Source organism: Cyprinus carpio, chromosome A8 (genome assembly GCF_018340385.1).
Source record: "Cyprinus carpio isolate SPL01 chromosome A8, ASM1834038v1, whole genome shotgun sequence".
Taxonomy (NCBI): Eukaryota; Metazoa; Chordata; class Actinopteri; order Cypriniformes; family Cyprinidae; genus Cyprinus; species Cyprinus carpio.
Window position 1 is genome coordinate 13,571,197 of NC_056579.1, and position 72,089 is coordinate 13,643,285.

General features: G+C 36.5%; 3 protein-coding genes across 3 annotated transcripts in view; 2 read left to right on the top strand and 1 right to left on the bottom strand.

Annotated features, from left to right (window-relative positions):
* LOC109065732 (protein Wnt-2b-A) overlaps window positions 1-1,810 on the top strand; it is an 11,692-nt gene extending 9,882 nt beyond the window's left edge. The window contains exon 5 of the mRNA XM_019082731.2: window positions 693-1,810. Coding sequence (XP_018938276.1) covers window positions 693-922 — 230 coding nt within the window. The 3' untranslated portion in view covers window positions 923-1,810. The remainder of the gene's footprint in view (window positions 1-692) is intronic.
* Window positions 1,811-14,324: 12,514 nt separating this feature from the next.
* Window positions 14,325-23,996, top strand: LOC109065729 (F-actin-capping protein subunit alpha-2-like). Its single transcript, XM_019082730.2, has 10 exons — window positions 14,325-14,478; window positions 17,384-17,447; window positions 19,273-19,324; window positions 19,436-19,499; window positions 19,791-19,997; window positions 20,138-20,217; window positions 21,309-21,387; window positions 21,475-21,546; window positions 21,661-21,723; window positions 22,846-23,996. The coding sequence occupies exons 1-10, from the start codon at window positions 14,440-14,442 to the stop codon at window positions 22,984-22,986; spliced, it is 861 nt and encodes a 286-aa protein (XP_018938275.1). The 5' UTR covers window positions 14,325-14,439; the 3' UTR covers window positions 22,987-23,996.
* LOC109065726 (CTTNBP2 N-terminal-like protein) lies at window positions 23,321-42,291 on the bottom strand. Its single transcript, XM_019082729.2, has 5 exons — window positions 42,136-42,291; window positions 35,535-35,642; window positions 28,962-29,192; window positions 27,938-28,045; window positions 23,321-27,306 (listed from the first exon to the last, which is right to left on the bottom strand). The coding sequence occupies exons 1-5, from the start codon at window positions 42,139-42,141 to the stop codon at window positions 26,008-26,010; spliced, it is 1,752 nt and encodes a 583-aa protein (XP_018938274.1). The 5' UTR covers window positions 42,142-42,291; the 3' UTR covers window positions 23,321-26,007.
* Window positions 42,292-72,089: the final 29,798 nt, after the last annotated feature.

The following is a 72,089-nucleotide window of genomic DNA, read 5'->3' on the forward strand; positions in this document are numbered from 1 at the left end:
CTGGGACATTAGGGTTTAATGGTAATTTATTAATCACAAGAAATATGCATTTACAAATTTGAATCTTTATGATTTAATTATTTTTGTTATTAACCTTTTAATTGTGTTTTCTGGTAGTCAAGACTTAAAAAGAATGAAATATGGTTATAAATACCAATATAAACATAAATATAAATGTAGAAATGGTAAGCAGATATGCATACTAAATATGTTAATATAATTTGTATGAATAAACAAATGACATTATAATGAATAATAATAACTATAAAAAAAATTATTTTAACAAGAATATTGTTATTGTAAGATTTTAATAATAAAAGAGCATGGCGCATATATAAAAAATACATATAAACATAATTTCACACTAAATATATCCTAGTAAAATTATATTTACATTTTTAATTAATTTAATTTAATGATTAAATGATTTGTTGACTCTTTTTTTTTGTGGCGGGTTTAATACATTATAAAATGCTTTATTTTGGGGGTACAAAAAACAAAAAAAAAAAAAAAAAAAAAAAAAGTACAACGTAAAAAACATTTATTTTTTCCTGTATTTTGTTTCCTTTTTTTTGAATTTTTCTGTTAGTGTGTAATTTCCCGGCAGTGATCTGCCAGTATGCCAGTACTTTTTGTTTGTTTGTTTGTTTGGCTGTCAAGTGGGCCACAACTTGACAGCCTTTGCATTCTAGGTTCATTGGGTACTGCTGGTCGGGTCTGTAACAAGATGTCCCGGGGGACCGACGGGTGCGAGGTCATGTGTTGTGGGCGGGGCTACGACACCACACGCATAAAACGCATCACCAAGTGCGAGTGTAAATTTAAGTGGTGTTGCTCCGTCGAGTGCAAAGACTGTGAGGAGGCTGTTGACATTCACACCTGCAAAGCTCCTAAACATGCCGAATGGCTGGACCAGACCTGATACACGGCCACTTCCCCTTCGTTCCTCAGGATTTTGTCCACGGCATTCTGGGATATGAAGTCCATCCCTTGCATTTTTTTTTTTTACCCTGCCCCCCAATCCCTCTTATTGTTGCATGGCTTTATTTGAACTTATTTTGTGAAAGCACTACAACTGAAATCTACATTTCTCATGAGCGCCTTGCACACTTTGCCCGATATGGCAGATCTCTCTCTCTCTCTCTCTCTCTCTCTCTCTCTCTTTTGAATTGATCAGAGGACGGTAAAGGTTTAAGATTCAAGAAAAACCTGTGCTGTAATATGTTGGTGTATTTTTTGTTTCGTTTTGACGTGAGAATTTTGTTCTGTGAGTGTTGTTTTGTGACAAAAGTGTGCTGCTTTTAAAATAACATTTTAAACCGACTCTGAGCCTATCAGATATTATCATGGCTAACAGCTGAATATGTACATCATATGTTATTGAAAACACAACTGTGTGCTTAACATACATCACGTGCCCATACTGGACAGTATTTTACCCTGACTGTTGGTACTGAATATAACAGAATAAATGAGGCTGGTCAGAAGGGCTCAAGAGGAAAAAATGGATGACAGCTATGTGGGCTGCTTACTGCACATGGAGCCCTAACAGAGAGTTTCTCTGGAAGCTACAGAGGTAATATTAATAATATAAATGAGCATGCACTAAGGACAATAGCTAACAGTTGAGCGAAAAGGGCATGTTATTATAAAACTTATCTTTGCCTGTGTAAAAGTGAAGAAAGGTGTTAACTGGCTGTGAATGGTAGAGGTGTAAGCTCTCTTTAGTTCTCCTGTGCTGTGGTACTTGTTAACTGTGTTATTATGTTTTCAGCAGAAGTTTATATAAAGACATTAAGTATGACATAAAGAGTCATTTTATTTTGCTTTTCTTCAGCATGCTCTTCTGCCGGTGTATTTTAATTTTTTTTAAGCCAGTTACCTTAGCTATAAATGTCATGTGACTAATTGTTCTGGAACTGCAGGATAATGATTTCATGACAGCACAAGTTCACTTTATCCTTTTTTTAAAGTCATCTAACATATGTCATCTGACAGGTAAAATATCTACTATATTATAGTGATAATGGGGCCAGTGAGATAAATAAGATATGAAACTGTTTTCAGCAATGACAATAATAAGAAATGCTTCTTGAATACCAAATCATTTTATTAGGATGATTTCTGAAGGATCATGTGACACTAAAGACTGGAGAGATGGCTGCTGCAAATTCAGCTTTGCCTTAAAGGGGTCATGCTAACCAGCCAGAAATTGACCCCTTGGTTTAAATCAGAGTTTGCATTAGGGTATCTTAAGAGAGATCTCAGATGTAAGCACCGCTTAATAAAAGGGCCTCCCTTTCTGACCAATGACCAACCTGAAATGTCCAATAATGAGCTGATTAGTTTAATGACAGGGCAGATGGAGCTTTGAACAGGCCTCCGTCACTGTGGGGCTTGTGTCTTCTTGTGATTTTAGTTTGTTTTCTAACCATAGCATGTCCTTCTCTCCTTGATTATGTACAACACATGATTTCAGAAGATCTGCTTTTATTGGAAAAATGGGTTTTTACAATGGGCAATTTCCTGATAACATTCAATGACCCACTCATGAGAACAATTTATGATTTATGGCATTTATCAAAAGAAATACACAATCGACTGACAATAAATCACTTTATTTTCTGTATAAAGCCTGTTATGCACCAGAAATCCTGCTAAACTGCAGTCCCATTTGCGGTTGTTCAATGAATTTTCAGTACCCAAATCCAGTCACTTCAATGGGAATCTACACAACCTGGAATTTCGCATGAAAGCAACAGATTTTCCCACGCAGATTTCTCATTGTGTTCAAGCGAATTTGCCGCATTGACCAACAGAAATCTACATGGTTTAAAAGTGACTTCTATGTGAGCTGTGCTTCATACATATCAACAACAGACATCAATCTATTTTTATCTGCGAAATTTCACCCCGTCACTGAGGTGGTACCTTTTCAAATCATATACATTTGTACCATTTAATATGTACAATAGGTACTAACATGTACCTTTAAAGTGCCAATATCCACTCTTTAGGTGCAAAGGTGTACCTTTTGTAAAGGTCTACCTCAGTGACAGCTTTTGTACCTTTATTTCTGATAGTGTACCTTTAGTCAGTTTACGTGCACTTTGAAAGTTCTAGTGGAACTGAAACAGCAATTTGTCTTTTTAAAATGTTGAATCAGTCATACCAGGCCTTTTTTTGCAAAATAGGACTGACTGGCCTAAATAATGTGACTGTAGCTCGGCTTCATTCAGCATCTATACAGGTCACAGGTCAGTCAGACTACAACTGGTCTTTGCGCTGTGCACTTCATGCAAAAGCCAGAGGGAACACACAACGTCTATATCATACAAATATCCAATTACGCATTGTCATGTATACTTTGACACACAAATGAAGATTGTAAGTTCAGGGTTATTCAAATCGTACCCTTGAGGGCCAGTGCACTGCAGAGTTTAGCTCCAACCCTCTTCAAACACACCTGAGCATGCTAATCAGTGTCTTCAGGATCATTAGTAAATCACAGGTGAGTTTGATCAGGGTTGGAGCTAAACTCTGCAGTGCACTGGCCCTCGAGGGTACGATTTGAATAACCCTGCTGTAGCTTAAATGCAAAAACCTGCTGAAGCTCAATTATATTTGCAAATGAAAACATATTGTGAGCACTGTATTACTCTGCTGTTTGGTTTACATACTGTTTATGTGTTTGTTTGAAATAGACCTACAAAAATCTTTTGTAAAAGCAAAAGTATCGTAATCTGTCAAACATTAAGTGTTTCCTAGTATGATCTCATAGGGAAGCACATATGCACAATAAGGCTGCTGTACAGTTCTCAGATTACCTTGAATGTGGGCCATTATTACTAATCGTTACAGTATGATAATTCAGGCCATTTAACAGTGGCCTTAAACACACTTAATGTGACCCTAGAGGATCACGGCGCTGATAGAGAGATATAGAAACAGAGGGATAGAGAGAGATCAGTGTTGCCTGCAGCCACATGTCACCAGCAAATAAATAAGTAGCAGGGTATCTGACTAATGCCACCGAACGGGCCCCACTGAGTGGTCTGTTTGGGTCTACCTAATTCCTCTGGCGAGTGAGAGGGTGCATGACCCTGATTAGGATCCAGGTTTCATAGAGTGATTTATGAAACCTGGTTCAGAGAAGCCCATTTTGGGTTTGCACTGCATGCGCCGGCAGCCTCAGTTCTGAGAAGAGATTTTTTGGAGACTGAATAAAAGGTCAAATGAATTATCTCATACAGCACTCTAGTATTCACTTCATCCATCAGAAAATATTTTGTCAGATAAAGAGAACTCAGGATTTAACAAAATAATATAGTGAAGCCTGACAGACTGTTTTTATGTAAATGATGAATAAGAAGGCTTTCTTATGAGGTGAAATTTATTAGCTGGATGGATGAAGATGTTGGTGTGAAATATAATAGTAGCTGACATGTCAAACTGGGTGGCCATAGCCACATAACTGTAAATTACACTATAAGTCAAATGTTTCAGGTCAGTAAGATTTTGAATGTTCTCTTATGCTCACCAAGGCTGCGTTTATTTAATCAAATGTGCAGTAAAAAGAGTACTGTGAAATGTTATTACAATTTAAAATAACTATGTTCTATTGCAATATATTTTAGAATGTAATTTATTTCTGTGATGGCAAAGCTGAATTTTCAGCAGCCATGTCTCTAGTCCTCAGTGTCACATGATCCTTCAGAAATCATTCTAATGTCTATAAGTCTTTGATTCATTTGGTGTGTCCTTTGAACAGTTTATTATGTAAATTATTAATTTCTTAAAAAAAAAAAAAAAATTTTATCGACCCCAAACAAACAGTAGTATGTATTATGACATATGTCTGTTTGTAATTGTGTTGTCACACAGCAGTCTAGCTTGTCACTAGAGGCCATTTGTTGCCATGATCTCAAAAATAGTGCAAAATGTAAACATTTCTTTACAAAATCTCATAACTTTGTTTTAGGATTTTATATGGTGTTGTTATTTCAAACCTCCCTGATCATACAGTACTCATCATAGCAGTACTAATTTTTGTCATTTTTACCCAAACAATATTTTGTAGTGGACCTTCAGTTCTATCGCACACAAATACAACATAGTGTACATAGAAAAGTGAGGGAAATATTTGCAATTAAATGAACTTCTATTGAAAAGACTATAAAGGAAGACAGAAAACAAAAGCTTATTCCTGTACTCATACAAGAGGAATGGACGGAGATGAAGGGAATAGGAAAAGGGGGTATGAAGAGAGGTGAGGAAAGAGAAGAGAAGAGAGGAGTGTTGGGTTTCTGAGTGGCCTGGCGGGCATTTTTATCAGCAAGCCTGATCTTAATCTGAGCAGAAAAGAAGCCTTCTCAGAAACACACACACACACATTCATCTTCATTACTTCTCCTGTCACCTTGTCCTGCTCCAGTGCATGCTGGGATCTGAATGAGACCCAAGACTCTGGTCAGAACAGTGTGAAAGATGCAAGCACACATACATATACACTTGGCCCCAGACTAAAAGATATCAGTATCACAGACCCCCCACTATCAGTGACAACAACTCACCGTTTGTCCATCTGAGTGCCTTCATGTCATCAGATTTTACCTTAATGTCACTCAGTTCCTCTCTTCTTCTCTCCATACATCATTCTCTACCTTATTCACCTCTGCTCAGACTGACATCAGGTGAAGCTCTTCATAAGGTCGATAAGAATTCATGTTGTTACAGAATCTAGAATATTTTTTAAAAATCATGTATTATAGGTGATTGTGTAATGATATGATAGAAATTCATATGTAATATCATGGTTTTGCACACAACAGTGCACATATACACACATATATGTGCTAATTCTATGAAATAAAAAAACTGTCAAAAATCACAGACCTGATGCTCTATGATGTCCCGAAAGTTATGGAAAGACACTTTTCATGTGTGTAAATTAAACCAGTTATACATTTTGGAGTCATACTCAAACAAACAAAGCAAATGTCATATCTGTATCTGTTTTGATCACAGATTTTGGAATCGCACCCTCAATAAATCACGATTATGCTCAGTATTTTTTAAGTTTTTAGAATCACGTATATGGTTTTGATTTATGCACAATTGATTTTTGACAGTCATTTTATTCCATATAATTCAAGCTCTTTGAGTTGTGGTTATTTTTCCTTTTTCTCTCTATTTACTTTAAGTGTATTTAAGGGAGAACAGGGGCCGCTTAGTATAAGGCTTCTTCATATCAAGTCATATTCCCAGAACCATTGCATTAGTTGCCTTTAATGTAGTAGGAAAAGTGAGTAAAGGTGCCTGATCTGATGCGTACGTTCTGCTGCACATGTTTGGGGTTGTGAAATATATAGTGTGGTTGTGTATGTGATAGAGAGATACAGAGAGGTATAAGTTCTAGGAGGAGCAGCTTTATGGTTTTACCTACAGTATGTTTATAAAACTGCAGAAGACGGCCAGAGGGAGTGATCGCAAAACAGAACATAGAGTCCATTACATGGTACCATTTATAAAGAAAAATCCCCTGAGTCAGCACTTAAGAATGCCTTCAACTGATCTGTCCTGTTATTCTTCTCTCTATCCATCTCTTTCTGGCATACTGTTCACAGGAAATTTTGCACTCACTGACCATATGAGTATGATAGGAATTGGAGTCTATACAGTGTGCAGTGATTTTAAGACATTTTTTTCATTGTTTCTTTGTTTTTGCTCTTCAAAGTCTGAGACATGAGTAAAAATACTTTGCATTTGTCAAATTTACACATTTTATTTATTATATTAATTACATTATTAGTAGAACATTTTGAGTTTAAAGGGATAGTTCACCCAGAAATGAAAATTCTGTCATTAATTACTCACCCTCATGTCATTCCAAATTCATAAGACCTTTGTTCATCTTCGGAATATAAATTAAGATCTTTTTATGAAATCCGAGAGCTTTCTTACCCTCCATAGACAGCAAGGTAACTACCACAGTCAAGGCCCAGAAAAGTACCAAGAACATCGACAAAATGGTCCATGTGACATCAGTGGTTCAACCGTAATTTTATGAAGATATGATAATACTTTTTGTGTGCAAAGTAATTTTATTAAGATATTATAGTACTTTTTGTGTGCAAAATTCTCCCCCAAGTTACCATCTATGCCATTATGAAGAGTAACACAGCGCATGCCCGTGCTTTCCTCTGCTTGTAAACAAGGTGCAGTGCATGCGTGGTTCTACGTCAGCAGCCTCATGCGCATGCGTTGTGTTACTCTCAATAATGGTGGCAGATGGAGAGAGAAGAACTCGGGAGGGGGAAGAATTGTTGAAGTCATTATTTTTATTTCTTTGCACAAAAAAAGTATTCTAGTAACTTTGTAAAATTGAGGTTGAACCACTGATGTTATATGGACCATTTTAACAATGCTTTTTACTATGTTTTCTGCGCCTTGACTGTGGTAGTTACCTTGCTGTCTATGGAGGGTCAGAGAGCGCTCAGATTTCATCAAAATATCTTTGGGTTCCAAAGATGAAAAAAAAATCTTACGGGTTTGGAGCGACATGAGGGTGAGTAATTAACGACATATTTTTCATTTTTGGGTGAAAACTATCCCTTTAAGGTTGATTTGAAAAAAATGGCATTTCAAAATATTTGATTTGTTCTGGCTTTTGCTTTAATGGCAATCAAGCTGCATAAACTACACAATTTTGTGTAAAACTTGATGATTATGTTCTCCATCATGATTTGAGAAAAATCCAAAGAGCATTAACATCTAAATTTTTGTACACAAGCTTTCTTATTATCATAAATACAAATAAATAAATATCATAAACTTTTTTGTAAGTAACCTAGGAATAGTGCAGAATCTAAAAGATTTATTTTATATGATTTTTTTTCTTTTGCACTTTTATTCAAAACTTTTGGACAACACTGTATTTTGTGCGTTTACTTAAATATATGGTTGGTTATTTGGATGGTATAGTTTAATTATTGGTGATATATTCTGGTTTGTCTCTTGCTCTAATAATAAGTCAAAAGGTGATTCTCTGTAGTGGAATAACCTTCCCCTTTATATTTGGTCAACCCCATAAATTGAGAATTGTAAATCTCAGCTGAAAACAATATATATATATATCTTCTCGCTTGTAAGTATATATATATCCTTGTTACTTTGCTACTTGTGAAGTCAACCCTTCTGTTTTTAAATGTGCTATATAAACAAAACTGAGTTGAGTTATGATATTGTACATTATATTATTCTATTTATGATATATTGATTATCTGATTAAATGTATGAGCGAGTGAGTCCTGAGTCTGCTTGTTGGCTTAAGGGTCTCCGGGTCAAATGCATGGGATTCCAGCCCTCTGAAAGGTATGAGTGTGCAAGAGTGAGACAGAGAACAGACAGATAGAGGGCTTGGGGATAATTCAGGTGCCTTTCAAGTTGCTTAGTGACTGTGAGTTTAAATGTACTGATGCTCTCTGAATACACAAAATGTACAAAATTTAGTTCCTGGGATTATAGGGTCAGGGTCAAAATATTAAAATTCAGTCGTTCAGGATCACTGAATCATTGTGTTGTTATGGGAGAGTCACTTCGACTGAAACACTGAATCAATCAGTTGAATTGCAAACAGCCATAACCATATCAGTCCAATTCACAAATTAATCATTCGGTGTGATTTGTAAACTGATCCAATAGACCTTAGTCAAGGTAGACACCTATTAAACATTAAAATGAGACTGTGAGGAATAGACTTACAGTCTTTACTATGGCATGCATTGTTTAAAAGTCCTAGATCACATAATGTTCACAACATACAACTTTCAAAATTGTTTTATGGATCACATAATGTTCACAACCTACCTTCGAAAGACGTTTTGTCAGGTGAACAAACATTAGTAAAATTAGTCAAATCCAGAAAAAGAAAATAATTTTTTGTTCATGAAACGAACATTGCTGTGGTATTTTGGAGTGAGTCTTGATTTCTTCCATTTGAAACAATGAGGAACTTTTTTTAATAAAAACAATTATTATAAAGAATTTCTCTCAACCATTGGAAATTAACTTATTTGTTAAGAGAAGTAAATACCATAAAAAACGTCCATTCTTTCCTTCTCTAAATGAATAGAATGGAATTGTTAAGGAACATGAATCATGCAGTCGAATCAGAACCAGAATTGTTAAATTCCTACAATTTCCATCTCATTACGAACAAACCAATGCGCATACAAAACACATACATATACGCACACACACAAACAAAAATTCGCACGCACACACACTCACACGTGTTGAAACAGCTGAGTTCTTCTCTTTTGCTCCTTGGTTTGTTTGACATTTTACTCATCCTCATCTCAGAGCTGACATTATCTAAACCCCTCACCCCTGATGAGAGTTGTCCACTGGCAAGGACACTTCAACCAAAATAAACAGGCATGCCAGGGACACCCTAACAGCGCTCCCTCTCACAGCACTTCACTTTGGCTCTTGAATCACATTTCTCAAAAGTGTTTAAACTTTAGGGGTTTACTCAGCCATAAACAGACTCCTAATGTGTTTACATAGCCATATATTCTGCCCATCTACAGCTGTTAGAGAAAGATGGCATGTGGGGGGGGGATAGAGAGAGTGTGGCAGATGACTGACGGAGATGTGAAGAGAATGAGATTAAAACACCTGTACAGTACATCTCTGACACAGGTGTGGAGACCTGCTTTTGTGTCTGTGGTTCCAAGGATTTTCTCTAAATATTGAGAGCGAAAGAGAGTGAGAGAAAATGGAGAGAGAGAGATGTTTGTGCATGTTTGAAAGTCTCAGTAAACATTTCAATAAACACATTCCCACTCAACTAGAACAAACAGCACAGCACATCACATCACAGATATGTTGCTATTCAACATCACGACATATCGCTGTCTGTCAATAATCGTCCTCTATCTCTCTTTCTCCCTCTTGACACCCACACAAAAGTAAATCATCTTTTTAATATTACAGTTGTTTTTTCAGAGAGACAGAATGATATTAAATGGAGAAGGTCTCAATCTCAGATCTCAACAGTGTCTCACACTCTGCTCCGATTCACTAATATTCCAAAGTATGAAATTAAAAGTCACAGTGTGAACCCAAATTTCCCATCAAATTCATCTAAGACCAAGTCAACAATTGACTCATTTGTTTTTCTTCTTTATTTCCGTTCTAGGAGAAACATCTGAGGCAAAGTTGATCTTTAAAATACCTTAGAACACAGTAAAGTCTCTTAAGCTATGAAAGAGCAAACTCTGTGCAATAAAGGAGTCTTGCTTTTCTGTTTCTCCTCTGGTTTGAATTTATTTTTGATTCATTCATCTGTATCTTTCCCCATACTTTTGGAAAAAGAGATTTAAGTGTTTCATCCTTTTCCCCCTCTCTTCCCTCTTTTTTTCTTGCTTTATTCCACTTATTCAGCAACCAGCAATTCAAGTATTTACAAGATACAAATGTGTGGAAGAGAACAGCACATTTACTCTTTGAAGACTTGGTGCTGTTAACTACAACTAAAATGCAATATATATATATATATATAGATATATATATATATATATATATATATATATATATATATATATATATTAAGCCTCCTAAAATTTAAATAAAAATATATTAAATCTAAAGAAAGAAAGAAATGACAAAAGCACATGATAATATTACTAAAACTAAAATTTAAACTGAAAATATAAAAATAAAAGCCAAATAAATGTATTAATAAATGCAATATAAATAATATTAAAATAACACTGATTTCTCTGAATGTAACCAAACCTGTGACCACATAATGTAATCACATAATCATATCATAATCTATGAAACCAAATATCACCCTTAATTCAGTTTTGACTAAATGTGTTCATATATGCATTTTGTGTTTGTAGGGCAGTATGGATCTAATGGAGTCCATATGTTTTATTTTCCTGATAAAAACAAGTGCATGATATACCTATGTGCAAATATAAAAAGAAAAGAAAATGTCAGATGTGATTAATGGATGACTTTACATTTACAATAGTTTTCCCAGGCGTTTACTCAAAACACTATCACCTCATAGCACACACACACACATAAACATCCCGACACACACCTGAACATGCTGATAGTGCTTCCCCCCCCCCCCCCCCCCCCAAAAAAAAATACCAGCAGCAAAAACAAACGCTGCAGGGTGTTGTGATGCTTTACCGTCAAACAAACCTGACCTTCTGTCCCCCTCCTCTGTCTCTGTGTTGCTGTCTGGGTTTAGAGGAATGATGATAGCCCCTGTGTGAGGGATTTTTCACTGTCCTCACTGTGTGTGTGTTAGTGCTAAAGACAAGGTTCAGTCGTAACCAGAATTCATCTGTGGAGATGAATGAAGCATTCCAGTCTTATTGGTTGTGTGACAGCAATAGCAGGAGGCCAAAAGCTTGACTAATAGCAGTTATTCACATCACATTTGAAGCCACAAAGTAATGTCTGAAATTCCAAAAGAAGATTTTATAAGCTGAGCTTGATCCACTAAGGCACAGAACCCTTCATCTGGATAACTGGAGGTCTCCATAGACTGTTTGTCTATGGTTTTGTTTCTTAAATGCATGAGCTGACAGTCTCGGTTTGAGGTGTTTAATAAAATAGAAAATAAAGCCTTCCAGCAAAGAAGGGACCCTTAACAGCATCTTACTGGTGCAACTGGGACCATCTCAACCTCTTTAGGTTCAGACAGAGAGAGAGAGAAGTATAGAGAGACAAAGAAATACTCTGTTTCAACTAAGCACAGCTGAACAGGCTGAAAAAAATGACAAATAAATCATGCAATGCAAAAATGGCTGCAAAAATAAAACATTTGGTGAGGTTAATACTTAAATGAAAAACACAACAACTTAAAATCTTATGCAGTTTTGTTTCTCTGGAAAATGTACATTTGTAAAGGATTTTTACTGAAATTACAAATATACTAATTGTAAGTTATATTATACTGTATTTTTTATATTATATTATCAGCTACATTGCTATTATTTATTATTTGATTATTAGTTGTTTATGTATAATTTGCAATGTCTATATTTTGTTATCATTCCTGCCCAAGCTGTTCCTTATATAGTGTGTGTTTTTTGCAATACTGTATGAAGAAAAAAAGTTGGGCATACTAAAGCACATATACATAGTTTTGGGACAGTGCTGTCTGTTTGTTTGACAAATGGAGTATAGAGGAGGAAACCTGTTTGAAAATTTTTGAAATTGTTTTTTGTTTAAAAAAAGGATGTGGTATAGATTGTGTAATCTGATGTGAAATTACTAAAAGCTGCTCAGTTACAGCACATGTGTGTGGTTTGGAAGAGGTCTGTGTGTGTTTGATTGGATCGCAGAAGGGATAATACCTCCACATCAAAGCAAGAGGCCTTAACAACTGTCACATCACATCAGTGCCTTCCCAAGTATGTGTGTGAGTGTTTGAGGCAGAATCTATCAGGGCAAAGCAGGATCAAAAGGAGGTAAGGTTACCACACGCACAGGTCGTGGGAACACACCTCACTTCCTCGCTGCACACACACACACACACACACACACACACACACACAGGAGGTAAGGTTACCACACGCATAAATACCAAAAACAAATGCAAGAAATATAAACCAACAGACACTAATGTTGGTTATGATCAAAGAGAGGACACATTAGTGATGGATGACTTTCTCTCTCGCTTCTCTCATCCCTCACTACCCCTATTTTGCTGTGTTGTGATTATAAGGCTTTCAAGAGTTCACACATTTGTTCCAGTTAACGTTTTGTGGTGTTCAACTATGAGAATGTACTATAGGCTAGAAAAAAAAAATATTCCTCTCTGTGTCCTTTTGCTCTTTTTCCCCGTTTAGATATCATACGTCCATGCTTGAAAGCTGTTTGAAAGGTTGTGGAAAGAATTTGCAAGTCTGGACGTAATGTTTGCCTTTACTTTGTTTGAATCTGCTCTGTTAAGAATCATATTTAATCTGTAGGTTGAAATATTGTATATTTAATAGGTATGGTGCTATAAGTAAAAAACATAAAAGATCCAGGCTCTGACAGAAGAGATGAGACATGACGGAAGAGATGGAAGAAGAGGAACAGAGAGACACAGGGGGAAATAGGGGCCTAAAGGCTCCCCTGTGGTGTACTTCTCTCCAGGCAAGCGCATTAGTCCTCTTCCTGAGATCGACTTTCATAGTGTCCTGCTTGCATTTATATGTACATTGCATTTCATGATTTTGGCATACACTCTGAAGTGGCATACAAAAAAAGTCCATGTATTTTGCAATTAATTCAGCAGGTGAAAAAAGTTAATAGAAAAGGCCTACTTTTCTACTTATCTCCACTTGAGTAAGTGAATTTTGAAGCTCTTGAGAATAAAACATGCCCCAGATGTGCATGATGTTGGCCTGCAGTGATTTCATCTCTGGTTATAGATGTAAATGTGCTTCTTAAGGATAATGGCAGGCTAATCGCGACCATCGCGGTTAATAAAGTGTTTTTTTTTTTTTTTTTTTTTTTTTTTTTTTTGTACGTCAGAAGTTAGTTTGTTTGTTGGATGATTGTTTCTGTATGAAGGAAAAAAGAAACAGAAAGAACATTTATTTTGTTTTACTGTAAATACTATTTTTATTAACAGTACAGGAGCCTTATTTTAATGCGTACCTATTTAACCATTTACAAACTGTTTTTAAAATGTTTTTTTTTTGTATTAAAAAAGTTTTAAAAAAAATAATAATGATAGTAATAATTATAATAATAAAATTATAAAATAAAACCATCTTTAAATGCAGAAAGTGTTCTGTAAGGTTTAGGGTGTGGGTTATTAGGGTTAGGTTATATATATATTTTGACGCTTTGGCCAAGCCAAGTTGTATGCAAATCAATAACTTTATTTAAAATGAACCTTGGGTAGAAGTTAGAACCTGGGATATTAAAGAGTTCAGGTAATTTATATTTTAGACTGTATGTAGTCAATTTATGTAGCATGACATGCAGATTTTACTGATATTGTTTTATCAATTTTTCATAAGAAAAAAAAAAGGATAAGAAGATGTGTTTCGATCAACTTGGTGTTGTTTAAAGAATCTTTTGAGTGAATTATTCACTGACAAAAACACGTTCACCTGTCGCCACCTACTGGCGTAAGAATGTAACTTGCAGAAAGGACCACTACACGAACCTTTTTATGAACTGATCGAAAAGACTCAAAATCCCAGTTAAAAAGTGCAGCTCGAAGTCGTGCTCCCCGTATATCCTCTCCGCGAGCTGATTGTAAGACCGGAGTAGGCTAGACGGGAGAGGAGAGCAGGAGCTGCGCGAGGCGGCGGCTCGCACTCCGTTTTGCCCTATTATGGTCACGAGCGTGACAGCGCGCGCTACCCAGCATGCGCCGCGGTGTCAGGCTCCGCCACAGCCAAGATGACCGACATTGAGGAGCCGCTTTCAGACGAGGAGAAGGTAAAAATAAAACATTGTTAACTTTCACAAACCGCCCAAATACACACGCTTGCACGTCTTTATATTAAAACTCTCCGCGTGCAGAAGGATGAATAACTGCTTGCCGGAAGGAGCGCGAGGTTGTCTAGCCGGTTAGCCGTGTGCTAATCTGTGAGGAAGTGAAATCGCTGCTTTGCACTCTTGTAAAACGCAGAGACCTGGTTTAACAACAACGATACACCGAGCAACAAGCAGTGTTTTAGCAAGTCACACGCTGTCCGTTAAAGCCGAAATGGCCGTGTTGTTTTGAGTGAAGTGTTGAGAGCGTCAGCTGTTAGCAGTTAGCTGTCAGAGGGAGTTCAGAAATAGATCGCAGCAGATCCACCCACTCCGAACCGAGCCTCCGGGCTTTAACGGGCGTGCTTCGGTAGAGTTAACGTTACCATGTGTGGGACAGCAGATGTCAGATCTGCCTGACACAACAGCCATCTGAACCGAAAGCCTCGGCCGGATGAAGTTACGACCGCAGGAGCGGGTGTGTTTTGAGGTGGAAGTCTGCAATCTACGCTGTCTTAAAAAGAAAGTTTAGTCAAAATTGAGAATTCTGTCGTTATTTACACACCACCGTGTTGTTTCTGCAGTGAAACACAAGTGAGATCTTAGGAAGAATGTTAGTGATGGACAGTGTCGTTTACCGGTGGCTATTAATTGCATCTTTCCATATGTTGAGACTGAATGGCAAGACTGTCATTATGGTCTGTCACTTTGACAGTAGTTTTAACTTTATATGGGGCAGACGGGTGGATTCAGATTTATTTGTGCTCTTTAGGTCAGTCTCTGTCAGCATCTGTCTCTTCTCTAAAAGCTGCATTTAACTGTCACATATTTTCTTCCCCTTTAATTACATGTGGTCATTTACTGCATACTGTCAGAGCTTTGAGTAACAGGCTCAGCTGACTTCCCCAGCTAGGCCACATGAGATAATAATTAAACAAATTGCTAGATGCTTCCCATTATGTTAATCTATTTCCCTTTTTTTTTATTAAAAAGTGTTTTGTTGGTCAAACATATATGGGTTTGAAAGACATTAGCTGTATGAAATTTAATGGAATCCAATGTGTTAATTGTATACTCTATTTTTATTTTACAATTAAATATTACAATAGTTCTAATTTATTTGACTTGTTGAATTATTATTATTATTATTATATCCACCCATTCCATCTATTTTCCATCACTCATCTGGGACCGGATCTCAGTGGCAGCAGGCTGTGTAAGGACACCCGTACATCCTGGGAGGTGTTCCCAGGCCAGCTGAGAGATGTAATCCCTTATGCCAGTGGTCCTCAAACCTCTCCATGAAGTACCCCCAGCACTGCACATTTTGTATGTCTACCTATATCTGACACATCCACTTCAGGTCTTGCAGTCTCCACTAATGAGCTGATGAGTTGAATCAGGTGTGATAGATGAGGGAGACATACAAAATGTGCAGGGCTGGGGGTACTCCAGGACAGCTTTGAGACCACTGCCTTGTACTGTTATATAGCAATCTTGATGTATAATCACAAATATTGTTTTCCAAAACGTGCAGCCCTACAAAGTTAAAGGTGTCATGTGACGTTGCCAAAAAGAACATTATTTTGTGTATTTGGTATAGTGCAATGTGTTCATTTGGTTTAAGGTTCAAAAAACACATTATTTTCCACATAATGTACATTATTGTTGCTCCTCTGTGCCCTGCCTTTCTGAAACGCATTGATTTTTACAAAGCTTATCGTTCTGAAAAGCGAGGCATTGCATATCATGCAAACATAAAACCATGTCTCCATTTGTGATCGGAGAAATGACAAACATCAAGCGCTACTCTACAATGCTCAAAACCCGCGTTTGAATCATCAGTGGCAAATTCTTTAAATATAAAACATGTACTTACAGGCTGTGAGTCAGAAGCGCCAGACTGTCCTTGCAAAGTTGGTACTGCCCCACTTTATAGAACAGCCTTTGAGTACAGACCCATTGTAGCTAGTCTGCAGCTTCAGGAAACAGTCCTCCATAAAATGCATCACACAGTGTCACACACTGCAGGCTTGAGTGAGGAACGGCCAGCGGGTTAGAGAATTGTGTGTCTGGTGGATTCGACGAAGGACAAATGTGGCGATCCACAGCGCTAAGTTGATGTATCTCTCATCGACCAGCACGGATCAGCTGTAGGCATGACGAAGCTGATATTGTCCTCTTTTGGAAGGCCAAACAAAGTAGTTTCGCTTTCACAGTGAAACACAGCGTCCCCCCAAATAGCGGCAACAACAATACTACAGAGAGAATAAAAGTTACGCCTTCTTCCTTTGAGATTCAAAATGAAATGTGTGAACATTTTGGCAGTGTTATGCAAATCTTCCCACATCGTGACGTGGACGTGGGGGCGTGTTTAAATGAGGCATTTTAGGAGGGAGTGGACAAGTCTTAACTTTTATAAAGAATATCTCTTTGGATTTGAGACTTTAGTCTTTGCCACTTTACAGATATTCTTCATGCACCAACAGCTTGTAACACTCCAAAGAGAAAGAAAAAATTGATATCGCATCATATGACCCCTTTAAGGTAAATAGTTAAAGGAAAGTTAAATAGTTTTAAGTTAAATACTTCAAAATATTTTGCTTGGATGCTTTAATAGCACACAACAGTTGCTCAGTTTGAGTTAGATGTTTTTGGACATTTAGCAGTTGTGTGTATTTGGGATATGTGTATTATTAAGGACTCAGCGGTGTGTGTTCTTGAAGTGTTACAGGGAGTGTATATGGGGTAATTTGAGCTCTAGAGTCACCCGCTGGAAACTGGCTGTGATTCAGTAGTGCAGAAGCCACAGTGTTTTAGTGAGACAAATATGTGCCCACTTATAATTTATTATGTGTTATTTCTGCAGGTCCGCATTGCAGCTAACTTTGTGACCCACGCTCCCCCTGGAGAATTCAATGAAGTGTTCAATGGTGAGTGTCATTAGAACAATTGATTGTTGACAGTCTAATCATGTGACACTGAAGACTAGAGTAATGGCTGCTGAAAATTCAGCTTTGCCATCACAGGAATAAATGACATTTTAAAATGTATTATAATATGTAAAATAGCTACTTCAAATTGTAATAATACTTCACAATAGGGCTGCACGATATTGGGAAAAAATGACATTGCGATATTTTATTTTTCTGCGATATATATTGCGATATGAAATCTAATCTAATGTTTTCTTACAAACAAAAATGGGGCGAACACACTTACATTCTCATTTTAAATGATTTAAACATCAGAGTATTATTTAAATTAGAGTAAATTATTTGTTTGTAACTTTAGGATATGGTTTGAATTGTTAACATATTAACTGACATGAACTTACCACGAGCAATACTTTTGTTACTATATTTATTAATCTTAGTTTATGTTAGTTTATAAAAACACAGCTGTTCATTGTTTGGTAATGTTACTTCACAGTGCATTAACTATGTTAACAAATACTGCACAACTTTTGATTTCAACAATGAAGGCTATAGCAACGCCTAAATGTTGAAATTAACAATGTTGTAGAAGTGCAGTTTAGTAATAGTAAATGTTAAATAACGTAGTTAAATAGTTTTAATAAATAGAATATTAGTTGTAAAGTGTTACAGATTTTTTTATACACCAATTCAGACGTCTCGCGAGTTCAGTGTTGGAAAGGTCAGGTGTTTAAAACCATTCATTAAATTGAATCGGTTCAAAGGAATCATTAGTTCGCGAATCAGATGTGTACGGCACGCGTTGTGTAATTATCCTCGGCAGTTTAGGATATCGCACAAGATTTGACAACACAGAAAACATTTCATCACTGGATATTTTTTTTTTTTTTCTCGGCACCATCGTGTCAATTGATTTTGATTAATATGCGCGAGGGAGAGAGAGCAAGACAGCGCTCGTGTTGTTTGAAGACGGTGAAGGTGAGCGAGCGCGCGCGCCGGGGCTCTCTCTCGCTAGCTCTCTCTCTCTCTCTCTCTCTCTCTCTGCTCGTTCTTATATGCGCCCTGTTAAACTGACAGGACTTAAAAACACATGCAAATGATAAACTTTCACTCTATGATGGTTAAGCTGTGCAATTAATCCGCGAATCACATTCGTCATTGGCCGGGGGCAGCTGGCCCGTACGGTTAATGAATAACGGATCAACTACGACAGCCTACATCGCACATCCTGCGATGTGACTATCGTGGATTCGTACATCGCGATATCGATGCTTAAATGACACATCGTGCAGCCCTACTTCACAATATTACAGTTTTTACTATATTTTTTGGTCAAATAAATTCAGCCTTGGTGAGCATAAGGGAATTTATAAAATTGTATTAGCCCCAATCTTTTGAATGGTAGTGTACAGTTTCTTGTTTTCTGTTGATTGCAACATTCTCCTACCCACCTGAAGCTGCAGTCCCAGAATATCTCATACAGACTCATGCTAGTAACAACAAGAGATTTGATTCGTGACACCAGCATCAAACAACATGGAGGAAATGCTTGTGATAATTTTTTACTGATTTGTACATAAAGCAAAACAGGAAAAAATACACAAAATGCTTGGGGAGGCATATGAAGCCGTTTGATGTTTATTTATTTATTTTTGCTCCTGCTTCACAGTGCATTGCTTTCTTGCAGTTTAATTGGCGGTTCCTCATTACTGCTCTCTCGCTCATTGAAACAAACGCCTGATTTCAAACCAGTTTATTTTATATTGTACCAGACTTGTGCTACGGTTTGTGATTGATTTTTTAATTACTGTGTTTTTTGTAGATGTGCGACTTCTACTCAACAATGACAACCTCCTTCGGGAAGGGGCAGCACAGTAAGATATTTACAGATCTGTGCATCACGTTATGTCCAGATGCATCTGTATATAGTTGAAAGTTTTTACAAGAAATATACATGTTGCACTGTCTCATTTTTTGTTTCACAGTGCCTTTGCTCAGTATAACATGGATCAGTTCACTCCTGTCAAACTGGATGGTAGTGAGGAGTCGGTAAGTTCACGATTTAAAGAAGTAATTTCAGTCGGTTTTGGAAATGTGCGTGTACGTTTAATTCCTGTGCTGCCATGATACTCTGTGTTATTTTAAACAGAGAGCACACTATTGTCACATTATTTATTTAAGATGGGTGTAAACTTTGCTCTGTAGATCTTTGTGTACTTTGTGATTGATTAGGGCAGGTGTGAGCATTGTATTGTGAGTGTTTGCTGCTGCGATAGTAGAGCTGCAGATCTGTGTGTGATTAATTTAGCCTAAAGAGGAAGTGACATCCTGTTCCTGCAGGTTCTGATCACTGAGCATGGGGATCTGGGTCAGGGGCGGTTCTTCGACCCACGGAAGCGGGTGTCATTTCGTTTCGATCACCTGCGAAAGGAAGCGAGTGATCCTCAGCCTTACGAGGGAGAGACTGCCCTCCGATCCTGGAGGGACGCCTGTGACGAAGCGCTCAGTGCTTACGTGAAAGAGCACTATCCCACTGGAGTCTGCACGGTACACATTTTTCCTATGGGAATCTAAACAGAAAAAAAAGAATTTTTAACACATTTCTGTTACTGTTAGTTACTTGCTGCATTTACATTTATGCTTGCAGCCATTGTTTGTGAAATCATATGCACTGATGTTTGCTGCAGGTGTATGGGAAGACTGTTGACGGACAGCAAACAATTATTGCTTGTATTGAGGGTCATCAGTTCCAGCCCAAAAACTTTTGGTGAGTAGTGTTCAATGCTTTATGTCCTTAAACCCACTCTCTGGAATACTTGTATAATATTGCTGAACTATATAATTGACTTTAGTCCCAGGCAACTGATATTATACATAACTTTATTTATTATAGTAGTCTCATGATATTTTAAATTAGCAATTCTGGTGCATTTATGTTTTTGCACTACTGTTCAAAAATGTGGAATTGGTAAGATTTAAATGTTAATAAAAAAAAAAAAAAAGTAATTTAAAAACATAAATGTTTTGAAAATTCTCTTATGCTCACCAAGGCTGCATTTAGTTGATCAAAATACAGTAAAAACAGTAATATTGTAAAGTACAATTTCAATGAATTATTTAAAAGTTAATAATAATTGCAATAAAATGGTAAATAATTATTATTTACAATTTTATTATGATTATTATTAACTGTTTAACTGAAGAGTTGAACTAAACATATTTTAAAAAGTAATTTATTCCTGTGATGGCAAATCTGAATTTTCAGCAGTCATTACTCCAGCCTTCATGTGATTCTTTAAAAATCATTCCAAAATGATGAATTGATGTTTAAGAAATGGTTCTTATTATTATCAATGTCGAAAACCATTTTGCTGCTTATTTTTATGAAAATGCTGTATTTTTCAGGATTCTTTGAATAGAAAGTTAAGAAGAACAGCATTTGTTTGTAATATAAAATATTTTGTAGTCTTTTGTAGAACTGCTCATTCAAAGTATTAATTTCTTTTAAAAATACATAACTTACTGACCCCATATCTTTAAATGATAAAGTGTTAAATAGCAGGCATTATGTACAGCCATCTGTCATTTTTGGACCACTTAAAGGTGATAAAAAATTCACTCTTGCCACATTTTGTTTTATTATAATATAATAATCTGTTGACTGTACATTATCTCTTATCAAATTAAATCTACATTTATGCCATGAATTCTATAATTCTTTATGTCTGAAATCCTTGTGTGAGTCTCTCTACTACAGTCCACATTAGAATTGTCCATTACAACCTTGTCTGGAGTCTGATTCTCTTGTAAGACTATATCTGATTGCACTCTGACTCGCTGATGATTCTCTCTGGTCAGGAATGGCCGGTGCAGGTCAGAGTGGAAGTTCACCATTAGTCAGTCATCAGCTCAGGTTGTGGGAGTATTGAAGATCCAGGTGAGACCTGACAAACTAACACAGTGGGGATGAGAAAAGAAAGTGTGATGGTGAAGAGTTTGTGTTAAATAATTTGGTTTCCTACAGGTGCATTACTATGAGGATGGTAATGTACAACTGGTGAGCCATAAAGAGGTGGAGGAGTCTATTGGAGTGACTGTGAGTTAAAAAAGAGAGATATTTACATAAGCATTAACCAAGCAACCAAATGTTTAAGATTGCAAAGAAGATGCAATCTTCTTGCAAAGTAAATTCTTGTTCTTTTCTCTCTAGAATGAAACCGTGACTGCCAAGGAATTTGTAAAAATCATTGAAAATGCTGAAAATGATTACCAGGTAAGAATTTGATCTGTTCAACATATGTTTACATTTTGATTAAGATGAATATTAAATATTTTATTAGGGCTGCCCTCGACTTAAGATTTTTCTAGTCAAGTAGTAGTCATTCATTTTTAGCAATAAATTGACTAATCACATGTTTATATTAATAAACCATATATTTCATGAGCCTTTAATTGCCCATAGCCTATCAGCTCTCAAGCGCACACATGAAACTTGTCACAGCGCACCGCAGAAGTAATGATTTTGAACGCGTCAAGGAAAAAACAGCAAGACGACTGCGTTATTATTATAATAATTCATTGATAAACTAGTGTTTTCTGTATATTCATCTGCAGTGATAAGGTGACAACACTGACTCATCATCTTCACAGTGGACATGTATGTTTCATACGGATTACATAACTGAAAATATTTGTTTTCCATTTGAATTGGTTCATTTAAAAGCTTTTCATTTTCTATAGAAATATTTTTCATTTCTGTAAGGCAAGCATGGAGTTTCCGTTGATTGTTTTTGACATGCTCAAGTTCATAGAGACCTAAATGGCAGAAAGCGGCATTTTAAAATAGCACAACATTTTGTTGTTATTGTGAGTGCACACAAATAATAGTAAAACTTTTACAAATTTGAAAGTTGTATTACTCTGTATTCGCAAAAATGACAGAGTATTTTAAGTTAAATGCAAATGATCACAGCGGTGCCTCAAAAGTTAACTGTCATGCAGTGAGCACGCTACTATTCAGCTTCCACACTCTGCACAAACACTTGAATAGCACACTTTTTCTAGGTTAACACTGATTGAATGGCCATGTAATGTTGCTACTACTTACATGTTTCGGATGATAAGCCACATTTGAGGTCGATGAACAAAACAAACGCTTGGGTGTCCGATGTACTGTATTTACTACATAGAACAGCTGTTTATATGTTCGTCATGGGCTACGTGACTTTGTCACTCCCTTTGGAATGTTTTTTTTTCTGCGACTAATAAAATTTTGATTGACTAAGCCTCTTCTCATCGACTATTAGGGGGCAGCCCTATATTTCAGAAGATTAGTGCATCCCTAATTTTAATGAATCCAGTTTAACACTTGCGTTGCTTAAATGTTTCCCTTCAGACGGCCATCAGTGAGAACTACCAGACAATGTCAGACACCACCTTCAAAGCTCTCCGCAGACAACTGCCCGTCACTCGCACCAAGATCGATTGGAACAAGATCCTTAGCTACAAGATCGGCAAAGAGATGCAAAACGCTTAGAAATTGACCCGGTTCCTCTTCCTTCTGTTCAAGTGCAGAGCCGGCGCTCAGAACACCACACGCCATTCGCTCAGCATGAAGAAGCATCCCAAAAATGAAAAAAAAAAAAAAAAAAAAAAGTCAAAAAACCTTTTTCTGTTTTAAAAGAGGATGTGATTCCATTCAGCTTTGTCATTAATGGATGGGTCTCAGCCGTGGATGAGGTTCAAATGAGAACTCGGAGGGAATCGTGGATCTAAATTATCGGCAATTGTTGGTTTTCTCTCATTTACCCGCTCGCAAGTCACTCAAAGAGTTTGTATTGTTTTGATTTTTGTCTTTTTTGTGAACTGTGATAGCTGCAATGCTTGTGCAAACGGTTTTGTGTTTTAAAATGGTGGATAAGTAATGTCTCACTCACTGTATCTCCAAACCCCAGTCAGACGACAATCTCACCTTTTCCACCTCCTCCACCTACTGACAACCTCAACTCTCCAGGCTGAAACAGGGAATGCATGAGGTCAGGAGAGGAGAGGAGGGGAATGGGCTTTGTGTCTGGGTTTGGAATGGCCATCTGTCTTAACTGCTTTCACCGTATCTTTGTCTAACAGTGACTCACAGTCTGCTAAACTAAAATGGTTTAATAACCCAAAAAGACACCCAAATTAATCAATGATTTTTATATTTATACACCAGTTGAATTGATTTCACATATAGAGGTTCAGACTGTCTGTTACAGGTACTTGTGATGCATTTAAGGTATCCACAGTCTGCAACATATCCACAACCCACACAGTAAATCTGCCTCTCTGGCCAGAGCACTGAGGGCTCCATCAGTGTTGCAACTGCATGTTTCTGCCACACTGCTTTCACGTTAACCTTGTTTGTCTTGATTGTTCCATTCAAGATCCTCTGTAAAATACACCCATCCTGTAAGACTAGCATATTCTCTGTCTCTCATAACCTTTATTTTTTCAGATTTTAATTCATGCAAACATAATGTCTGCTCACAGTAAATGGCACCAAAATGACTAAATGTATACTGCTGAGCTTTTATTGTGCAAACTCTTGTGTTTGTACCTGAGGTCTATACAGATTTACTCTTATCCTTTATGATGTTCTTAGGGTGAGGACTATATTCACAATAAAATCAGTTGAATTAAAAAAAAAAAAAAGTTAACTTAGGGGGAAAATTGGTTGGTCATAAATTCAACACTGCTAATTTGCTGTAAAAATCATATGGGAAGAAGCAACTAATTTAAGAAACTCATACAGCTAGCTAAAAGTTTAGAACCTGTTCTTTGAAAGTCTCAGGTAGAAATATAAAAATTCCAAGTTTCTGTTCAGGTTTATTGATGCACAAAAAAAAAAAAAAAAAAAAAAAAAAAACATTCCAGTAGTAAAAATCTAAACTGCTACTTAAAAAGGTTTCAGTACAGTAGGAGAAATGGTGAGGTATTAAAAACAAAAACATTGAATGACAGTAGAGCAGCTGAAACCTGTAGGACAGGACCGATACATGCACCCCATTTACTCATAAAACCCCAACATACTTTGTTCTCTTATAAGCAAGTTAAGATTGTATACTGTATTCATGTGAGCAATACCTTCATGCCAGCAAGATTTTTACACAAACATAAAAGCATATCTATTTTCATACTAAAAAGTTTAAATGCCAAAAGACTTCAAGAAGGATAGAGGTAAGAAAAGAAAAAGTCCCAGGGTAAAGTAATCATTAAATGACATTACTCATTTGTGCTTTTACCAGGGTGTTGAATCATGTAAACTGGTGCTATAGGTTCTACCTAATGTTTAATAAAATTACATTTTAAATATAAGACTGACCAGTATAAACATAAAAATCAGCGATGGAGTAATACATCCAGGCATGGTTGTTACACCCAGAATTACATTCACAGAACACACAATTTTAACTTAATTGTAAATATTGTTGACTATCATGTCACATGACAAGAATTTGTGTGGCATATAAACAAGCATTTTTAATCTTCATTTACAGAGAAGGTATTCTGGTTTGGCTGATGTTTAATGCTGCCCAAACACCAGGTGGCAGCTTCCTGAGCAGCACTTCAGACTGACACTAGAGGACGATGTAGTCATAGTGCAATACAGTAGGACACAGAGGTTTTCCATGACCATTTCATATCAGTTCATATCTCCAGTAGTTTATTTCAACATAGACTCAGGAAGTTAACAGCAACTGCACATTATATATTACTGCTTGTCAGAAAACCAATAGTTTATATATTTACCATAAACGTAATATAAACGTCAGTCACCAGACAGATCAAGACGGACATCATTTTCTCATTAGTAGCCTAAGACTGACCGATTGGTTGAAGACTAATCACTATTTGCTTAGCACAGTTTTTACTTTATATACTTCCATTTTATCATTCATTAAGGTTTGTTCTGGGATACCGAAGGTTTCAGGTTCAGGTGTGTTTGATTAAAGTTTGAGCAAAATTCTGCAGAAAGGTAGCACTCCAGGAGTAGGGGTGGCGACCCTTTTAGACCAGTGGTTTTCAGTTCTGGAGTATCTCATCACTGAACATTCTGGATGTCTTTCTTTAACACATTAACTCGTTTGTAGAGGTTCCAAGACCTGAACGGTTTCAGATAAGGAGACATCCAAAACGAGGTACTTAAAATGACAGTTCACCCAAAAATGAAAATTCTGTCTGAATTCACTCACCCTCATGTTGTTTCAAACCTGTAAGACTTTGATTAATCATCAAATCACAAATTAAGATATTTTTCAATGACTGGTTTCTGTTTTCCTCCACTGAAAGTCCAGGAAAGCAAAAAGATCCAAAAGGTCATAAAGGCATGCGAGTGAGTAAATAAATACAGATTTTTCATTTTTTGGTGAACTACCCTCTTAAGAACAACTATGACATGACAATAAGGGTGAAAAATAACAAAAGACGGAAACCTTGAGGTTCTCAAGAGAGTGCTTTAAATGCCACTGGAGGGAATGGAGTGGAGAAGGCTAAGGACAGGCTGTGGACTCTAGGCTGGTTAAGTAGATGATGACATGACCAAGTCAAACTCTTTTGCATCTTCCTGACCACTGGTGAGACCACAGCTCCCAGAGAGCTCGGGGAAGTGGCTGGCCCTTCCAGAAAGTACTGGTGAGCCAGGAGACTGGTTGACCCCCTGCTTTTTGGGAGCAACAGGGGATGGATGAATCTTCTCCGCCCTAGGAATTATTGGTGAACGGATCCCTGGTGAAAGAAGTCCTGGGCTCTTCCCTGTCGGTGAGGAGGCTGTGGCCAGATTGCGGTAATCAGTGCCAAAGGGCGAGCTGTTGGACGGAGGGAGTTTACTTGCCACTTGTTGGCTCGTGAACCGTGACAGCACCTGAGTGACAGTGTTTCGGGCAATCTGCTTTGCTGCAGAATTGTCTGGAGTAGTAGGAACAGCCGCAGTAGGAGAGAGGTCTCGAGGGGAGTGGACAATGGATACTTCGTGTTTGTGTTCTGCCTCAGCTTGTTGCTGAAACTTGTGGCGTGCTGCTTGGAATCGCTGGTTGATCCCGACTTGGAAAGAGGATGGATAGGTCGGACTAGAGCAGCCTAGAGAGGCCAGACGCTTGGTCAGTACTGGGGAAGAGCAAGGAGATGAGCTAAGGGAGGATGAGGCAGGACTGCTGGGGGAGAGACACCGCAAGGCTCCACTTCCTCCAGGGAGCACTACCCCAATGTCCACCGATCCCTCTTCCTTGCACCTCTCATCTGCTGGAGACTCTGGTTCTCTGGGAGTGTGGTGACCATTTAGCTTGGGTTGTGGAGATGATTTAGATGCAATGGTTTTGCCATCAACTTCTGTTTGACTAAGAGGAGGCGTGATTCCTGTGGTTGCTTTCTGTGGAGTTTTTACCTTTTCTTCATTGTCCTTTTCCAGCCCTGCCTTTTCTCTTTCTTTCATTTCATCCAACTCTTTCTTTAGACTATTGAACTTCTCCAAAAGCTCCTGATATCGTTTTTCTTCCTTCCGAAGTTTCCCTCTCATCTGCTCGCACTCTGTATCCAATTCGGCCAGCTTTCTCTCACCTCTCGCCTCTATCTGCTGAGCATGAGCGCGTTCGCTCTCCAGCTCCCCCTTTAGGGCTTTGATAGTACTGCTCTCATGTTCCAGCTGGCGGCTGAGCTCTGCAACCCGCTGGCTCTCCTCCTCTGCCCGTGCTGTAGCCTTCTGACATTCTTTCGCCAAGGTTGAGGATAACTGCTGCTGCTGCGCTAAATCCTCCTCAGCTTGCTTCGACAGGACTGACCGCTCACGTTCTAAACGTTCGACTTGAGCCCTCTCAAACTCCAGCTGTGAAGAAGAAAAGCAAGAGACGTCACTTTAAAAATTCAAAAATACTAATAAAGTCAGAGGGAATAACACTATGCATTATATAGATGTAAGACTTCAGACAACATCGAAGATGAATCCTACATTCTTTAAAATGTTTTGTTTACTTGCTTCTTCCTACCAGAAACAAAACTTATGAATATCTTTAAGACTTCGGACCCTATGAGCTGCAGAATGTGTGAGAGTCATCCAGGAAAAAAATAAGTGTGTGTGTGGTGTGTGGTGTGTGTGTGTGTGTGTGTGTGCAAGGGAAACCCAGGGCAGGACAGGAAGGGCCTTTTTTCATAATACTGGAGTCTGTACTTTAACCTTAATATAACCTTATCCTAATCCAATAAAAACACAAACACACAATGGAATGTCTTCACACACACAGAGAGGCGGATGGACTCTCATGCACCACAGTCCATAAACACAATGGAGCCTTTCCTCTGTAGAAAAGAGATCTGCGCCAACACTGTTACACAACAAAGCCACACAAAATCTGCTGGCACAGGGTGCTGTGATTGCATTTATCTTGCAATTTCAGTTGTATTTATAATGGTGCAGTTTGTGCATGTGTATATATGTTTTGGTTGTGTTGCCTGGTTACCTGTTGCAGTAGTCTGTCTCGTTCCTTCTCCAGCATGACAGTGATGTCATCACCCGCAGCATTGTCTTGAGCACGCCGTCGTTTCTCTTCTTCTAAATCAGCTATTACCTACAGGCATACACACATTCAAACATCAGGTCAAGAAAGATGACTAATTATGACTGCACCATCTAATAAACAGTAAGCATGTATTATTTTCATTTTGAGTTAATAATGTTTGAGTCATGTTAATTGAGTCACATTAGTCTAAAAATTAAATTGTCATTATTTTATTCATATTTCCAAATCTGTATGACTTCTCTTCTGTGGTAGACAAAAGAAGATATTTTTGATTTTTTTTTTTTGGTAATCAAAATTATGTGTTTACTAACTTTTTTTGTGTTCCACACAAGACAGCAAGTCATACAGATTCAGAACGAATGAAAGATATGGTTCAAAAAATGCATAAATACAAATAAATGATAAAGTAATATAGTAATGTATAATACATGTATAAATCTTTCATACAATGTTTATGAAATAAATAAAACCTTTTTTTTTTTTTTTTTTTACTTTCAAAGAACTGAATGAACCAGTCCCATAAACATACATACATTTTCAATACATGCATTCAAGCTCTGTTCCAAAACTGTGTGAGCTAGTCTACTGTCTATATACTGTAGGCAGCTATCTCAAACCTATAATCCAAAGTAACTGATTAAAGTGACATTAACTCAATAGTTTTAATGCCTACAGCTTTTTAGCATTACCATTTTTGGTTCCCCAAAAAAATCATTTTAGTGAACTGTTCTTAAAATAAAATAATTTCTTTTAGTGTTTAGAATATTTGAAAAATCTATACATAATTATTTCACTGTAAAGAACCTTTACTCTTGTGGAATGGAAAGGTTCCATGGATGTTAAAGATTGTTCATGAAACCATAGGTGCCAATGACAAACTTTTATTGTGAAAAGTACAGCCTTCACATAGGAGCCTAAAATACAGCCTAGGCAGGTAGCTCAGATCTCTGTCTTTGTCTCTCACCCGTCTGTGTCTCCTCTCTGCAGCAGCGAGCTGTTTCAGCAATTTCTCCTTCATGTTGGTGCAGTGGGCCATCACTAGTTTCAGCACACCCAGCGGGTTCAGACACACGGGACTCTGCCGTGCATCATCCTGAGCCTGCGACAGTTCTCTGTCCCTCAGCAGTGCTATGAAGGGGTCACGGAGGTTGTAATGTCCATATCGCTCCTGTACAAATGCATCTCTCTGTTGTGCCTAAAAAATGCCAAAGGTAGACAAGAAAAGATAGGAATAAGTAACTGGTTTCCACTGAGAGATGTTGTGATCACACAGCAAAGTCATAGAATGACTGATTAATACCTTACATTATGTTTGCATATAGGCCATGTGTTTTTATGAGAGACAGAAAGAACAGGATTTCTAAACACATCATGATGCAATTACAGCTGGTCACTATCAGATCTATTTACACAAAACATAATCACAGCCTTGACCCCCACTCTGACTCTTCCTCTGCGGACAGGTGTTAAACCTCCCCTGGGCTGAAGGGATGGAGAGGGGGGCTATCACCACAAAAGGCCCAGCTGTAGGGGGTGTTGTTCATTACTCATTGTGCATGTGCGCGCTTGTGTGAGAGCTGGAAAGGGGGGCAGTGTGACTTATTTAGGAGGGATGGGGACGGGGTGGTCTTACTAAATAGATCAGCAGATGGGAGGCACACACACTTGGTTCTATCCATCGGTTGTTGATTGGATGGAAGCAGATTTGAAAGCAAGTCGAATAGAAGAAAGTTTAAGCTAACTAAATGATTGGTGAAGTCCAGTATACATCATCAGAGAGAAGTCAGTCATTTCACTGGATCCAGTTGACATTTTGATTAAAAATTACATAGGTCAAAAAAAAAGAAGAAAAAATAGAAAGAAACATGCACATATGAACTGTTTACAGTAACTTCATAATAGCATTCATTTTGAAAATAGATAGGGTGAATATTAATTCAATACTTGCTTTTACTTTACATGATCATATAATGACGGCAAATGAATGACAATTAAATGCAATACCGTTTAATAAAAAATGTGTAATATCCGACATGATACTGTAAATTAAAGGCGAAAAATCATGACCTCGTCAGGCTAATGTGTACATGACGCATACACATTTGGAATTTTCATGAGCACGCCTTTGTGTCCTCCTTAAATACACCAATGCAAACAAAAATGTAGACTTTTATCTGCTTGATCACAATGCATGTGGGAAAGAAAGTAATATTTAACCAACCAGACTTCAAGAGACCTGAGCTTCTGCCGTTTCCTGGTTATTATCTGATAATAATTCAGTCTTTTAATAACACTGAGAATGAGAATGAGGTGTGGTGTGTACTGGGTGTGAACATCAGGATACTGATTAACACAATGCGGCATCTGTAACAACAATAACCATTTAAATGCAGGCTGTTAACTCTAACATATTTTTTCTATCTCTCAGTCTCTCTGTATCAAGCAGAAACTTATATTGTACTAACGTCTAATATGCTGAAGCCGTGTGAGTGTGTTAAGTGTGTCTCAGACCACTAGGCTGGATCATTTATTTATTTCACTTCAGCATTAAGCAGTGCTGCATACTACTCAACATCATTACAGAAAATTACAGTCCATTTCCAGCCCTAGAGGCCTTAATCTGTGGCCCTGCCGGCCTCTGAGTGACCTTATCCACAGATCAGAGAGAGACAACTAAAGGAAGCAGACAAGCATCATTATAACTACTGCACAAACTACTGTTTATATTTGATCTAATACACTAATTATTATATTTTTGGCTATAACTCACACTGCACTATTTGTGCTAGAGACATAAATGATATGATGAAGAATGATTCACTTTGGCAAAAGAGTAAAGAACCACCTGGAACACCTAAGCAACAGCAAAGCACTGTCCTGGCAACCAATATTTTGATACTACAGTCCAAAAGATCATGGTCAGAAATATTGTAATTTTTGAAATAAATTAATACTTTTTTTTAAGCAAGGATACATAAAATTATTAGTAAGTATAAATAATTTATTTTTGTTAATATTTATTTTTATTTTAAATGCTTTTTTTTTTAACTTTATATTCATAAAAAAAAAATTTGTCACAATTTCCACAAAAATAAGCAAAACTGCTTTCACCATTGGTAATAATAAGAGTTTCTTGAGCACCAAATCAGCATATTAAAATGATTTCTGAAGGGTCATGTGACACTAAAGACTGGAGTAATGACTGCAGAATTTTTTTTTTATTTCTTTATTTTTGCCATCACAGGAATAAACTGCATTTGAAAACATATTCAAATAAAAAAGTTATTTTAAATTGTAATGATATTTTACAATATCTCTGTTTTTACTGTATTTTAATCAAATAAATGCAGCTTCGGTGAGCATAAGAGACTTCTTACCGACCACAAAATTTTGAATGGTAATGTAATGTTTTTATTTCACACTTCTATTTTAAATATTTGAATTCTTTAGTAAGATCATAATATTTTGCAGCTGTAAACAAAACTTTGTTTTTGTCTCTTTTCACACCCAACACAACAGACCAGACACACACCCACAATAACAGTCTCTCGGGACAGACAGCACTACACACACTAGCAACTGCCTTTCCCACCAGAAATCCAGCTACTATATTATTACTATACTATAATAAGATGTTTAGTTTGAACATTAGTTACTCATTTGACTGCTTTCTCTGCGCACTATAAAAGATTTCACTGTGCATTTATCATAAATTACTGCCAGTTAATTACAGTTCAGGACTTCCTGTGATGAAGCAGAATTGTGCCGCACAATCACAATGATTATCTTGGCACAGTAATTTTTTGTTGTACATTTGTAGATAAACTGCAACAGTATATCACAACTCTCAGTAGCCAGTACTTCCTCAAAATCTAACATATGACTCCAGTTTGTAAAACTGTTTATTGGTTCAAAAGCAAATAAGAATAGCAGGTTTCTAAACAGAAGATGTTCAGCTTTAATGATTTAACTCACTATTTTAGCTCTAAATAATAACTATTTATATAATCCCTTTAAGTCCCAATGCTCATCCAAGGATAATTAATTAGATTATTTATGAGCATGGGCTTATGGGTATTCCCTCACCGTGGGATCTCAATGCAGAATGAGTTATTTTAGATACTTTTAATGGTAATTTATTGGCTAAATTTATTATTTTACTCTTTGTGTGTTGTTGTGGCATTAGTAATACATATTCAGGAAAGAGCAGGATGCTCTTTGTGCTGTTGCTGTTTAAAATCAAGCTCTTGCTGATCTGAGGCGCTTACCGTCTGAGACAAGAGAGGAATCAGGAGACTTCCTGGAAGGAAGTTCACACTGAAGGAATCCTACATCCCTCTAATCAACACACAAACACACACTCAAGAAGAGCAAGTTCAGAAGAGCAAGGAACCCCAATGGTTTTCTCTCTGAGTGTGTGTGTGGAAATGAGTCACATTTTTAATGTAAAACATGGACTAGACATCCTCCCTATTAGGACAAAACCAACTTGCTTGTTTAGTCTGTTTGGACTGTGATTTTAACACGCAATTCTCTATTCATGAAATTCCCCTTTCAGAGACTTGTGGACAGACCTGATGTTCCTTTATAAGGCTTAGATGATGAAGCAGCGAGTGAGTCATATTAACGGCCGGTTTCCCGTTTTAACCGCCAGCCCTCAGGACATTGGCTCCTCCATTACATCAGAATGAGCCATGGGAAAATAACTCTAAAGGAGGAGCAAAAAATGGTGCAGTTGATCTGGAGGCATCTAACGTGATTGACGCTGTTCTCCCAGCATGTACAAATACATACTCATACACACAACACGACATTCATGATCAAAGACTCAAGCCCAAAGGGCCTCTCAAGGATCCCTGTGTGAATAAAGCCCTTACTGCCCAGGAAGAAAGGCAAATTAAGCTGACACACACACACACACACACACACAATTTAGTATCTTGCCAAGGGCTGAGCAGTAAAACAGGCACACTTACGCACTAAGGCTTTGTTCAGACAGGAAGCAAAAATCAGATTTCAAAAATGCACCTCAAATCGGTAGACAGCAAACAGAAAGAAAAAAAAAAAACCCTAGATAATAATCAGGATATTTTCACTATGTATTGAATAGAAAATGAGTCAATGAGTCAGCGGTTTTGGATATCAATACTGCAGTATCCAAAGCAGATGCACCAGACACTGCAGACAATGTCTAATAGAAAATGAGTCAATGAGTTGTTGTTAAAAAGACAGAGAGTTTATTCAGGAAGGATGCTTTGTGACAGCAAAACCTGTTACATTGTTACAAAAGATGTCTATTTTAAAAAATGCTGTTCTACTGAACTTTCTATTTATCAAAAAAAAAAAAAAAAAAATCACTGCATCAGTTTTAACAAAAGAATTAAACAGCACAATTATCTATCATATTAGAATTATAAAGCATATTAGAATGATTTCTAATGATGTTGGGGATGACTGAACAAGTCACTGTACAAAGTATGGATGTATGTAATATGAATGCACAAATATATTACCAAATGTACTGTTCGCATTCAGATGAATTTAGCTTTTCTGTGTTGTTTTCAATGTCCCACAAACTAATCTCATAGTGCAGTGCAAAGAGTCAGCAGCTGATCAGCGGGTCACAGTGAGACACCAGAGCAGCTTTAGTGGCTGAGCCCCTCGTCTCATGTTTCCATCTTTCCCAAACACACCCCTGAGCTCATGTGAAGCTGCTGTTCTCTGTTATTAACATTGTGTTAACTCTTTAACTACAGCATCAGACAGAATAATTACAGGCCTAATAAAACTCACACACACACTCTCTATATATATATCCAGAGGGAACGCTGTGGGCTTCTGTTGTGTCAGTATGAGTTCAAACCAAAACCAACTACATGTGTTCTAGTTTTGTGGATTAAAGACTCATTCGAGCACAGCTGATTTAATTTGTGTGCTTATCAAAGCATAAAATGAAATATAAGATGGAGAATTAAGTAAGTAATGATAAAGAAAGCTGTAAGGCAGGGCTCTGTGCTAACACTTGTTTAAATGTTAAGGAGTTCAGTTTTTAATGACTTTCATTATTCATTAAAAACAGTTAACAGTAATGAACATATGAAATAACTCCCTGGAATTTTTGCATGTAGAATATACATGCTGTATTTTTGTAATTTATAAGTCCTAACAGAATGAAGATTGTGTGCTCATGAATATTAATTATGTTACATGATACACTTAATGGCTGAAAGGAAGATGTTGATAAGTGTGCACTAATCAGATGGCAAATAAATGAATCAAATTATTGTGAGGGGCGTAGTTCATGAATATTTATTATATTATTTATAAACTTCTGCATGATCTAAATAATATTCATACATCTCTTAATGTTAATGTTTTTAAGGTGAACTATCCTTGTAAATTTAGTTTTTATGGTCCATTACTTTGTGTTTGTTTGTGTGTGTGTGTGTGTGTGTGTGTGTGTGTGTGTGTGTGTGTGTTTTACAGGAATAGCACTGCCTGCCATTGTTCTCCTTTCTGACTCTTTCCTGAGTACCCCCGACACACTTCCTGTGGTTCCTGACCACTAGTCCACACCAAACACTGATCATTTACTTAACACAAATATCACATAGCCTAACACAAATCTATACACATGCAGAGCTGAGAATGTACAGTATGTGTAAATCTCCCAAATGCTCGAAATTCACAATTATTAAAGCTGAAGTATTTCATTTTGCAATGGCTTCTCCTTTCAAAGCTTGATATGCAAACACAACATTTTGGTACTATAACAACTCGCTCTCAATGCAGCAACATTAACTTGAGTTTGGGGAAGAGCTTTCAGTTTGTAGCCAGGGTACGTGTCATGGAAACTTGTTTGACCACAAGCTTTGGCAACATGCTAAAACATGTTAGCAATCCCTGTTTAAAAAAACAGCATATGCATCATGTGCTGGTCCTAAGCTGGTCCTCAGCAACTAGCTCCTGCTCAGGACCAGTTTACCAGCACATGACCAGCTAAGGACCAGCTTAACCAGCTCAAACCAGCAGCCATGCTTCAAAACATACCTAACCAGCACATGCTGTTTTTTTGCTAGGTATACCTAGCAAAATGCAAAAATGTGCTATCAACATGCTAGTTAAAACAACACTAAGCAGCATGTTAAAAATATTTTACATTAATGCATTTAACAGACTCTTTTATCCAAAAGAGGAACAAAAGTAATCTGTTGAGGAGCTAACAATAATTGTAATATACAATGGCAAGTTTATTAGACAACTGGCTAGAAAACACAACAACATTATGCTAGCATCACTTAGCAACATGTTAATAATGTTACCAATAATGGTTAACAACCAACAGAGAATGAGAAGTGGTTTCTTAAACAGCTATCAGGATTTTAATGTGGTCTAATGCAGTTTCATAGGATCTGATGAGTGTCTGACATTGCCTGTTGTGGTTTCTTAGGGTCTACTAACGTTTTTAGGGTTTTAGGGTTTACTAACAATGACACACTTCAGCTTTAAATGCATGTGTGTGTATATGTGCTTTTACCCTGAGTGTGTGTATGACTACATCTTGTGCTTCCAGTTCTCCTTCCAGAATGCTGAGCAGCATCAGAAGTTCAGCTTTACTGAGAGTCTCCACATTCATCCTGCTGCCCTGTAACACACAAACAGATGAATTCAGTAAACAGTATCTGGGCCCTGAAACAAAACCACTGATTTACAGGTCTGGCAATACAACTCGATGTTTTAGCAGGTCATGCACTGTTTAACTGTACTGAGACCAACGAAACAGGATCATACCACATACACACACAAAGATCAATTTCTCTGGCCTAGAAACGTAATCAAGTTCCACACATTTCATCACTGAATCACTCTTGATCTGAAATGACATTTGTGTGAGTCTGGCATTCATGAACGTTAAAACACACACACACACGCACACAGTGTTCATCTGACCATCTGACCACATCCAGGAACCTATTAGCATTTTAGCACAGAGGTCTCCAGTGAATGAGTTAAAATGTTGTACTGTAATGGATTCCCTCAGTCTAGTCTCACACACACACACACACACACATTCAGTGTGTTTGAATGCTCTTGTGAATAATTTTTCTGTTTACTGCAATTGACACAGACAGATCTGGATTCGGCTGCAGGGTAATGGACGGTTTTTCATTAACCATGAGATTTGGCTTGTTGTATCTAGGTTCATATTTTCATTTATGTTGGGGTGTGTGGGAGCAGAAAGACAGAGGGAAACCTGCCAAACACCCCAACACAATCTGCGCGACCACTGATTTATAAAATAGTTGTGGAAATTATGATCATTCTGTATACTGTATTAACTCCCCAACCCACAGCTGAACGTCATCATCATTATCAGTCATTTCACACAACAGCATTGTCCAATTGGATGACTCGTATTCTAAGGGTGTAGATTAATTTTCATAACTGCACAGTTAATTTTCAGGTTTAATGACCACATTGCAGCTGCCACATTGTTTCCGGTCAATATACTTAATTGGTTGCATAAGGAAGTAGTTCTACTCACTAGAGCATTTTAGGGACCAAAAAAAAAACAAAAACACTTTGTGATAAACATATTTTTGTGGCAACTGTGGTACAATTGATGACGAACAGAAAATTTATGCACATCTCAGGTTTAACATCCACTACACTTCATGTTGTGGCTTTATTAGCATTAATATGTCGAACTGCCAACTATTCCCTACATATTTGTCCAGCCGTTCAAAAATTGGTGTCTGTATGATTTTTAAATGTTTTTTAAAAGTCTCACCAAGCCTGAAGTAATTTGATCAAAAATATAGGAAAAACAGCAATATTGTGAAATAATAATATAATTGAATGTAACTATTTTCTATTTTGATATTTTTTTCTTAGAAAGTAAAGCTGAATTTTCAGCATAATTCCTCTAGTCTTCAGTGGCTCATGACCATTCAGAAATCATTCTAATATGCTGATTTGATGCTAAAAAAAAAAAAAAAGAATCTTATTATTATCAATGTTAAAAACAGTTACATTTTTGTTACAACTGGCTGGTTATTTTTTCAGGTTGAGGAACAGAAAGTCCAAAAGAACAGCATTTATTTGAAATATAGTTTTTTCATTACATTATAATTGTCTTTATCGTCACATTTGACCATTTTAATGCATCCTTGCAAACTTTTAAATTGTAGTTTATAAAATAAAGTAGAATATGATATGTTAGGAGGGATCTATTTTTTTTATCGCACAGCTTTAAAACCTTACACAAGAACTTTCTCAATCAATCCTAAAATCAAACACCTAGATAAAGGCATATATATATATATATATATATATATATATATATATATATTATATATATATATATATTAACAAAGGTGGCTTTCTTAGGTGGTTTTTCCCTCAGACAATCTATTGAGATCACTTCCTGCTATGATTCAGTTTGGTTGCATATCAGTGTGTTAGTAGGATGACAAGTATGTTATTTTTTTCCTTTTATATTGAACAGAAAGTTACACAGCTTGACCAGACTTAATATAATCTCAGGGCAATGATGTCATCCAGACATTACTAACACACTGCGGATGGGGGCTTTTTGTAGAGACAGAATTTGTGTGTGTGTGTGTGTGTGTGTGTGTGTGTGTGTGTGTGTGTGTGTGTGTGTGTGTGTGTGTGTGTTATAACTGAAACGCACTTTTATAACTCATGCAGTATTACCTCTGTGAGTCTGTGATCCAGCCGGAGTGTGTTTGTGCGGATGTGTCTGCTTACACACTGATTTGATATAGGCTATACCTAATATTTGCATTAAACCATGGACACAGAAACAGTTGTTTGCTTAAGAGTTGTATGTTTATTTTTATGACATCATTGAATGATGCTTTTATAAATTGCTCTGGTATTAATGGTGTGACCACAAGTGATCATATCACATGCAAATGAATACACAAACACTTACACAGACAGAGACACAAACAGCATGAAACATATATTTTCACCTTCATCTATTCAGTTTGTGTGTGTTAATTTACATCCACTCGATCTATATAGAAAACAGACTGCATTATTATTCCCTTTAGAATCTTCATCCTGCTGCATCCGGTAAAAACACTATCCATGCGGATCACAAGTGCATCCTTCCTGCCTTCATTTCCTCTCAAGAGGACCTATAAAAGCCACACACATTTATATTGTTTGTGTGACAGTTTGACAAACACAGGTATGACAAGAGAGAAATGAAACACTGAAGCTATCAAGCTTCAAACAACAGATTCTCTTTTTTATATATAAAATATGGTTCTATCACTATTTGGATTAGGAAATACTGTCTATCATGTTTTATAAAAATGCCTAATCTGCTGATCACTGGCTGTCACGGTCAGTTGGACTTTCACTTGGTTTATTAAAAACAATTATATATAAAAGGATTGGAACAGGAGTCCTCTTGCATGCTAAACAAAACCTTTACCACCAGATATTTTTTGTTCATATATTTTGAACAACTGTGTTGATTTTTCATTGTTTATGTCTTATCTCAACTAGCCAGGACTCCCACTGGTGCCAACTCAAAATGTAAAAAAACAAAAAAGAGCATGACGCCCCTGACTGTGATGTGTAGAGGGAAAAATCTGGTTTTCTGCTTAAAGAATCTGTCTAAAGAAACCTCCTACACCAGGCTGTAAATAACAACTACACAAATACCACATCTGACCAAGAACTACATTCCAGAAAACTTCACACAGCAAACAAAAAGAGGAGAGAGGACTCATTCCAGCGAATCTTCGCTGCAGTAGCCAAGACCTGACAGACTGAAATTTAAGCCATTCCTTTATTTTACAAGAACCGGATCAGTCTATTTCTGAACAATTCATTTAGACCAGTCGGGTTACCGAGATCTGAAAAAATTGGCACACAACAGCGATGAGCCACAGACTCACCTTGATTCAGTTACTCATTAAGTACACTGATCCTGATGATGTGAAATCAGTCACAGCTGCGGTGAGAAACAAGGCTATTTAACAGTATAATGTTTCACTACTTTATATAATAAAGAGAAAAATATGAGCAAGCAAGACAGTGTGAGAGAAAGGCCCTGCCCCAAATGGCACACTTCATGTGCACTTGCGGTCTTGCAGATTTACAATGGCCGCCCATGTCTGTTAAGTCCATGAGACCATAGGGTGTCCCATTCGTAAATTTAGCTTTCAGAAGGGTGCTCACAAGTACCCCCTTTACAGCCTCTAAACACCCTCAATGCACACTTCTGCCGAGCCCACACTGAGGCGAACTCCACAGCAAACTTCCCAATAAATCTCCTATATCATTAAAACATTCAGATACAAATCGTGAAGTGACAAATATGGTCTCCTGACACACGATTGATATGAATCTTGTATCATTTAAGAGATCATTCAACCCAAAAATGTAAATACCATTATAATTTTTTCATATTTTCTTGTTGTTCTTTTCCAATAAATGTGGTCACATTTATCATTCCTCAGCAAAATTTCATATTTGAAATCCATTTACATCAATAGGAATTTCAAGTAAGGCAAAAAAATTCCCCTGCATTGATTTCGGAACAGGTTCAAAGTTGGTTGCGTGAATTCACCACACGGACCAACAGAGCATTTGTTTGAAGGTGACTTCTGTGTGAGCTGTTCTTCATTCATTTCTACACTACTGACAATGGACAATTGACTTTTTGCTAATGTGATCGCACCTTAAAAGTTAAGTAAAGGATACATAAGTATACCAAGAAAGTATCCTAAAAGTGATCTATACGTTTCAACTCATAAGCCATGTTAAAGCAACACTCTTAAACACTTAACACTTGTTCCAACCCAATTTTGGGTCAGATATGGACTAACCCAACTGTTTGGTTAAATTTTGGTTACATTTTTTAAATTAACTTTTTAATCCAACAACTGGATTAGCCCATATTTGACCCAAACTTGGGTTGAAACAACCCAGCATTTTTTTATAGTGTATATGTGAGGTATAGAGTGAAATGTAAGCCATTACTTTATACTTTATTCTCAAGAACAAGATCATTCGAATGATATGAATCACTGGACCAGTGATATGAATCATTGGACCTGTTATGTAACTAGATCAACTGATTCATGAAAAGATAATACTCAAAAGTATACCCATATATACCTATACCTGCTTTTCCTTTTTCATTGCTTGAAAAAGCAAGAAAAAGAGAAACACTATATGGGTAAAAGAGACCGAAAGGAATTCCAGGAATTCACACCCCACACACACATTAATCAAATATTAACAGAAAGAAACTCCAGACGAGACTGTAATGCATTCTAATTCATTTCGACTATATTAACAGCCAATTCAGCATCTGCTTCTCCGTCACTGACACATCAGACCTACAGAATCTGCAAAATGAAGCACTTCTTTGGTGTAATTACATCCTGGCCTGAAAGAATGTCTACAACCCAGCTCTTGAGTGACTGATTCTGACATGCCAGTCAAAACAGAGCATTTCACCACATACAGGCTAGACCACATTTTTGCTCTTCACCCACTGACAAACACTCACATGCCTGCTCTTTAAAAATCACTGTTCGTTTGATTCAAATTAACACACTTAATCAACTGAGCGATTACATTCAGATTAATATTTTAACAAATGTGTCCAAATCCCTGGCAAATGTATTCGGTAGCTGCAAGAATCCATTACGCACATTCTAAAAAAGTGTACACGGATTCTTAAGCTCTGGCATAAAGAAAATGCTACAAAACATGAAAGAATAAAGTTAAAGATCAAGGATAAACACTATCACATACAAAAATATTTATCATACCTATTAACAAATCAAATAATGTTTTAAATATTTTAAATGTTGTATTTATGCTGTAGCTATTTTGTTTTACTTCAATGAGTGAATTTATCTAAAAATCACAAAGTGATTCTTCACAACCGTGAGATCATAAACACAACACGGGAAATGTTAAAACAACTGCTTAATGAAAAATTAAATAAGAAAAACCTATGAAAGTAATTATGTGAGCTAAGTGAACTCACAACAGTTGAAATATGGGAAAAAGATGAGGATTGATACTATGTACAGACACTATACGGATGGACTGTGTGTAAGTTTATAAATTTAAATATCTGCGGTGTTGACTACCAGTACACACACAGATGTAAGCCTTATAGGTATATATATATATATATATATTATATATATATATATATATATATATATTTATATATATATATATATATATATATATATATAATAAAATACTAAACTATTTATTCTGTCTAATACATTCATAGTAGTGGCTGTTCTTTCAAATATACACATTTAACTCTTTTTTTAAGTTAATACATATTTTGATTCGCACATGATCTGAGGACACAGGTACAGTAATGTCATCAATCTGATAAAATAAAGAGAAAAACAAATGAAATGATCACTGCAGTGTTCTTAACACAAATATTTCATCTCAGTCACTTCTAAAGTGAAAGTGTTGCCATTTTAGGAACTAATAGCAGGGTAAGTTTTGTCCCATGTTTCAAGAATCAGTGGATGGTTAATCTTTTATAAGCTGCGTGATTAGCAATAAGAACCATAAATTCAAGCATTGTTCAGCAAAAAGTACTGCTGTGAATATCAGATTTCCTGTTGGACACAAAGCTTTCCTTTCAGTGCTTAAAAAAATCACCCTGAACATATGGACCATTTCACATGCTGCTAAACAAGCAATCAGTGCACTTCTCAAATGTGTGAAGAAGAAACGATCAAATGTCTGACACCAGACCGGATCAAATAGAAACAGGGACAAAAGGCTGTTTGTAAAATTGTTACATAGCATTTACCTGATATACTATAAAGATCACACAACCATTATGTAGTTATATCTAAATCCATTAAAAAAACGAGTCTATTAAGACTGCATTAAGTGCATGAGTATGGAAGAATACTGTGTGGCTAAGAACTTAATGTTTATCTTTGCAGATAATAATAATAATAATAATAGCGATGCACTGGAAATCTATCCTGGGATCTGAGATTCACTCTTCCACACCAGCACGCTCTCCAGATCACATTCACGCCCCTATATCCTTTCCCAAAAGAAGTCATAATTCCATGTTATATTAATTTTATTACCTTCATATGTGTTTTCGTTCGCTCATCAGTCCTCGTGGTCAGAAGAATCCCAAGTTTACGGAGTTATTTCTCACTTTCACTGCTGGCCGTGCTACTGTCCCGGCCGAAAATATGGACTGCTGCCACTGACAGCTCGTTCAGCCAATAGGCGGAGAACACTGGCCAAAATGATCTCTTCGGATTGGATGTTGTGCTCTAAGGGGAGGAGCTAAGAAAGCGTCGGTTCAGTGTCTTTGTCTGCGGTTGTTTGTTTTACATGCAGTATATTTTAGTGATTTGAGCACATTACAGTTCAAATTTCGGAGTCTCTTTATTTACGATACACTTGATATTAATTTGCATTGATACCTATGAATAAATTTCTTCTTTGTGAAGCTAAATGTTTTTCAGATACACATGAAATATTAATGGTAGGATTTTATACATCTGTTAATATATATATATATATATATATATATATATACATATATATATATTTTTTAATTGTGTTATATATATATATATATACATATATATATTTCTCAGTCGCGAAACGTATTACTCTCTAATGCAACCGGATATGTTTCTAATACTGTGAAATACTGTCTAGCTATTAGTAATGAGTCAATGCAAAGGTGAGCTGATAAATGCGCCTTTATTTGAATTTCAATGAGTGTTAATGAGCTCCTCCTAACCTTATCTCTGGCGCCCCCTCATGGACACAAAGAGAAAAACACGTCACGCTTCTTTTTTGACTGGCAGGATGTTAATTTCACCACAAGATTAGGTTTGATTTTAAGATGATTCATATAACGTTCCTGAAATGTTGTTTTTGGTTATTTACAGAGAAATAACAGATACATAACAGTACACATGCTTGGAAAAAGCTAGCCTCTCAGGCTAAATGAAATCTGAAAACTGTCCAAAATTCCTGTAAAACTAGCCTAACAAATAAGCATGACCAGACTTGCATGGCAGAAAAGAGAAAAAAAAAAGAAAAGAAAAATTAAGCAAATCAGGGTCTTGATAAATATGGATAGTATGTATTATAATACATAATTGTATATTAATTGTACATTACCTATACACCTGTTACCAATACAAAATGTAACAGGGGTGTAGAATCAGTTTAGACCCAGTTTAGACACATTTATGTGGGAAGGTTGGGAAAGTGTTTTCACGTTATTTAAGTTGGCCTGAATGAGTGCTTGTGGTTTGTGTGTAAGCTTGTCTGGCTCGTGTGGTCACTGCGCGATTCTTCTCATGCATGAAATTGTTTTGAATTGCGGTTCAATTGAGACGCAGTGAAATGGATAAAAAGATGCATTTATGTATGCAAATGAGATGTGTTTATGTGCATAATTCTCCACTGCACCGTGGCCTCTGTATGTGTGTAACGAAAAATAGATTTTAAATCATCATTCAGTACTTTCCTATAAGCTATCTGGATGTGTTGAATGTCATAATGGTTTTAGTCCATCTGTAATGAGAATATTTGCGAAGCACTTCCCTCAATAACATAATTATGTGTGTGTGTGTGTGTGTGTGTGTGTGTGTGTGTGTGTGTGTGTGTGTGTGTGTGTGTGTGTGTGTGTGTTGCTCTATGCTCATATAAGTGCATACGTTTCACTCATTTTACTTTGATTTGTTTGTCTTTATAGCCGCCTGTGCTCTGCTACTATTGTTTGGTTTATTTTTCATTTCCCTCTGAAATAGAGATATGTGAGCGAGAAAGACAGAGAGATATTCAATAAAACAAATGAGTCACTCTTCTGGTCGTGATCTCAGTTTTGAAAAGAAATAAAAACAGACAGGAGACACTGCTGCTGCCAGTATCGACTAACTAGGCCATTTGTCTGTCATCCTCAGAGCTTTTACACTAATAGATTCCACTCAGGATCTTTAGCCCTTTGTTTTCACTCTCACACCGTGTCCCTATTCATCTCTCTTTCTTTCTTTGTGTGTGAAGCTTTTATTTTTTCTCTCTCTCTCTCTTTTTCTCCCATATTACTTGGCTGTCATGACATCACTATTCCAGACCAGCTGAAGCCACACACACAATTACACAGATATGATGAATAACCCAGCCACTGGACAACTCACCATAAGTCATTCATACTATAATTTATTTTCATCAAAACTTAATTAATTGAATAATTTTTTTTATTTTTAATAAATTAAAAAATTTTTTTTTGATTATATTAATATATGGAAATCATATTTGTTTTCTTTATCGCACTATTACCAATTTAATATTTTCAATATTCAAATATTTCATATTTATTCAAATTTAAATATTATTTTTTAAAGCTATGTCCTGCCATGTCCTGTTCTGTTACATCATCCCATGCGCTGCACTAAGAGCGCCAAACCTCAATCTGAAACACACCCTTAGCATAAGAACATGATGCTTGAAATTACAGACTGAATCTTCTAAATTTAGGGCCTTATGGGAATCCAGAATCCTTATGGGGCTGATGTGATGACATATGATGTATCATATGTGTGAGCCCTGAATCATCATGCAAAAAACATGTTTGTCACATTCTGTTTCTCACATTCATGTTTGCATAAACTTTGTATAACTGAGTTATCAGATATCAGAATATTATTCCTCTAATTATTGTTTGTTTGTGGATTGACTTTGAATAATACATTTCTAAGCAAAGACAAAAGTTGGTACACACATATACGCACAAAAACAAATAAACATTACAATCAGTCATATCTAGTGTTGCAGACAGAAGTGCACACATTGTGTAAGTGTGTGTGTCTTCAAAGCTTCATCAGTGCCACTTGACCTCCTTTGGATAGACTGATGATGAATGTTACCTTTATACAGTGTCTCTGTTTCAGTGGAGGTGAGTCACGATGTGTGTGTGTGTGTGTGTGTGTGTGTGTGTGTGTGTGTGTGTGTGTGTGTGTGTGTGTTTGTGTGTGTGTGTGTGTGTGTGTGAGAGAGAGAGAAAGAGAGAGAAAGTGCGCAAGTATATGTCTATGATGTGAGAGATGTCTGTAGGTTTGATTTCCCTTTAATTCACACTTTGCAGCATGAAGTGAAAATAGAATTTCACAAGCATTTCATACACGCATCCAGACAGTCACACTCACTCTACACATACAAATACTTGCTGCAGAATCCCAATTTAAATACTGTCCGTCCTAATTCATGCATCCTGAATCATAGTACACTGAAAATAAGCTATGATAGTGTTTTTAAAATGTGCATCTGTGGATGTTTTTGCAGCTGATATTGTTCACAATGATATTGTTCACTTACATGCAAAAAAAGTGGATGAAGAACACTGGCTCTGAAACTCCAAAAAAGATGAGTATATACACTACTAGTCAAAAGTTTTTTGAACAGTAAGATTTGTAATTTTTTTAAAGAATTATCTTCTGCTCACCAAGTCTGCATTTATTTGATCCAAAATACAGCAAGCGCAGTAATATTGTGAAATATTTTTACTATTAAAAATAACTGCTTTCTATTTGAATATATTTTAAAAAATCAGAATATTAGAATGATTTCTGAAGGATCATGTGACACTGAAGACTGCAGTAATGATGCTAAAAATCAGCTTTGAAATCACAGGAATAAATTTGATTTTGCTGTATTTTTGATTTTAAAAAAAGTGGGCTTGGTGAGCAGAAGAGAATTCTTTAAAAAAACATTAAAAATAATCTTACTGTTGAAAAACTTTTCACAAGTTGTGTATTATCTTTTTAGTCACCAATACTTCTAATTAGTAGCATGAGTATGGAGATTGAGGAACAGCCTAAATAAGCAGGCAAGCATCACTCAAAGTCACATTCAATGATAACCAGCAGAGGGCAGCACATAACTCCAGTTATAACAATCTGAACATGTTTGAGGGATCAAGAAACCATTTATGGAATCTTCAGAATCCAATTTAGCAAGCATTATAAAACACTTAATGTATTTTAGTATTGTAGTACCAAAACTAGAGCTGAACTAGAATAAACCAAAACTGTATTCTCTTTTCTCTTTGAAAAAATGTTAGCTGTATTTCTTCGGTTTCTGTGGTGTTTGTATGAAAGATCTCCAGCCAGAACTTACAAAACAAAAAGCTTCAGCCATTAAGTCTTGTTTCACAAAACAAAAACCATAAGCAAGTGAAGTTTTACAATGCAAAAACCTTTAGCCAGTGAGTCTTTACAAAACAAAAACCTTCAGCCAGTGAGTCTTCTGTCTTTAATCAGTAATACAAAACAAAAATCTCCAGCCAGTGAGTATCCAAATCTAATGACACCAATGTAGTGGAGCTCATTCTTTCACAGTTCTGTGCCGGTGTTCTGCCTCATACATTCATAAGTGCACAGACACCAGTGGGAGTGAAGGCATAAGAGCGAGGCTAAGAAATTGTGTGTGTGTGGTATAACATATAATTTGTATGTCCTTTAAATTGGACAAGGTGCTCTACTTGTTCATTGAGGCACTAAATGTCTTGTATTGCGCACAAGGCAGCGGCGAGTAGCGCATGCAGCATCTTCAGATCAGTGTTGGCTCTATTCCCTGTACCCAGGCAGTGTGTGCTGGTGTGAGTAATTTGGTCGTATTAAATTTAATCCCTGGAGTCTTGGCGTAAAGATCAGTGTGATAAAGGTGAAATGTGGGTCAGAGTTAAACCTTCTCTGAAGCCCTGTATATATGTAAAAAAAAAAAGAAAGATAAAATATAATAAAAATAATAAAAAAATATATATATATATATATATATATATATATATTATTTTTTTTTTTTTTTTTTTTTTTTTTAAAACAGAAATCATTTGTCACATATAATGTATTACCTGTTACTTTTTTATGAATGAATGCATCTTTGCTGAATAAAAGTATTCAATGATTTATTTATTTAAAATACTTTTACTGATAACAAACTTTTGAGTGGTAGTGTATATTTTCATGTTTTACAATTAATAAATAAATAAAGTAAATTATTATTAAAAATAAATAAATAATTAATTTTAAAAAGGTACACAAATTCCAGACAGCAACCTTTGAAAATCCCTATAATAAACAACACTTAACATATGGTTCGTTTACAGGCTTACACTATTTCTATCTAAGTGGGTGGTTCTTGGCTCATAAAAAGCTGCAGTGTGAATTAGTCTAGACCTTATACTGTTTAGTCAAACCTCTGGTTATATAATACTAGTTATGTAGTTATGTAGGAGAGAGAGAGACTAATGTGAAATGGAAAAAGCAATGGGTTTCTCCTGACCAAGTAACAGTCTTTGAAATGTAGCACATTATTATTATATATATTCACAAAAGAACTCACCTTCGATCATAATGTCATGGCTAAACTGGAACAGTGGCCCATGAAGACCCATTCCACTCTTGAATGGGGACAAGTATCAGCATAATTTCTTTCTAACACACACACACACACACACTCGTACTCACACTCACACACAGATTGTTAAACTACCAAAAACACTGAGGAAAATAGCCCTCGGTGATAAAGTTTACAACAGAACAATCGTGGCACTCACAACATCTCAACAACAATCTGAAAAAATGGATAAAATGTCTTATGTTTGTTAATTTTAACTGCGTTAATGACACATTTCAGCTCTGAATGCTTCTGTAACAATGCAAAAAAAAAAAATATCTTCAGTTCCTACACTATGAGCATGACTCTGCACTGTGAAAAAGAATACATCTAATTTCCATAATTAGTGCTCTTGAATTCTTGAATAGTATTGCTTTTATACATTTATGGATAGCCAGAGGTACTTTTCTCTCGGACCTCAGTTCTGTTGAGGAGAATGAAGCAGTAATCTCAGCACAAATACAAACTCAATTTCTCTGCTTTAAAAATGACAGATATACAATCTAAAAGATGTGCATTCAACTTGGCATTAATCAACATCTTAAATTCATTAATTATTATCAGAGGGGTTTTTGTTTGGCTGCAATGTATTAACTATAGACTAATCGATGCAAGAACAGAGAGATTTATCCTAAATAAAGTACAGTATGTGTCTAGAACTGACATAAACATTTTTGCCTGTGAAATTAAAAGCTCAGAAATATTAATAATTCTCTGAAAGTGAACTACATCAAAGTGCATAGTCTCACAATGACTGCAGGGCATTATAAAAGCTTTTATTTCTCAACAATAATTTAAGCTTTCTATAACTGTGCATGGCACTGTGATTACCATCCTGAAAAATGGTTCCATAATGTTGCAGGATGAAGGAGATGAATTACAACAACATAAGATTTCAAGGATTTTATTAACATTCAAGTCAACTGAAATCAGAAGTGGCCCTATTTATATTCTTAATGTATGTTCCAGATCTTATTGTGCATGATTAATGCTATGTATGTTAGTCCAAATAAGAACAAATTGAATCTGTCAAAATCAAAATGAAATACCTTTGCCTCTGAAATAACTATATATATATATATATATATATATATATACACACATGTACATATATATTATATATATAATATATATATATATATATATGTATATATATATATATATATATATATATATATATATATATATATATGCAACTTAGATGCAGCTCTTAATTTAACAATTGAATAAATATTAAAAATATGGATATTATATGTGAAAAATGTTTGTTATTGAAATTAAATTTTAATTAATTAATAAGATGAATTTATTTAAATTATTTAAAAATACATATAATAAATGATAAGGGGAAAAAAACTATTTAGAAAATCTTAAAATTTCAAATAATAGAATTAAATTAATGTACCATGGTTTTCCCCAAATATTAAGCAGTAGGGCCTACAAGTATTTTCAAAATTCATAATAATAATATTTTTTATTTTTATTTATTTATTTTTTTGAGTATCAAATCAGCATATTAAAATGATGTCTGAAGTACCATGTGACACTGAAGACTGGAGTCATGGCCGCTGAAAATTCAGCTTTTCCATCACATAAATAAATTACATAAGAAAACAATGATTTTGAATTATAATAACATTTTACAATATTACAGCATTTACTTTTTTTTTTTGTAATAAAGTAAGTGCACCTTGGTGAGCTGATGAGCTTAGGCTACCTCTTTTAAAAACATAAGACAATTAAAAAACAAAGAAACCTTTGAACGATAGTGTACAACCTAAGAGTAATCAGATCTACACGTTAAGCAGTTTAAACAGCTTCAGGTCTCTGTGTAACTAATGACCTTAAATATGTTAGATGGCAGATGGGTCTCTCCCGGGCTGAGCTTTTCTCTCATTGCTGAAGCTCTTCTGTTCACTTATTCACAAATCAAGAGAGAAAAATCATAAAATATTAATCAGTCCAAGCACTTCCAGAACCATTGTGCTCATCTCCACCATATTTCATATGGGATAGAAAGACCAATGAGATTTTCGAGCAATTACAGTGCACTATATGTTAAGTGCCATATTCAAAGAATTTAAGCAGAGAAAACAGAGAAAGGAGAGGTGGGAGTAACCCTTTCTCTCACTTTTTGGTGCTCTCTCTGGGGCAGTGGGTGTCCTGGGTGTCCTCTATGGAGCTGTGAAAGCTTGCATGAGAGAGAGAACATAGATTCTCCATTAGGGACGTCCATTCCATTCATTCATCCTATAGTGAGAGGAAGAATGTGACAATCTAATCTGCTAGGTGTGAATGAAGGGCAGATCTTTGCTGCTAGTCCTGGATCAGACTTGCTAGATTGCTAAAAAGCTTCATAAACCGTTTGTGGGTCAGGAGGTGTGTGTGTACACCCCTGTGAGTTTAAGACATAATGACTGCTGAGGCCCTGAGCTGCTCCAGTGCTGTCAGAAAGAATGAAGACCTGCATGTGAGGTGCATGCTGGAGCTCATTGATTGAGCTGGCATCTGATCGGTCAAGGCCAGATCTCGTAAGTGAAGGTCATTCAGTGTTAATATTGTGCAGAGAAATTACTGACAAACATGGTGTTTAAAGGGTTTTTGATTTTGTAAGTGATATTGAGGGTAAGATGAAAATGTGCTTGGCTTGTGGGTTAATTAACTAGCCAAATGCATCTTAAATGAGATTATTTAGATATATTAGAAGCACAAACGTAATAATACAACTGCATTTGCACAAAGTGATGCAAATACAAGTAAACTTAAACTTAAAGTTACATGTTTTTGTTCAAAGCTGATAGATGTATAAATTAATACATGAAATATTTAAAAACTCTGAAAATATTTGAAAATGTCTAACTATCAAAGGTTAATTTATTTCACCCGAAATTTGCTGAAAACATACTCACCCGAAGGACAGCCAAGAAGTAGATTAGTTTGTTTCTTCATCAGATCACATTTGGAGAAATTTGGAATTACATTACTTGCTCACCATTGGATCCTCTACAGTGAATGGGTGCCGTCAGAATGAGAGTCCAAACAGCTGATTAAAATTTCACAATAAATTATAAATAATCCACACAACTCATGAAGTGCAAACCTGTGTTTGTAATAAACAAATTCATCATTAAGATGATTTTAACTGTTTCTTCATGGTTTAAACATTAGTCCTCTATCAATAATATTTCTTTCTCCATTAATAATGTTGTCTTGTCTGAATCAGGAGAGAAATATTCAAATTTTAATTTTTGGGTGAACTAATGCCTTGAAAAAGTATGTCATGCTTTCTGCCACATGAACAGCTCCAATAAAGAAAAAATAAAAACTTTCAATTGAAGAGAACCTCATAACTGCTCTTCATGATCAGACTGATGAGAATGGTTAAACGTTCTGACATGATCTTGTTTTCAGGCTAGAGTTGTTTTTAAATTGAGAATCAATAGAGCAGAGGGTGGAAAATTAGAGCCAAACCCTCGGGGAAACATAATTACTCATAAAACCTCTGACATAAAATATCAGCATGAACTCAGTAAGCCCAGTAAGTGATAAAAATGACATTAAAAACCCATGCACTTTAAACATTTTGTCATGTAAATCATCATGCCAAACACAGCATCTGCCATAGTCATGTCAGAAAATAAAAGTTTTTACATAACATAACAAGAAAGAAATACAAGAAAGTGTAATATATAAATATATATATACATACACACACATCCACAGTATATATATATATTGTGTTTGTTGTAATAATTATACAGTATTTGCAATTATCTGTATGAATGGAGCTGTTCTTTTTAGAGTGTAATGGTACCATTTGATTAGAGACAACAGCAGAGTGGAAGATTTTCATTGATTAATGAGGTGAAGATGGTTCAACCAATAATGAAAATTTCATCATCACTTACTCACCCTCATTTCGTTCTAAACTTGACATATTTTACAGAAGCTTAAGCATAACAGAAGATATACTGGGGCAGTCGTGGACTTGTAACCCAAAGGTTAGAGTCGGACTTGTAACCCAAAAGTTGTGGGTTTGAGTCTCAGATCCGGGTCACCATACTTGGCCACACGTTACTTCACTTCATATTGAGGAATGTTGGTAACCAAACAGTTTTGGTTACCATAGACAACAAACAAAAAACCAAAAACATTTATAAAAAAACTTCTTTTGTGTTCCACAGATATTTCATACACATTACTTGAATCATTTTGTAGAACTCTTAGTCCATACAATGAAAACCAGTGGGGTCCAAAACACCATTGAATTTTTTTTTTTTTTTTTTTTTTGTATGAAAAGAAATCCGTCACCACCACCAAAAAAAAAGAAAGAAAGAAAAACAGAACAAATAAACAACAAACACTAAAACATTCTGTTCTATTGTATGGCTTCAGAAGACCTAATGAAAAATTGTATTTCTATAGAATAGCTACAAAAGAATTATATTTTATAGTATGTGTTCTGATGATGCTGGAAAAGTGAACATTGAACATCCTTGGCAAAAGCATTGTTAAAAAAAAAAAAAAAAAAAAAAAAAAAAACACCTTAAATAAACCCCACACAGATTATTGTAGTATATTTTAAAGGAAAATATAATTTCAGCCTTTCTACTTCAAAATTTCACATTTTATCCAAAGTGTTAATTGCTTTTTTTTTGTAATTGCTAGTCATTTTTTTTTTGGTGAAAATGGTTTCAACACCTCCCCTTTTTAAGTGAGAAGGCAAGATGACTATCTGCAACTGAACAATACTAAAAGACAGAAAGATTGCCTCAAGGCAAATAAGTTCTAAAGGCACCAGAAACCAGGAGGCAGGCCTTAATGCAAGGTTTACAAAAGGTTAAGTTCTATACGAGGAACTGAACTGCTTTCTACAGATGACACTCTCAGGCTCTTCCTTTGAAAACTGTAGAGGAGATAATCAGATCCACAAACACTGCATCTATTAGCACGGCCATTCAAACACCGAGTGCCCTTTCATAGAGGAGACTCGGGTCAATCATATGCAGAGAGAATGAGAGTTTAATGGCATTTGTCTTCAATGCTTAGATAAACAGAATGAGTGGAGTATGTTGTAAATGCCAAATTCAACCGCAGCAGCTGCAGAAACACACGACTTCACGATTGTTTATGTGTCACTGCAGCCAGAGGAGACAGGTCCTCATTTGGCTTTTAACACAGTTTGCACTGGCTTATTTAAATAAGTTTGTATATTTTATTTTTGTGTAGCCTCAGTGCACTTAAGAGACACATCCTTAAAGTGTGTCCATTTCAACCAAAGAAGAAAACAGGCCCGGCGCGGCACTTCATCTCACACTGGCCAAGAGGCAACAGCAGGTGTTTGTTTACAACACGGGTAATAATAAAAAAAAAAAAAAAAATCAGAACCTTCCAAATAGCCATTATGACCTAGATAATGACCTTCATGACAGCATCTCAGATGGAGTGGATGGCAGGTAACACACACATACATCCGCACACACACACACACACACACACACACACACACACACACACACACACACACACACACACACACACACACACACACACACACACACAATCACACACAGAAACACAGACTCACACACACACACACACACACACACACACACACACACACATCAGTGTATAGGAGTGTATACTATATAAGTAGACAGTGATGGAACCGTCCATGTTAGACACACACAGGCCACGTGCGTAATCCCAGTGTGAACTGTCGCATCGTTGAGGGCAGGAATATTGGAGTTGACAGGGGATGAATTATTAATGAAGGGGGAATCCCTGAAGAATGTAAGCAGTGGGGAGGGGAATGGGGAGGGACCGCTCATTATTAATTAATTTACTCCATAACCTCTAATTCTCACCTCAGTGTTTGTAACTGAACTATGTAAATAAGCAACGGGAGGGGCGCGATTACTTTGTGGAGTATATTTACCTCAGTTCAGAACATGTGAAACCTTGAAAACAGTATGACAATTCTTTTCTCTGTACTTCCTCTGTGTGATCACAGAGCTAAAAGAAACACACATTAGGTGTGAAGATTAAATACAACCTATAAAGCACAGATACTTGCCCAATAATTCAATCTGTAATTCATTTTGCAGTGTGGAATGGGGAAAAAGACAGATAAAGGCAAATGAAGATAGAGTGAGATTCTTGTCTGTTTTGAATGCTGGAACGTGCGAGGTTCATTAATATTCATGAACATGTGTTGGTCCCCATGGTCCTATCAGAGTTCTATTTTTAAAAAGCTTCTCTCTCTCTATTTCCATCTATCTTGGTTTTGTTTTTATGTCTGATAATAATGTGTGATATTTTTTCTTTTCTGTAGTACAATGTATTTCAATAAAGTTGACTACATAGAAAAAAATGGGATTTAAAATCTCATTTTAACTCTTCTTTATCTTGAAAGCATGAAGTGTCTTGCTGGGTATTATGATCATAAGGTTTTGCACAAACTTGTGGTTCATGCAGCTTCAGCTCTGCTTTCAATCCAGATACTAAGACGTTATAAAATTCTACATTTTATTACAAAAGAAGTCTTTCATTTACATTCTTGCATTTGTCAGACACTTTTATCCAGTTCAGTCAGTCAGTCAGTCAATCTGTTTATCTATCTGTTTTCATGTCCACAAACTGACCGTTTTATCCCTTTTTTAAATATTTTATTTATTTAAAAACTATATAAATCAATGGCTACCAGCAACTGTTTGGATACCAACATTCTTTAAAATAGTCCAGGTGATATGTGCAAAATTTGAGGTGACAGGTGATACTTGGTAAAGTTACACAGGTTAGGGCCCTGAACATTTTCAGAAATGGAGCCATAGCAAAAACACCTTGTGGTTGCTATGGCGACTATTTTACTTTATGCTATAACCAAATTGTATATTGTGTGTCATATCTCCTGAACCAAACATGATAACACAGAAAAGGTGTTGTCTATCCCTATGTTTTGATGGTCAAGGATTACAATGATACCATATACAAAAACATAAACTGTTCAGGTGAAGAGTTAATGATGAAATCAGCAATGTGAGAAGGAAATAACAGTATCTGAGCATCATAGTATCACAGCTTTTTTACATTTAAAGTACCATAAAAGATTATTGATTAATATGTACCCATTTCTCATCTCTGGATGAAAATACAGCAACTGACACTTTATGATCCACTTTAACTTGTTGTCAAGAAAAATATCTGTCTAGACAGGCCAGTGCATAATACCCATCATCTTTACTGTATTTTTGCTGAGCTGTCTTTTGGGTGGCTCACCAATGTACTAGATTTCTCAAATACAAAAAAAAAATAAGTAGGCTTGACCAACATTTTTGTGGGGAGAAGAATTTATTGAAGATGGTAGTGTAGCAGTTCTTCAGTAGTAATGTTAGCATGTTTTCCTTCAAACTATTTTATCCTTGTATGAATCCTAGCTTCTCCCAAAGTTCTGTCTGTGGGATATAATTTTATACCTAAAGACAAAAGGGCTAGAAACAACAGATACTGTTAGGACCTTCCCGCTGGGGATCCTGCAATCTACAAGACGTTCCTGAGGAATGCTGTTACTTTGCTATTCTTATGTAATGGACCATTTGGTTCGCACCTTTATAGGCGCAGTTACATTATTTCTTTTACAGAATGACCAACAGAACTTTAACCAATCAGGTTTCAGCAGCGGCTATTCAACTGAGACTGCTTTGCTGTTGGTCACTGTAGCCCTGCAGAGAGTGAAAGCTGATTCCAAATCATCAGTTCTTATTCTTCTGGATCTATCTGCCACATTTGACACTGTGAATCATCAGATTACACTGTCTACCATCACTGGATCTGCACTCCACTGGTTTGAATCTTATCTCACAGGTACAGGTGTAGGTCTTTCAGGGTTTCCTGGAGAGAAGAGGTATCCAAAGAACATCAACTGGCCACAGAGTTTCCTCGGGGATCAGTTCTTGGACCCCTCCTCTCAGGAGCGGATTTAGTGAATATGGGGCCCCAGGCAAATATAGGTACGGGGCCCTATACATTTGTACACATTTACCTAGATCAACCTTTAGGTTCCTTTTTTGTCATGATGCTTGCTGCTGCACAATGGTGCCACATTGTTGTGTCCAATGTTTCTATATTTTTTATATACAGTACATGTTATAATGGGATTCTTTCATTTACATTTACTCATTTAGCAGACACTTTTATTATTTCATGTTGTAGACCACGAAATAGCAATTGATTTACCATTGAGATACAAGTTTTAGCAAAAGAACAAAATAAATTATAAAATGATACACCTCACAATAGAACATTTAAACCATTTTTTTAAGAAAAGGGTTGAGTCGGAAGTATAAATTATTATATTATTTCAAACGGATTTATGTGGGTGAATTTTAGCATTGGTCTGAACAAAAACTGTAGACTGGATTATTGAAAATGCACATTCATTCTCTGCCAGTAGGAGGTGCTTTTGGAACCTCAGAAATATAATGGTTTCCCTTGTAACAGCTGTAAACAAAGCAGCACTCAGCTCATGAATGATACTTTATCAGGTAAAATGAAAATGTGATCGAAACTTTTCTGAAGACAATCAGTTCCCTTCAGAGGTTCATTCATATAAAAACTTGAATTAGTGATAATGAGAAAAGTGTGAAAAAATATAGCCTATATTGACGAGGAAAGTCCACTGATGAGTTACCAGCATAAGCCTACATTTTATTTTAGTCATTTTAACTTAGGGCTGTCAATCAATTAAAATATATAATCGCGATAAATTGCATGATTTTCATAAGTTAACTCATGAATAATCGCAACTTAATCTCACATTTTTATCTGTTCTAAATGTACCTTAAATTAATACTTTCCCCATGGTTTCACAGACAAGGCTTAAGCTAGTACCAGACTAAAAAACGTAGGTCTGCACGCGTTTCTCAATACAAAGTACGCAAATTTTGGACTTGCATCCTCAGTAGTTCAGACTTTGCGCATTCGACTCGGGAGTGTGATGTCTGCGATGATGCAAATCCGGTAATTCTGCAAACAGCAGCGTACTTGATAATATCAGTCAGCTCGCCTTGGCTACTGCAATTTTCCTCACTGTATATTTACAATAAAACGAAATATGATATGAAATACCACTGCCTCCTTTCGTTTTCAATTAAACATAATAATAGGCGCAGAAATTTACTTAGTTCAGGGAAATGTGTAGTCTATATATACAGCCATTACAATGAAACAAAATATTATATCAATTTTCTCTTTTTATTTTCATTTTAACATATAGATAAATTGAATACAGACCAAAGATTACCTGTTAGATTTACCCAAAACGAATTATATTTTATGTTTAACCATTAAAGAGAAATCAGAGCCAGCTGCAAATGTCAGAAGGACTAGCCGAGGTGAGACTGCTCTCGGCGGATACATGAGCACTGAGCTCCCGCTGATCGCGTGGAGCTGACCATCTCCGAAATCGGCGAAACATATTTTTAAATAGGCACAATAACACAATAACAGTAATATTTAGAAAATGATCCAAATAAATGGTGGTTGAAATCACAATGCTGTGTGAACTCAACCAATCAGCATGTTTAACGCCCAAGTCCCGCCCCCTAAAGTTCCGGAACTTTGAAAAAGTACTACCTCGCCAGCACGGACTTTCTGAGGGGCATTTTTTTTACCCGGAACTTTATTTAGATCCTGCGGTGGAAACACATCGAGTACCAGCCCAAAGTCCCTAGTTCCTGGGTAAAGTTCCAGCATTGGAAACGCGGCTTTACACAAACCTGTTTGCATTTTCGCACGATAGGGCAGCTCACTTCTTCTGAACATGCATGTACATTTATTATTTATTATTACATTTGTTTGCATCTCTGTGTAACATACTGTATTTTGATGTAGCTAAATTCTCAAAACTGTTTTCATTGATATATTTGACTGTTACTGTTGTCAGACAACGGGATGAATATGAAATAGTGACTGAAACGCGACCCATTAAGACTAACCAGCTCTCCCTTCCAAGATGTTAATCTGCACAAAAATCCTGATTTATAATCATGCCGTCGTCTGATAAAATCAAACAGGCTACACATAAGATAAAGACAATAGCTGTGCTGTGATTTCGGCTATACTTACATGTAAAATTAGAGAAGCAATATATCTGTGTTTTAACTGAAAGCGCAGCTCCTTTCCGCCGCTCGCTGAACAGAGCAGGCGCAGAGAGAGAGAAGGGTGCGCGCGCTCTGTGAAAGAGAGACCTCGCGCTCGTGCGGCAGTCAGCATCAGGTCAGGTGTATAATATTATCATTTGCTACAAGCAGGATACACAAGAAGCACGTTCAACTCGGACACGCAGATGTTGTCGTGGTAATAAACACCGTAAACAGCAACCGTTCGCGTGTACGCGCTTAATGCGCATCTCGTATATGAAAAGCATTTTAGGGGGCCCTTGGCTTTTGGGGGCCCAAGGTGTAGTGTTTCAAGTCCAGGTAAGCATGAAGAGTGCCCACTCATAGTGCCCTCTAATGGTGAATCAGTAATACAAGAACACAACACAAGGCAGTCGCCTACCTTTGCCTAATAGGTACGTCTGCCCCTGCCTCCTCTTCACCATATACATGCACTACATCACTGGGACCCATTATACAAGCACATGGTTTCTCCTACCATTGCCATAGCCACACACTGCTCTATCATTCATTTCATCCAGACAATCCAATAGTAGCTGCAAGGATAACATCACATCATAGATAAAGGAACATCACCTGCAGCTCAACCTGGCAAAGACTGAGCTTCTTGTTTTCCCTACCACTTCTTTTCTACAGCATGAATTCATCATCCTGCTAGGTTCATCAAAAATTATTCTTTGGTGACCAGCTGTCCTTCAAGGACCATTTGGTAAAGACAGCTTGTTTGCATCATGCAGGTTTGCATTGCACAACACTAGGAGGATCACTTCCATAAAGAGCATGCTGCACAACTTCTTGCCCAGGCCCTTGTCATTTCTAGGCTGGACTATTGCAATTCTCTTCTAACTGGACTTCCATCATGTGCAATCAAACCTCGACAAATGTTTCAGAATGCAGCAGTACGACTACTCTTCCATGAGCCCAAAAGGGCCCACTCCACTCCTCTCTTTATCTCTCTGCACTGGCTACCAGTTGAGGCTTGCATCAAGTTCAAGACATTGATGTTTGCGTGCAGAACAGCCAGAGGCTCAGCACCCTCCTACTTCCTCCTCACTCTTACGAATCTACATCCCCTCCAGAAGCCTGAGATCTGTAAGTAAGTGATGCCTTGTGGTAACATCACAGAGAGGCATTTTGATTCAACTTTCCTGGCTGGTCAAATGATCTTACCGCAATCACAGTAATTAACAGAACACCCGACAAGTTATCTGACAGCAACACTAATTTAATCCTATACCCGCTCCATTTCACATAAAAACTGGGACCCAAACCACACCTGCATTAAATCTCCTACATGAGGTAGACAAAACTCATTTATTAAAACTTTTATTCAAATTGTGAATAGATTAAATACAGAAAGCAAGCAAAGAGTGCTCCCTTTAATATAATCATTACAGTTGTCAATTAATCCTAGCGCGATTGGATACATTGCTCAACGTGTACTGGACCGAGTCGAAATAGTCTTGGTTATTAGACCAACAACATGGCTGTGCTTGTCACCTTCCGGCCCGCATCACACCCTGTACATGAATATTATTCCACCCTTACATCAAATATTAGCGATTCACCTGCATGTACCTGTCTGCATGCAGGACTCTGGCTTCCCCCTTGTGGACAACAAAATAGACAACTCTGACCGTGGAGAGTGATTATAAATTACATTTACATGAAATATGTTTGAAGTTTCATTCTGCATCTTCTGAGATTTCATTGTAATCCTTCTTATAAAGTCACTGAATTAACCATTAACTGTTCACCTGATTGCAATGCCATCTGAGACCGTTGTTGAGAGAAAACAAGAATGTATTGGAAACACACTACCACCTACCCGACTCGACCTGAGATACTGTGATTTCCTTCTCACATTGCTGATTTCACCATTAACTCTTTACCTGAACAGTTTATGTTTTATGTATATGGTATCATTGTAATCCTTGACCATCAAAACATAGGGGTAGACATCACCTTTTCTATGTTATCATATTTGGTCCAGAAGCTATGACACATAATACATAATTTGGTTATGGCAGAAAGTAAAATGATTGCCATGGCAACCACAAGGTGTTTTTGCAATTGCTCAATTTCTGAAAATGTTCAGGGCCGTTAACTATACAAGTGTACCAAGTTTCCTGCTTTTATGAAAAAGTGAACATTATTTTCACATATCACCTAGACTAAAATTTCTTGTTTTGTGTTCAACAGAAGAAAGAAATTCATACAGGTTTGAAACAACATGAGGATGAGTAAATTACAGAATCCATCTGCTCTCAAAGCAACACTTCGAACAACTCACAAATAAAGAAATATGCTGCTATTCTTGCTAAAACAGCATGTGGGTATGTCTGTGCTGTGGGAATGGTGTGATCTGTAAACTCTGTTCGGTGAGAATCTCTGACATCTTTTTAAATGTTCAATTGGCACTTCTTTCTTATTTTGGTTCTGCAATTACTTATTATTTTTTATTGTTCAGAATTTATTAGTAAAAAATAGACTAAAGTCAGTTCAAATATTCATATTCAAAAATCAGTGGCTTCATTTTTAAGTCTATAATTAAAATATTGCACTCACTAGACATTGAGTTTGCAAACCATATTTAATATAGTTTATATGTGATGTGTTCATATGGAGTTTACTTTGTTCTATATAAAAATTCAAACTCTGTCATTTATCAGTCTCTAATCACAATATTGCACTGACTAGACATTGAGTTTGCAAACCATATTTAAAATAGTTTATATGTGATGTGATCATATGGAGTGTACTTTGTTCTATATAAAATACTCTAATATCTAATGGCATGCCACATGATGTATATGAAAACATGTTTTCTCTCTGTGAAATAATACCAGTACTTTGTGTAAAGTATTTTGAGGATCTTGGCAAAGTACAGTGGTGTTAAGGGGGTGTCATTAGATGTCTATTAATGTAGCTGTGGCAACATCATGGCCAAGTTTACATTACTGAGTTATTCATCTATTAACAGAAGAATGCTCAGGGAACTGGAACTATCATTTGTGTCATATATTTTAAACAAATACCTGTATGATTCAATAGCAGGTTATCAAGGCCCTGCTCAGTCATAATGAACATTGTGCGTTGCATTTTGGTAAACAAAAAATCATATGGGTTTTGAAAAAAAAAAAAAAAAAACTATGATGGTAAGTAAATGATGATAGAATTTACATTTTTGGATAAGCAAACCCTTTGGGAAACCACAGAAATGAGATGATAATGGCACCAAAGTGAAATGTTCTAAATGAGTTAATAACAGTACCAGAGTGACAGATGAAACTCAACAGAGTGATGTTTTCTTATGAGAGCGTGCTGGTCTGCCTGCATGCTTCATTCAATAATGGGTATGAGGATTTTAATGGTCATTAAGAGGCACTGTAAAAGAAAGTTGTAGCATTTTGAATGTGTTCCGGAATTCATCTTTGTTCCCTTGTTCTATAGCATCACTAATCAATCCATAAATAAGAAAGAGAAAGAGAGAGAGTGTGTGAGAGAGAGGTAATTATTTCTAAAGGGCTTTCAAAAGCTCTGGTTGATTGCCATAATCCCCCTTAAAGCCTTAAAGCACCAAAGAGACACTTCTCCTGATATAAAAGAGCGAAAGAGAGAAAAATCTTTAATAAATGTATTTGTTGACTCATCATTGATGCTAATGAGAGTTTGAAACTTCATTTAGCTCCATCTTTGTCACTTTTTTGCACTTGCTAAAATATCACTTCTAATATCTCTGAGCTAATTCAATTACCATAAATATAATATATACAGTATACATAATCAAAACAGGTCTATGCACAAGCTTGCTGGAGAAATCGATTACAACTGTGCTTGTGAATGATTATGTGCCATTGTCGCCCCAGACAGGTTAGGCTAGTGACTGTCTCGTCAGATTGAGAGAGGCTGGGTTTAACTGGGTCACTGGAAGTTTACTCTGATGTAGGGGAGAGTATAATGTCTCTCTGTATAATTGTCTCATATACAAAATGAAACAATATTTTTTCATGTGGAGGCGTATTAGCATTTCTACAAAATTCCTGTTTAAATAGTTATTAATAAACTATATTTTAGCCAATGACTCGATTAAGTTGACTATTTTTATGTGTACTCTAAGCACCAAAATGAGACCAAATATGACAGTGAAATGTATCAAAAGACAAATGTTACAATAAATTGGGTGTCATGGGAAAATCCAAGGCCTGTTTTCTACCACGAGCATAAGCAGTGCATATTTATTTCCGTGCCCATATTAACAGGTAACCGTATTCATATTGCAGCACAGTATTGCACTGCATGAGTGTAGAGAAGTGCATCTGCAAGTACAGTCTATATGAAACTGAGTAGAAAACAGTTGAAAATACACTATAAACTTTTGTGCTAAATAGGTTTATGTTTGCAACAGGCTTTTATGACGCAACCACATACACACAACTACTCTCTATTAATGATGCACCAAAATCAAAACAACTGAAAATATTTGGCTGGAACAACAAAAAAGTAACACCCTTTAAACAAAAATGTAATCATCGAAACTTTAATTTCAAAGTTTCATTAAAAATATATATAAATTTTGCTGCATTATTACTTTCTATTCAACAAATCTGTCTGTATCCTCATGCTTTAGGCATTTTTTGGGGTTGGGGTTTCATTGCCATGAATATTAACAAATTTTTTGGGATGTAAATATGATGGCCAAATAGCATAAGTGTGAAAAATTATGTATTTAAACACTGAGGGATACTCCCTCATGCCAAGCTTTAGTATGGGGCGATTATATAAATCAGTTAAATAGTTACCAACAGTTTAAGTATGTTGTTATATCTGCTCAGCCCTTAACAGCAACTTTAGATCTACGGGTTTATACATATTTGACACAAGTCAGATCGCAAGGCCTGGTATGCAGCTACAACAACTTACCCAAAGTAATTTAGTGAGAGCTGTGGACTTTGAGTCTCTGGACTCTTTCACAGGTTCACAGATGGATTACCTCACTGCCAGAATAGAGATAAACAATACTGCTGTGAGAACTTTAACAGCCCTGATTCAATTCTACCTCACTGCTGAAGAAACCGCTTGAGACAAAAACATATCTAAACCAAACACACTCTGTAAAATCTTCAAACTGAGCTGTCAACCTGCTATAAATGACTCTGATAAAAGAGGTTTCTCTCACTCATTGACATGCTTCAGTGGCAACTGTATGCATGAGGCTGTCATAATGATTAACAAATATGTAAAAAGAGAGAAAGACAAAGAGGTGCGAGACAAATAACTTAGGGAGAGATAGGGACTGAAAGATGTAATCTTGAGCTAACCTATTACATTATGTTTCACTAAACTCACTTTCTCCAGTCTATAAGAGAAAGACTCAATTCACACAATCCATGAGTGACAGAATGTAAAAAGATTGTGGATGGAAGCAAGAGCACAGTGTTTGTGTGAAGAAATCTCTGTAGCATTGGAGTGATTCGGATCTCAATATTCCATCACACACCAAGCCACACTCTAAATGAATGTATTAGCGTAGATCTAATAATATACTCCTACGTTTGCATATTTTATGTTTTACTCAGAGATTTCTCCAACCTGAGTTACTAGCTCATTTCACTAATACATTTTCATGTCACAATATACCTTTGGAAACTGGCTCCATTTCCTTTCAGGATTAAGACTCATGTTTTATTCAGACCTGATACGTACGTTATGATTTGATCTTGATTTATTATTGATTATAAGAGGAGAAGCGATGTCCAGGAGAAATAGTCATCCAAAGTGTTCAACATGATAGAGGTCATTTGCAGAGAACTGTAAATACACTTCATAGATCTTTTAAAGCACAAGAAGAATGAAAGAAGAAGGACACGCTGAATTCAAAGATATCTTTCTTTAATAAAAGACAGATTCATTTTTATGTTAGCAGACTTGTTTACTCACTGTATTATAACCTTTGTGCTGAACTTCCACTTTTCAAACTCTTCAGGTACATTTGTTCCAACATGTTTAAAAAGTGACATTTCAATTTCAACAGCTCAGTAAACAAGAACATTAAGTGACTTGCTGTACATTTGATTATAATATTACCAGATATTTTGTGATCCACCAAATAATTTTTTTCCAAATGATGCCACAGAGCAACACATGGCAGTCACAAATGAATCTGTTTTTCGAACGATTCAGTCTCGATGCTGAATGAATCAGTGTTTTTGAATACATCGGCTGAATGAATGATTTATAAACAGTAACTTGTTGCCACTTACTGGCCTATCAATGCAACTTTCCATAAAGCATCTCTTGAAAATCCCAGTAGGCTATACACAGACTGAGAGGTGGACACTGACTTGCACAGAACGCATTTTTGCATGTTTTTTCCAAGTAAACGTGTTAGATGGACATCTTTGACCATTGCGCAACTTCTTACAGCATTTTCAGCTTCTCTCGCATGAGTGCCACATTTTTAGAAACTGTGTATAAATAAATACTTTTAAAAATATGCAAACACAGACAAACAGACTGATACACCAGTGTAAAGTCCCAGTGCTGTTGGACTGTATATCAGTGCTCTTGGAACCCTGGTTAGCCAAGAGTATTCAAAGACCAGATATAAGTGTTGTATGAAGTAATGGATCATATTCACTGTGTGTATAATTCCAGGAAATTACAAAAACTGTAAACATCATTTTCTTAGGTAGGAAATATGTGCCACATAAGGGTCATCATGGTGATACACAGATACTTCAGGACTAAAGATCATAAAGAGCAGCATTCAAGCATCACGGGCAGTTGGAGAACTGAATGAGATGTAATTTAAAATGAATGAAGGTGTTTAGAGAGGGAGGTTACAGCTCAGGCCAGAAGAGTTACAGCTCGAGCAGATCCAGCATTAGGTTGTTTATGGGCCTCTCTCCCCTCCAAGCCAACATTAAATATTCACACCAGTAACTCGCAATACCACGCATCTCACTATAGAAAGGCGCAGAGTGAAATACAGTCATGTAAATGAGGAGGAGAGAAAAGTATGTGCCAAATTCATTCCTTTACGATAAATAAATGCCCATAAACTTACAGTGAATTATCATCAACCAGCAGCCAGCGATGGATAGTATATTCACCGCCACAAACTAAAATGTATGACAGTCAGTTATTATACATTTGCATGCAGAATAGCAGCTCTATCATCCAACCCTGCTCAGAGCCACAACGCTACATCAGGAAAGCTGAATCTGCAAAATGTCCACGAACTCACAATGTGACAGGTTCAAGGACGTGTAGTGCAGTGGTTCTCAAATTTTTTTTGTCATGCCCCTCTTTGAACCTAGACAAACTTTTGCGCTTTCCCCTCTAACCACCACCACCATAACCTGATTGATCAGTATAGCTGCCAAACGTTTGCATAATGATGAATAATGAAAAATATTTTTTTCATTTAGCAGATACTTTTGCTATATAAAAACTAGAAGAAAAAAAAAAACAAGCAGTTTAAGATAAAGGAGCCAAGAATAACAGTGAAGTTCTATGAAATATTGCTGTGAAAAACACACGCTGCATCTTTTCTTTCCAATTTTTTCCTGTTAAATAATAATTAAAAAAAAGAAGAAAATACAGTGAAAGCTGCATATGTTCTTTCAGTCCTCACAGTTACTTTCTGTAAACTTTCAGTGTTGAAAAGGGCTTACCAACATTTTAATCATAGGAAATAGCTTTCAAAATAAATGAATAAAATTAATAAATAAAAAGCAATCCTGCTTCGCGAGAGCATTTTTAAAAGATTAGTTTTATGAAAACTACTATTTAATCAGCCTCAGGTCATTTAAAACCCAAAGCCACATAAAGTATAATATATTTATTATCTGTGGAACACAAAGGGAAATGGATTAAGGATGAAAGAAAAGATTATTGTAACTGTCGAACTTCAAAAAAAAAAAAAAAAAATCCTAAAAGTGGGGGATAGGACTCATGCACTACATTTCAAGCCATATTACAGCTGTGTGTAAGGAAAAGGCTTAAAAATAAGTCATTATTCACTTAAAAATTCCTTTTCACAATTCAATTTTGTTACATTTATCATGCATTTAAGTGTTTCTTTGTTTAAATAGACAGTTACGTACACAGATAGCAAATTAAGTGCTTCTGGTGTATATATTGTCAACAAGACAGATTTAAGTAATAGGGTTATGGTTAGATGTAAGGAACTGCAAAGGGTAGAGAGCTCTAGAGTCGCCTAGGGCCCTAACATCCTGAAGGGCCCCATGAGGTGGCTCATAATAAATGGATACATAATAACTTAAAATGTGAGGATGCTTCTTATCCACTCTAAACTGGAAGCAAGAGGCATGATGTGGCGCCAATAAAATTAGATCAGTCTTGTGTCGGATCTAAATTCATCTCATCACGACATGCCGAATGCTTTCAATGTGGGAGAACACATCCACCAAACGTGGACATGCAAACATCAGCCTCAACATTTAACACATTGACATGCACAAACCACAATAATAGTGATAAACCTGATGAAAACATATTAAGTAAATGATAAGCTCTAATAATCACCACATGATAAATAACAGTGACAGCAAATACATCAATCATAGCATAAATAAATGCAAACAGTACAACTATAAACAGTAATTTGCATAATTTATTCAAACCTATTCGAACCTGAGTAATGCATCTATCACCTTGAACATCAGTAAATTATTATCCATATGTTCCTCAAAAAAAAAAAAAAAAGTTATGAAAAGGCATAGTTTAAGTTTAAAACACATTTGCATGAAACTGTCAAGAATAAAGGCAAAGGAATTCAAACACTTGTGACAAGATAATTATAAAATCAGTTCCTATGACTTTTAGTACCGGCACTTCATTTGGCACACTGCAGGACTTATTAAAATTAAGTAAAGTTGATAAAGAAGGTTGACAAGTTGCAGCACCTAAAATACATAAAATGTAACCTTGTTTAATTTATTAGTTCTTAAAACAAACCACTCATCATCACACATGACACTTTTTACTAGGGTGACCAAACATGCCATTTTCCCAGGACACGTCCTGGCTAGGATTTCTATATTGCCTAAAATATCCACGTTTTGGCTTTGTTTGAGCTGCACAGACCAATTGTTTTATGACAAAGTAGCGTGAGAGCTCTAGAGAGCAGAGGGCTTCTTGTGCTTTTGAATCGCTCTCACAGTACTTTGATGTCATACACCGATTGGTATGCTCAGTTGTGCTTCAAGTCCAACACTAATATGTAAAAATATTTGCATCGCTTTCTCTGTAGATCCCACCTTCTCATGCACCACGATTGGTCGATTACGTACAATGTCTGCATGTTATTGGTCAAATGATCATTACCTTCATTAAGTATGAAAACAGGAAACCAAAGCCAAAACCTGGATATTTTAGACAATATAGAAATCCTGGCCAGGACGTCTTCTGGGAAAATGGCACGTTTGGTCACCCTACTTTTTACACTGGTGGAGGCCACTGTCATGACCTTACTTGGGCCCCATTAATCCAGTATCCCACACAGTTCTCTTTTCAGTAGCAAGTTTCGATTCTGTGATTTGGTTTGTAACAGCTGTGTGATGTCTGATAGTCAGCTCTTGTCAGATAATATGAATAAGAATGAACTAATCAATACGCTTTCAGGGAGAATTCCCACACATTCAGATATTTCATTTTCTCCTGCAGTGAGAGACTTTAAACTTTAAAAAGTTTCTTCATTTTAAACAACAGACAGCATCCAGACCCAGGATCATATTATCCATGTGAATTGGATTGTGTTCAGATCTCTCATCCACATTCGGAGGTGGTCTGGATGGATTCTGACCACATTCCATGAATGTGTAAATGCTATTGTGTTTTCGTTATCCACATACAACTATGTACGCAATATCTTCTGGTATATTTTTCTCTACTCTTCTTCACTTCTGATCCTTATTGAATCTTTTACTGTGGTAATATTTTTAAGGAAACGCAACAAATCAGTTTTATACCAATCCTGAGCCACCCTATAACCACAAATCAATCAGTTCTAACTAGCTAACCATTCTATGCTTACACACCCATTATCTATATTTTACATGTCAAAAAAAAAAAAAATTAATAATAATATTTTTTATCAGGGATTAGTATCTTATATGAGAATGATTAATGGATCAAGCTCATAATACTAATATAAATTAAAACAGAACAGATCCAGCAGAGGTGAGTTTATACATCCGTATATATAGTGATATTACACTGAGTCATATCTAAGCCCTGTGTTCAGTTGCTAATCTGTAATTAGCATCTGAAAGAGCAGAGTGCTGGAAATGAGGGTTATTAATATTCCACACTCATATCTCATGTTTTTGTATTTTAATTCTAGTGTGGTGAAGAGTGACAGGGCCTACAATCAAAGTGATTCCCAGGGTTGCTCAGGGATGAATGTGTTATTTGAAGGATGAATTTATACTATGCTATCAAGTCGATGTATAAATGTAGCTCTGTGAGTTGAGGCACCTCCTGACTAGTCATCTGCTTCAGAAGTGCAGCATACTGTAGTTAAGTTGCTGTGCTGTCAGTCGCTGATGTTCTTTGTGAATGTTGTATAATGATCATGCTTAGATGTGAAACTGTTGACTGGAGGAATGGAAAACCCTCCAAATCGATTTTTGGGTGATTCATCTTCTAATGGTAACAACAAAAAGTTCTCTGGAGCAGTTCTGTAGGTCGCCCTCAGATATTTCTTTTTTTAATTCACTTTACTAGTTTCACAAGCAAGTGGTGGCTTTTCAAAACTCCTAGAAGTAATATAATAATGATAATAATTAAAAGACTTTTCCCCCAAAATGAGCTAAACTAGTTCCTGCAGAATGATTTATAATAGCCTGGGGCATCACTTTTTTCCCTTTCTTTTATGACTCCATTTTAATTGCAATGGTAATTGATTATATATGCAATGGCCAAATATTTTAGCACCCATCAACACCATAAGCGATCTTTGATTGAAATGGAACTGTTTAAAAGACTCTTGCACACGGACAGTGAGCTCAACCTAAACTGTTTAGCTCAAGCATGCAGTTGCGTGAAATTGTGCAGCGGAACCCGCTTTGAGTTTTGGCATTAGTTATGGAAAGCGATTATAGCAGGAACGTTCTAATTTGTCACGTTGCTTCACTGTCAGTGTAGACGTGGTGCTGCATGTTGTAGCTCAAATCTTAAAGTGATAGAAACCTTTTAACACTCTTCTGTTTTTCAGATGAAACCAGATCTGTGGGTGATGCACAACTTTTCCAAGCAACCCTCTCTCAACAAGAGGCCCATCAGAGAGGAAAAAAGACGTGGGCATCAGAGGAAGCGAGGCAGAGGATATGGAACTATTGTACTGTAAATGAGCCCAACATGATTACAGTAAATGGCAAACAAGAGTGTTTTACATTACAGAGATGGAACATTATGAGAATATAGAGCTGGATCAATGCAGGAATAAAAAAAAAAAAACATATATAATGAAAATCTTCTCTTCTCTTCTCTTCTCTTCTCTTCTCTTCTCTTCTCTTCTATTTTTTTTCTTTTCTTCTCTTCTTTTCTTTTCTTTTCTTTTCTTTTCTTTTATAATTTTTTTTTTTGAGGATTTTTTTTTTGTTTTTGGGGGAATGTTAATTAAGAAAAGGATGAATATCTTCATTTTAATTAAGAAAATAATGACTTTGCTTTAATTGTGTTTCCTGTCTTCTTAAAGTAGATCTGAGGCCCAGCATGACTGAAAATCTTATTAGAGAGGTCCTTCTTTTATCCAAAAGCAGATTAAGGGAGATTTAGTCTTTTGAGAGATTTTTTTTTTCTACAATAAATGTTATTCTGTGAAGTATAGTGGTTTTGAATAGCTAGAAATATTTCAGGTTTGTCTTTAGTCATTTATTTTTAGAGATGACTGCTGTATTCTGCTTCTATAGGAACAAAACTCATTTTTATGGACATTTTGTACTGACAATATAGTCATATCTGTTTTTGGTCATCTACAATGAAATGTGAAATATGAATATTCTTAAAAAGTGTGAAAATCATTTGATGTGAAATCATTGTCATTCAGTGGAAGCCACGATCTCTGCGACTAATTTAATGGAGCAGTCGGGTCTGAAATAAACCGCTTGGGAAAAACACACTTTAGTTTCTGAGTAAAAAGTAAATGAGAACTGAGTTCTGCTGTTTTATAATTATGGCTGTTTTTGTTCAGTAGAAATTAGCTTTAAGAGAGGTTGTCCTTTGCAATAATGGGATCCCACTGGGATCCCACTCGAAAAAGCCATTTGGAAAGTTGTTTGCGTCCTATTAAACAGTTCACTTTCCTTCATTACATTCTTTTCTCAATGGCCACAGGTTTAATTTTTTCTAGATTACTTCAGAATAATATTGAATAATCAAATCTCTTCTATATAATCTCACACAATTATATCACTCTGTCTTCACCAACTCAAAGAGCTCTTCATCTTCACCTCCTCCTTCACCCTCTTATCTTCACATCTCTTTTCGCACTCTCTCCAGCACTCCTCTCCTCTCCTCTCTTGATACAACTGGGAGCTAAAAACGTTTTATCAAGTTCCTCCATGATCCTTTTGTTGCATAACTCAGTGATAGAGTGGTATGCTTTACATACTAAAAAGGGATGTTCAAAGTTCAAAAGACATCACTGTGAAATTTACTTGTTCGATTAGAAATAAATTAGCAGGACTCCTCCCTCCTTTTACTCCCCAATAAGAACTAAAGATAAAGAGAGTGTCTTAGGAAGTGCAGGTCGTGATAACAAAAGACGTTGTGTCTTCAAAGGGAAAAGGGAATGGCAGAACAGACTATTTATTTCTAGGCATGAGACCTGCGGTGATCATTTTGGTTGTGATTATGATTTAGCTGCTACCTCTGGCCTTGAAATTGGGTTCATATTACCAGGTGCTTGTGACAAGAATTTATGGTAGCATCGATGAGGCACAACTGGCACCAGGTGCACCGTATCACACAATTCCAGCAGTGCTCCATCAGTGAAAACAGTGGACATGCAGGGCAAAATCGCTAAACTGATGTCCCGGGGCTATTGTGTCTTCCAGTCGGGCTACCAAAATGTATCACTGCCCTGCCTGTGGGGCTATCTTATCAGTTCTTGTGTGTCCTTAAAAAGCATTCAATTTAGTGATATCAAATTTAAGACTATAAAAGTCTTAAATACCTTAAATGGTATAAGAAAAGTCTTAATTAGCTATTATAATTAATTTATAATTATAATTTCAAGAGGTCTTACATTGGAGGACGGAAAGACAAGATTTGCGATATGGCTTAATGTGACGATTAAGGCTATGTTTTCATTTCATATGAGTGCTGCAAGTCTCTAAAGGGAACCAACTGTCCTCAGAAAATTTTTGATGGCATTGTCATTTAATCTTACCTATAATGCCTTATAAAGCAGTGTTTATATGCTCAGCACTGCTTTGTGTACAGCCGTTGCCGGGGAAACCTATATTTCTGCCAGTTCAAAAATCCCACCTAGTGGCAAAGATTAAATTTGCCTTTTCGATAAGCCCGTCTGCTCTTTTAGTTCAGATTCAGACCAAATTTTTACACAGCAAAACACACATTGTTGTAAATTTGAGATAGTCACAAATGTCAGTATATTTATTTGTTTTAAATTAACATAATAATGTATATGTTTGACTCATCCCTTTTCTTAAAAGGCCAAAATGTGAGGTTAATCATTTAATAAGATTTTTTGTTTTTGTGAAAATCTGTATCTGAACTGCAAATTATGTCACTTTACGGTTTAATATGTCACCATAGACATTGCCCTACCCTGCTCACTGTCACGGTGACTACTGTGTAGGAGCAAAGGAGCGCAGAGATGAAGGAGAGTCAATAATAACAGTCTTTAATGATCCAAACATGGGGTAACACAGGGCAGGCAGGAACACACATGCAGCATCGACATTACAATACCAGACAGAGAACAAAGGAATGGACAACACGAGACCAAACACCTGAAACAAATGATACAATCACTCAAGGGAGAAACTGGGTCATGAGGAGCACATAGGGAGGAAAACACACAAAGACAGTTCATACAATCACACAAGCGAGAAACTGGGTCAGGGGAGCACATGGGGGCGGAAAACACACAAAGGGAGGGACGGAGGGGAACTCAGGAGGAGGTTCAGGTGGAGGACGGTGGTGGAGGAGCCCGAGATGGAGACAGAGAGTCGATGAGCCAGGGCGAGGGGGATGTTGTGGAGGGCCGAGGTGATGATGGATGGGGCGACCGAGGCGGAGGCGGGGATACAGAAGACCGAGGTGGAGCCGAAGGGAAGGAAGAGCCTGACAGAGCCAGAGACGACGGATGGTCGATGACAGACCAAGGCGAAGCCTGAGGGATGAGGGAGCCCAATGGAGCCGGTGGACTGCTGGGCCAC

Bases quoted from the DNA above. Each gene is read 5' to 3' on its own strand.
- LOC109065726 (XM_019082729.2), bottom strand. The intron at 28,046-28,961 runs GTGAGAGACAAA...GTATGCCTGTAG, and splicing joins CAGAGAGGAGACACAGACGG to GTAATAGCTGATTTAGAAGA. The intron at 27,307-27,937 runs GTAACCAGGCAA...TCTTCTTCACAG, and splicing joins GAGACAGACTACTGCAACAG to CTGGAGTTTGAGAGGGCTCA.
- LOC109065729 (XM_019082730.2), top strand. From the start codon at position 14,440: ATGACCGACATTGAGGAGCCGCTTTCAGACGAGGAGAAG. The intron at 17,448-19,272 runs GTGAGTGTCATT...TGTTTTTTGTAG, and splicing joins ATTCAATGAAGTGTTCAATG to ATGTGCGACTTCTACTCAAC. The intron at 21,547-21,660 runs GTGAGTTAAAAA...TTTTCTCTCTAG, and splicing joins AGGAGTCTATTGGAGTGACT to AATGAAACCGTGACTGCCAA.